Source organism: Ovis aries, chromosome 24, assembly GCF_016772045.2.
Source record: "Ovis aries strain OAR_USU_Benz2616 breed Rambouillet chromosome 24, ARS-UI_Ramb_v3.0, whole genome shotgun sequence".
NCBI classification, from domain to species: domain Eukaryota; kingdom Metazoa; phylum Chordata; class Mammalia; order Artiodactyla; family Bovidae; genus Ovis; species Ovis aries.
In genome coordinates, this window is record NC_056077.1 from 18,110,825 (window position 1) to 18,182,913 (window position 72,089).

The 72,089-nt window shown below is 44.5% G+C and overlaps 1 protein-coding gene across 1 annotated transcript; it reads right to left on the minus strand.

Moving 5' to 3' along the window:
- Positions 1-337: 337 nt before the first annotated feature.
- Positions 338-47,086, minus strand: GPR139 (G protein-coupled receptor 139). Its single transcript, XM_004020808.6, has 2 exons — positions 46,804-47,086; positions 338-4,570 (listed from the first exon to the last, which is right to left on the minus strand). Exons 1-2 carry the CDS (start codon positions 46,925-46,927, stop codon positions 3,636-3,638), a joined length of 1,059 nt encoding a protein of 352 aa, XP_004020857.2. The 5' UTR covers positions 46,928-47,086; the 3' UTR covers positions 338-3,635.
- Between the last annotated feature and the right edge of the window lie 25,003 nt (positions 47,087-72,089).

The following is a 72,089-nucleotide window of genomic DNA, read 5'->3' on the forward strand; positions in this document are numbered from 1 at the left end:
TGTTGTGTCACACGATGGGTCAGGGGTTGCAGCTCAGTAGTTGCAGCTCATGGGCTTAGTTGTTCACGGCATGTGGGGTCTTAGTTCTCTGAACCTGTGTTCCCTGCATTACAAGGTGGATTCTCAACCACTGGACTACTGGGGAAATCCCTAGTTTAGGATTATAGAAAGCAGAGTTCAATAGTCTTCAATTCTGGAATATACCTGGATAACCAGGGGCAGGTGGGACGCAGATTTCATTCTAGCATCAGCACAAAGTATAAGGAAGATACTTATTTAAAACTTTTAATTGGAGTTCTGCCATTTCTTGAGCATATATACATATACGAAACCCCAATTGTGCACCATATTAGAATTTATTATAATACAAACAAGTCCAAACACAATATAATATCTAATTAAGAAAATATGAACATTTACTATTTTTTTCCCATTCTTTGAACTGGAATAACCAACATTAGAGTCTCTTATTCACTTCAGATAGGCCCCTCAGGTTGGACCAGTAGGCACCAACTGTGCAAAGTAAGTTTCCATTTGCAGAGTGTTTGCAAAATGAAACTTCATGCCTTCTCATGGTCTGTCTTTTATGGTTTGTTTGTCATCCTCCTTATTTCCTTCCCATTAGGCAGTTCAGTCCTTGAGTTGCTCAGTAGAAAGACACAGTGTGTACGTGTGTAGCATCACTGCATGTCCAACCAAGGACACAAATCATACAGGAGGGACGCTAGTTAACAGTCTTTGAAAGGGGCATCACAAAAACCTGATATAAGGCAATTGCTTATGTGCCATCAACAGCAGCTGTTTATGTGCACGCTTCAAAATTCAAAGCTATATTTCCAAAACTGGCCTGAAAGAAAAGGCTTAAAAGTTTGTTTTCTCTTTAAAAAGCTTTTAAATTTTGTCCACAGTTATTACTATAAATAAGAATAAATTAAAAGTCCTTATGTTATTTGAGATAAATTTTAGGAGAAATGTATCAACCTAAGCCAACAGGCATTCGTATGCATTGTAACCAGAAGACAACACCTCATGGACTGCCTTCAAAAATCAGACCTCCTTTAAACATTATTGTATCAAAATATAAAATACAGTCAGAAGGACAAGAGATCAAACACTAATTCGTATAGCCTCTATTATTAAGAGAAGTAATAAATGAGTGTATGAGGAAAACATTCCAAGTACACACTCAGCTTTTACTTTTTAAACATCAGTAATTAATTTTTACACATACCTAAAAATGTGGAGCAGAGAGCATTGAGATCCACATACATATTTTTCATCTTACATTCATTCTCAAAAAGGAATTGCTTAACCATTATAGATATTGCACGGTGACTCATTCATGTATAGCTCAAACTAGCATTTTTCAGACCTATTGTTTAAAAATAAATAATCAAATAAATATTTATATATATTAGGTGTAGGTAGCCTTTGGTTCATTCACAAAGGGGTGTGATGGAGTCATATCATACACACAGTTAATGAACAGGTACCCGACTACACATGCTTGGCAAAAAAGAAACAGAAAGGCAACTTAATGGGAAATCTGCCCATCCTCCCACACAAGCACACTGCCCTGGGGAGAGTGTGACCTGGAAGATACGAATCTGCTCTTCCCTCATTCAGACTTCCATGAACATCTTTTAGTGGAAGCACCTTGCTGCACCAGTGTGATCCTAATGTTCTTGAATACAATGGAGTCACACAATATGGTCTCTAAATGTAAGTCAATTCTGTCTTGTCTTCAGTGGAAGAAACAGCAAACTGTTCCAATGCTGGCAAAAAAAGAAACTTATCTGAGTTAGGAATTTTAAGGGATAGAATATGGTCTCCAACATGGATCCTTCCTGAGAACTTTGCAGAGGTAACTTTGGCTCTGCCAGATTTTTTCCATTTGCACTGACTTCAGAACTAATCTTTGGGTGAGACGAGACTCTTGCAATCATTTAAACAGAGTAGGAATTAGGATCTTTAGGGTGAACATAACCTAAAATTGTACTGATTTAATGCTGAGGGTATTGGCTGAAGTTTTGGGATTATGTGGCATTGGAGTCTTTTCTACCCTGCTCATTTATTGCAAGTTCCCTTTAAAAGGGTAGATGTGTCTTCCAGTTTAGGGACAAAAGTGCAGTAAAAATCCAGCCCGAGGAACCAAGTGTTTCAAGTGGACTCTCTGCTTTTTGTTGGGTCACCAAAAAAATCATACAATTCCAAAATCATGTTGGAATACTTCTTTCAGAACAGGGATAACTTCAAATACTGGGAATCTGGGAGAAGGTTAAAAAAAAAAAAAAACTGAGAAAAACTCCAGCATAGATTTTTCTTTCAAAACACATCATGGGGTACGCAGGAGCCTAATGTATTCAAGTCTGTGCGTATGCACACATGAGTGGTAATTCCCAGGGAAACCTCCATTAATTATACCCTAGAACTGTTCTTGCCTTGTACAGGCAAGGGAAGAAAAACAAAATTCATATTTTATTATTTTGCAAAGGATCTGGGTTAAATAGCATCATTGAAAACTGGCACCACCCTTCTGAGCCATGTGCATCAAAAGGCAGACATGCAGACAACATGGGCACCTTCTCATTACCATTTGTGGCCAAATGGCAATGCCAGCTGGACTGCGGGGTGGAGCTGAGACTGCCTCCTTTCACACCTGGAGAGCTACAGTTCCTGACCCTCGAAAATTAAATCCAGTTCAAAAGTCACTTCAAATAAAACAGTTTGGTGAGGGCGTCAGCAAGCAGGGTGGCAGGGTTGGCAACTCTACACATAAAGGCTTCTCCAGGAAGCTTGAGTGGCACGGCAAGAAGAAGCTATTTCAGTAAAGAGATCATACACAGCTGACTCAAGGGTGGATTGAAACAATGGCAAGAGTGGGCTTATTTTTTGTTTTTCTGGGCTCAAGAATTCCTCCTATGGCCCTGCACACCAGGCAGGGTCTTTGTTTTGGAGGCGTTAGATAAAACCTATACATCATGGCAAATAGAAAGACTGCATCTTAGACCCCTGAGGGTCTGAGGGTCATGGTTATGTTGGTTTGGAGCATTTTCACAGAAACTCTGCCAGAGTTTGTACAGGATTCAATCCTCCCCTGTCAGGGCCACTTCAAGACCAAAACCCTCCCTAGGACAGAGGGAGCCTTGGAAAATTCCCAAATTGGTCTGCATTGTTAGCTGCTGGTAACAACACAGGGAAATGATGGATGACCTCAGTTCTTGGAAGAAGAGTGTGGGCTCAGCCATGTGCTACTGTGGCTTGATGTGTCATGTAAATGAGCAGTTCCCAGTGACTGTGGATGATGCCAAGCCTAAGTCCATAGACTATTTCTCTCTAGTGTGTCCTTACAGGCCACAGGAGAATGATACAACCTCCAATGACATCTTCAAACTGGTAGAGACTTTTGGCGTCTACATGACTTGATGGAAACAAACGCATAAATGAAAATAAGATTCAAGTTTTTGTTGGTTTTCTCCTCCATCTTTTCTCATCTACCAGTCTGAAAGTTGCTCAGTCTGTGGAGACAGGAAATCAGGTTAGCACTCTTAAGGAGAGCTCTTCAGCCACAGGATGGGCCACGTTCCCATCTGGAAATGGATTATGCAGAGGCACTAGGTGCCAAACCGATGGGGTCATGGGGATACTTTTATAGGTTTTCCATTTTTGTCATACTGGTACACCAGCATCTTGATACAGTGTGAGTTGGCCGGGGAGATCCAGGGGCTACTTGTTATGGAAAAGTTATGGTTGGTGTAGAACTGAACGGGTTGCTTCTGGCACTTGAAGAAGGCCTTGAGAGTAGCGGCTGCCATGGTGCGGAACCGCTTGCTGATGAAGCAGTAGAGGAAGAAGTTGATGGCCGTGTTCAGAAGGGCCAGCATGTTGGCAACATCGGACATGACGTGCACCAGCCAGCGGTTCTGGATGGGTGCCCCGTAAAGGTGGTAGAGGATCATGATGATGCGTGGGGCCCAGAGGGTGGCAAAGATGGAGGTGATGGTGAACAAGATGGCAGTGGTTTTCCCCGTGGAGTAGCCACGGAGGCGAAAATTGCTCTTCCTCCTGAGCTTGTACACAATGATTGAGTTCAAGATGAAGAAGATGGAACAGGGTACCAAGTACACAGTGAAGCAGTGAATCCAGATAAGGACATGATGCATGGAGGTGCTGATGTAGTCTTCAGTCCAGAGGTTGGGCCACCAGTAGTAGGGGATACTGGTCAGGAAGCAGGTGACGTAAACGCTTACGATGACTTTCCGGGTGCGGGCTGGGTAGGAGAGCGTGTGGTACTTGAGCGGGTGGCATACTGCGATATAGCGGTCAATAGTTAATGGAACAGTAATCCAGATGGAAGTGTGGATGGATGAGAATTCCAGCACTTCGACGATCTTGTCGGGTACCTGAGGCATCTGCATGTTCAAGATGAAATCTTCCAATAGGAAGTCCACGAACACAATGAAAAAGAGGACCAAGATGTCAGCAGCAGCAAGTGCCAAGAGATAGTTGTACGAAGACTTCTGTCTCCTAGCCACCAGCTGAGAGAGGATGATCACGGTTAGGATATTTGCTGTGGAGAGAAGAGAATCTGGTTTACATCTGAAGCAAGATGACTTTGTTGGTGACTAGGGGCCCGTTAGGAATAGTGTATTGAGCACTCCCATGGAAATCAAAGGGACTGAACCCATATTCTTGAGGGAAACTTCTGCACCGCAGTTGCATCTCATACAAACATCCTGACACTATTTTGACAAAATTTCATGTTCACATTGTACTTTATCTGTCTTCACACAGTCACAACAGCGGTGCTGCTGTGTCCTCATTTCAGAAATGAAACTGAGGCTCAAAGAACTTAAGGGACTTGCTTAGAGTCAAGAGTTAGTAATTCATGGTGACAGGAACCAAACTCAGATCTCCTAATCCTTAATCCTATGCTCTTTCTTTCGTCTGACTTCAAGGAGGATATGGGGCTGGAATGGCATATCCTGTGCTCAGGTAGGAGATTGGACTATATGACCTCTAAAGAATCTTTAGAACTTAGATTTGAAGACTTTCCTTTGTAAGTGGGTTTAGAATGGAGAAGACTATGACCTTTAGATTATTTTTTAAATGAATTATATTTATTTTTAGAATAAGTAGTCTACACACATGGTACATAATTAAAGTTAATAGCAGAGAAAAGTAAAATTTCCTTCCGCTCTTCTACTCCAACCACCCTCAGGGCAATCATAGTTAAATAATTAGTGCTTTACACGTCTGTGTAATACATGTTGTATATAGTGTTGCAAAAAAATAGCAATACATTATTTTTATGGAGATCAGAATTGTTTTGAAATGCGCCCACATAATTTCTGATCAATTTTAAGAAGCTAATGTCTCTCTGAATAAGATAAATCTGGAAAATCATTAGGGACTCATTCTAAAAGGATATCCCAATGGGTAACATCTGAAAGTCATTCTACGCTTTACTCTCATTAACTCACAACCAGCTCTGAAATTTGAACATTGTTAATCATAGTTTGCGAACAAGGGTCTCAGAGAATTGATGTCCCTTGTTTGAAGTGCAGTGGCAGGGCTGGTATCCAGGGCTGTCTTTCTTGCATGCCTCTTTAAAATTACTTCACAATAGTTCACAAGTGAAAATGTAGTATACACATCCTGCCATATTCATCACTCAGATTAAACAAATGTTAACATCTTGCCACATATGCTTTAATTTTTTTTAAAAGAAGAAATGACACTGTATTCACAGTTGAAGTCTTCTTTAACTGTTCCAGCTCATCCTTTCCTTCTCCCATTCCCTCCCTAGAGGCAGCCACAGGGCTGTCATCTCTAGGGCCATATTTGCATAATCTTACATTTCTTTTATGCAGAACCTGCCACTCTACATGCTGCTGTTTTTCACTCAACAAGATGGTTTTGAGATCTATTTTTACTGATACATGTAGATCTGTTTCACTCTTCTTAATGACTATAGAGCAATTCCATGAATAAATTTGCCAGAATTTATTTATTCACTTATCCATAGGCATGTTTACGCATATACAAACTTAAGTCTATATATGTCTCTATGTATATATACACATATTACATAGACATATACATTTAACTGTCTATAGTGTATATATATACTGACATATATGGACATCTATATGTGTATATATATACATACGCACACATTTAAACTGGTTTCAGGATTTTGCTCTTACAATCTGCTATAGTTAATACCTTGATATGGCTCTAGTTTCTCTCAGGTAGCATATACATATTGGAGAAGGCAATGGCACCCTACTCCGGTACTCTTGCCTGGAAAATTCCATGGACAGAGGAGCCTGGAAGGCTGCAGTCCATGGGGTCGCTGAGGGTCGGACACGACTGAGTGACTTCACTTTCACTTTTCACTTTCATGCATTGGAGAAGGAAATGGCAACCCACTCCAGTGTTCTTTTCTGGAGAATCCCAGGGATGGGGGAGCCTGGTGGGCTGCCGTCTATGGGGTCGCACAGAGTTGGACGTGACTGAAGCGACTTAGCAGCAGCAGCAGTGTATACATACTAGAAGTGTTTCCTATGTTTCAGAGCATGTGAACCTTCACCTTTCCCAGATATTGCTGAACTGCTCTGTGAAGTGGTTTTACTAATCTGCACTCCCAGCAGTAGAGTATGAGAGTTCCAGTTGCTCATAACCTCTCTGTACTTGGCACTGTCAGGTTTTTGATTTGTTTGTTTAAGTCTGTGCTGCCCTTGTTCTTGTTCAAAGCACTTTGAAATAACATTTTGAAGTGGTGGAGAGTTAAGGTACCAATTATATTAATTATCCAGTATTCAAACCCAGGACTAATACTCGAGCTGAAAACCACTTGATAATATCAATACTTCTAAACAGGGGTGGGCGTACCGTGCAGGTATGTTATACCCTGTATAATAAAGAAAAATTATAAGTAAACTTTAAGTCAACACTAAAGAAAAGAGGCCCATTAAAGCAAAATTCTTTGTATTATTAATCCTGAAATTTCAAAAATTTACTTATCCAGCTTTGTCTGACTTTATGGCATATCAAGTTCCACTTTGTTTCCAGCCAGAGAAAAGTGATTCCTGTTCTCTAGGTTGTCTCTGACTTAGAAAAGTGCCATTATTTCTCAGAACCTCTTTTTTCCATTCATTAAATAATGCCCCAAATCTCTCTCATGTCCCTGCTCTGCTCCCGACTTATAAGGGGGCACAGAACGAATAAATGCTGAGATCTCCCCAGAAAGAAATGTCATACAGTCATCCTTTAGTATCCACAGAGTGCTGGTTCCAGGACCCTCCTTTGATACGAAAATCTGCCAGTACTCAAGTCCTGTGTATAAAATTGTAGAGTACAGATGGCTCTCTGACTTTGTGGGTTCCCATTCACAAATATGGAGAAGGCAATGGCATCCCACTCCGGTACTCTTGCCTGGAAAAATCCCATGGATGGAGGAGCCTGGTAGGCTGCAGTCCATGGGGTCACCAAGAGTGAGACATGACTGAGTGACTTCACTTTCACTTTCCACTTTCATGCATTGGAGAAGGAAATGGCAACCCACTCCGGTGTTCTTGCCTGGAGAATCCCAGGGACGGGGGAGCCTAGTGGGCTGCTGTCTATGGGGTTGCACAGAGTCAAACACGACTGAAGTGACATAGCAGCATTCACAAATACAGACGGCTGACTGTATATATTCTGCAGAGAGTGACTCTTCACCACCATCTCTTACTTCTTCATGGAAACCTATTTGTAGTGTGGTGCTAAAAATCTTCCATAACTAAACTCTTTAAAAATATTCAAGCTCCATCTAATTAGTGTTTTAAGCCAGGCAAATCATCAACTCCAAATGAAATTGCCAGCTATTCATATTTGACATTTCCTTAAGTTCCTAGTAATTGCGTCTCTCGAGAAACTAACCCGCAGCCATTGAGCCATTGAGTTTCCCATTTCTTTCATGCAGGTAGATTTGCCCCCAAGGCAACATCAAGAACACTTAAGACATCCTTGGGATGAGAGAGATGTGTGAGCCACAGAGACCCAGAGGGGACTGGAACAGTGCCTGTGTATTGATTTTCTGAAAAAGAAATGAGAAGGTAGAATTTTCAACTCTTAGGCTTTGACATTTGCTATAATTCCTCACATTGAAAAATCCTTTCATTTCCACTGTGACAGTTTTTCCCCCAAAGAAAAGGAGTGGTGTTGACAGGGCCTGTGTGTATTTATAAAGATTGAATAAGCGAGGGAACCCGAGTCATCACCGCCTGAAATTCCATTTCTTACTTTTTCCCTCAAACTAACTGGCCCAAGAATCTGTTGTGTGGAAACCCAACCAAATCCCATCCAAGCGAGTCCCCATCAACTTCATGATCAAAATGTCAATGCTTCTAAAGAACAAATCCTCTCTGTCAATGTTGGCTTTGGACAGATTTAAGCTCCTGGGTAATATAAAGCCCATGCTTTGGGATTGCAAAGCTTCTTGGTTATATTATTGGGGGAATTCATTTCCTATACTTTGCAGCTTACTGTACACAAATTTGAGAGGATTTGGGGAACAGCTAAAAGAACAACACAGGTCGGGCTATCAGACCCCACCACTGGGTGGTTGACTGGAGCAGAGGGGAAGGGTCAAGGTCTTCCTGAGGTATTTTCTATGTCTATGAAGATTAAGAGTCCCTTCAGATTCCTCAGAAGAGCCCTGACTGGGAGTTTGGAGTTTACATTTCTTAATTCTGCTACACGTCTAGTTTTTTTTTGGTCTTTGAAAATTATTTTCTTCAATTATAAAAGTAAAATATACTTGTAAAAATTAAACATATCAGTGCATAATAATATTATTAGCTCACTTTTATTGAGCATTTATTTTTAAGCATCTTACATACAACACTTCAATTTAATCTTTACAACCACCCTATGAGGTCATAACAGTTATCTGAAAGCTTTGAGGCTCAGAGAGGTTATAAGTAACTTGTTTGAGGTCACACAGAAAGTGAGTGGTGAGCCAGGACAGCCAGGCTTTTTGTCTCCTGTGTTGGTACATTTAACTATTACATCAGACACTGGAAAGTGAAAGTCTGTCCAAATCCCATTTTCTAGAAATATTACAATATCTAGTTGCTTCAGTGCCCCTCAGTGAACCACCTCCTGATACTCATGCCTCTGTGCAGTCTCTTCCTTTTGATTCAGGGTTGGTCCCGTGACTCACTTTCAACCAGGAGACTGTTGTGGGAGTGACATTGCACAATCAGACTGTAAGTTTTTCAAAAGAAAACTTGTTTTGGGAAGCTCTATCTTGGAGTCCAACTGTGAGAAGTCCATGTCACTTGCAGAGGCTGTGTGTAGGGACTCTGATTGAAAGCCCCATGAGTTCATAGCTGACATCCGACATCAGTTGTCATGTGAGTGAACACTCTTGGATGTCCAGCTCAATGAAACCCCTGATAATGGCAGTCCCAGCTGCTTCTCTGCTGCAACTGCTAGAGACCCTGAGCAAGAGCCATCCAGCTGAGCCCAGTCAGCCTAAGAACCAGGACAAACAATCCTACACTGTTGTGTTAAGGCTGTAAGTACTGGTTTACAATAGTTTACGATGCTGCCACCAGAACAGAGGTTAACCATTTGGTGTTTGTTTCTCCAGGATATTTACATGCCTATAATTACAAATATAATTAGTAATATGATCATCACCACAAAATGAGATCATACACTAATACTGTTGTGCAAGCTGTTTTTTTAAAAAAATTAGAAATTAGAATCTTCCTATGTCAACAATATTCATGAAATATTCACCTATGGCTGGACATTACTTGTTTTATTATTTTGGCCACTACATTAAACATCTTTGCATATTTCTGTGGAATAAGTTCTCCAAAGTAAAAATGCTGGTTTAAAGGATAACACATTTTTTCCCTTCCCCTCTTTCTCCTTCCCTCCTGTTCTCCCTTTTCCCTTCCTTCCTCCCTCTTTCCCTCCCTGTCAGCCTCCTCTCTTCCTAAAGACAGCTAATAGAATTTGTAAGAAGGAAAGGAGCTCAAGTTGAAGCTACAAAAAGATTTAGGTTAGACATCAAAGAGCACTTTCTGACTGCAGTGGCAGTTATGTGAACTAGAGTAGGCCACTGATACCACAGCTGTTTGGTCCATGCAGGTCTTCCAAAAAGAACAGAGAGTTGTGTATTTGGGCTGATTAAATTCCTGGGATTACCTTCTACAAATCCTCTCTCTGCATCCTAAATCATGTTCTTGTGAATTTCCCAAAAGAGAACCATTCAACCCTTTCAGCCACCATCACCTGTGACTTAAATGAATCCCCCCCACCCTCCTTCGGATGCCCATGTTTTGCACTGGAAGAGGCAGTCCTCATGTCCTACAGACACAGCAGGACCCCTGACATTGTGAGCAATTCTGGTGGTGTTATTTATGTGGCTGCTGGAAGGTACCTCAAGGACAGATTTTTAGGGAAAGCAATTTCCAAGTCCCAGGAGCAAGAAATCAGCAGTGTCCTTGTTTAGATCAGCTGTGGGGGCTGAACTGTGTGATGGGACATTGCCTCTTTTTGGGCTGCTGCTTTCCTTATTGTTACCTTTTCAGTTACAGATCTTGGAGTGGAGAAAGGGGAAACAAAATGATGCTAGCTCTGGAATCCTGAACCAGGCTGCTGCTACTGCCCTGGTTCCCCTGTGGTAGGGAGGGCACCAGGTTGCTGCATCTAGAGGGGCCAGAAGTGGAAGGAGGCATTGTTTCCATTGCAGCTGCCACACCGACGATGCAGAGCATCAGGTGTGTGGTGGCAGGTAATGGGACTCAGAGCTACATAACTGATGCCTTCCCCAAGGAGAACAGCTTTGCAGTGTCTGATGATTACAGTGCCCTGAGAAGAGTGCATGGTGGGCCCAGACCTGTGGGATGCAAGGCCAGGAGGAGTACGACCCTCTTGCACACTCTCCCACCCTTAGGCCAATGTCTTTGTCATCTGTGCCTCCATTGCAGAGAATGTGTGGCATCAGTGGCATCCAGAAGTGTGTGACCACTCCCCAGAGGTGCCCAGCCGCCTGGTGGACATCGGGGAAGACCCGAGAGCCCAGCCTGATACCTGTGGCTCCTCAAGGAGCAGGGCAGACCCATACTGTGTGCTACGAGCAGGGCTCAACTTGGCGGCAGGACAGCACTCAGCTTGGGAGAGCCCCTGCCTCTGACTATTTGTGCCTTGAGTGCCCCAGCTGAGCCTAAAGGACAATTCTGAAACCCCTGGAGGTGTTTCCTGAATGCCTTTAAAAAAGGCCCACAGGAAAGGGGCTTTGGGCTCTGCTCCACACCACTTGGGAACACCAGGTACTCTTGAGAGCTCAAGGTGGTGCCCCTCCCCAAGAAGCAGCCCGGTGTCCCTCCCTGTTTTCCCACACAGACACTGCTGCCTACGTGCTGCGTCCTCTCAGGTTAAGAGCTCTCAGCTGTCCTGTCCTTAACTGCTCCCTCACTGCTCTTCAAACTGTTCCCCACTCAAGATGCTCTCTCCTTTCCCCAAAGAAGGAGCCACAAAACCCAAGGAAAACAAATGCACCCTAACCTACCCCCATGTGCCCAAGCTGCTTCTGCACCTGCTGACTGACTCTGCCCCTACCCCCTCTGGACCTTTCCCACCCCATCAGCCTCAAGAAAATCTCCTGTCTCCAGTGGGGGCGGGCTGGTGGGGAAGATGATGCTGACAAGACTTGGTATTCAGGTTTTTTGGCCTCTGTGGACGGTGTCAGGAGGTCTTCAGGAGGTTGTGCCCTCCTGAGGGCTCCTAGGAGAGGAGCAGGGAAGGGTTTCCAACCCCAGGCACTGCCTGCTGGCCAGTGGCCACCCTTGTTTCCTGTTGTTCCACTTGCTTCAGAGCAGAAGCCAGGGAATGTGGAATGTCCTTCCTGAAGTTGGTTGTTAGAGGCATGAAACTGACTGTGGCTGGTGGAGTGGAAATCAGACAGTGGGGCCCCACTTCATAGGAAGGTAATCCCTGAGAGATGCCTTCAAGCTTCCTGGAAGGGCCGTTTGTTCCTTTTGCTCTTTGGAGGCTAAAAGTTGCAAATCATAGTGGAAGAAGTTATGAAGTAGAGTGACTACTCTCCCTGAGCCTCAGTTCCTACATCTGTGAATTTGGCATCAATATAAATGGTATCATCATAGCCTGATAGAAAGATAGAGGAAATAAAGGGTGTCAAATGCTCCCAGAACATGGTGAGCACTCTGTAAATGTTAGTTGTTACTTTTCACATCTGGCCTGAACACACAGTTCAGTTCAGCAGACAATATTGAGCTAGAGGCCAGACCCCGTGCTGGAAGTAGAGCTGAATAGGCGAGAGTCCGAGCTCTGAACGAATCCATAGCAGAGTCCCATTTCCCTCTATGGATCATTCCAGGCATTACAGTCCTGTCACCTTATCTGGAAATTCTTCATTCCCAGTCCCTCTAGCTGCATCTGTATTTCACCTCCAGCCTCCTCTTTGTTTCTCTGTTTGGTGGAGAAAACCATTGCGCTTTACTACTTGATGATTCAGGTGTCCCTTACGTCCTCTGAAACAGCCTTTGTTCTTTTTAAATTCTAGTTCTTATTTTGATAGCCCTTTAATTTTCTTTGTAACTTTACTATGCCCTTCACTGTTATACTACTTGTCGCCACACTTAGCATTTGAATGTATTCTTCTCAAAGTAGGCTCAGTGTTTCCTGCTTTCTTTGAATTGCTCTAGGATCTCATGCCTAGAGTGAGAGCACAGCTTGAGGCAGGGATGACAAAAATATTAAATCTTCAATTGATTGGTACGGGCTGCTGGACACCATATTGAAGTTCAGTTCTGTCACTCAGTCATGTCCGACTCTTGGCGACCCCATGAATTGCAGCAAACCAGGCCTCCCTGTCCATCACCAACTCCCAGAGTTCACTCAGACTCACGTCCATCGCGTCAGTGATGCCATCCAGTCATCTCATCCTCTGTCGTCCCCTTCTCCTCCTGCCCCCAATCCCTCCCAGCATCAGAGTCTTTTCCAATGAGTCAACTCTTTGCATGAGGTGGCCAAAGTACTGGAGTTTCAGCTTGAGCATCATTCCTTCCAAAGAAATCCCAGGGTTGATCTCCTTCAGAATGGACTGGTTGGATCTCCTTGCAGTCCAAGGGACTCTTAAGAGTCTTCTCCAACACCACAGTTCAAAAGCATCAATTCTTCACAGCCAAAGATGGAGAAGCTCTATACAGTCAGCAAAAACAGGACCGGGAGCTGATTATGGCTCAGATCATGAACTCCTTATTGCCAAATTCAGACTTAAATTGAAGAAAGTAGGGAAAACCACTGGACCATTCAGGTATGACCTAAATCAAATCCCTTATGATTATACAGTGGAAGTGAGAAATAGATTTAAGGGACTAGATCTGATAGAGTGCCTGATGAACTATGGAATGAGGTTCATGACATTGTACAGGAGACAGGGATCAAGACCATCCCCATGGAAAAGAAATGCAAAAAAGCAAAATGGCTGTCTGGAGAGGCCTTACAAAGAGCTGTGAAAAGAAGAGAAGTGAAAAGCAAAGGAGAAAAGGAAAGATATAGGCATCTGAATGCAGAGTTCCAAAGAATAGCAAGGAGAGATAAGAAAGCCTTCCTCAGGGATCAATGCAAAGAAATAGAGGAAAACAACAGAATGGGAAAGACTAGAGATCTCTTCAAGAAAATTAGAGATGCCAAGGGAACATTTCATGCAAAGATGGGCTTGATAAAGGACAGAAATGGTTTGGACCTAACAGAAGCAGAAGATATTAAGAAGAGGTGGCAAGAATACACAGAAGAACTGTACAAAAAAGATCTTCATGACCAAGAAAATCACAATGGTGTGATCAATCACCTAGAGCCAGACATGCTGGAATGTGAAGTCAAGTGGGCCTTAGAAAGCGTCACTACGAACAAAGCTAGTGGAGGTGCTGGAATTCCAGTTGAGCTATTTCAAATCCTGAAAGATGATGCTATGAAAGTGCTGCACTCAATATGCCAGCAAATCTGGAAAACTCAGCGGTGACCATATTAAAACTTTTCCCAAAATCACACCTGTGTTTGGTAGTGCTGTGATGCATTGGTGATGTCTGCCATCATGGGAGAAAAAAAACAAAAACGCTGTGGGGATTTGCCATAAGGAAGTCTTAGGACCGGGATCCACGGTGCAGCTTTCCTTTCCCTCAGAACTTAAGGAAGTAGTCATTTCTGGTGTTGACCAGGACTAGTTGAGACCTAGCAAGACAACCCACTCCAGTATTCTTGCCTGGAGAATCTCACGGACAGAGGAGCCTGGCAGGCTACAGTCCATGGGGTCACAAGAGTCGGACATAACTTAGCGACTAAACCACCACCAACCAAGCCTGCCTTTGCAGTTGCCTAGTCAGTAAGAGCTAAGATTGCTGCCACCTCAGGCTAGTCTGAGTCAGGGCAATGGGGAGAAGGGAGTCAGCATCTAGGCCAGGGACCAATCAGTTGGCCTTCTCTTGTCAGTAAAATTGATTCTGGCTTTTTGACCAGGGGCAGCCTCTTTGGGTAACCATGACAACTACTAGATTCTCAACTGGGAAACCACATTCAAGCTGGCCAACGACTCAAATGTTTCCAAACCACACTTCTCAGTGCCAAGCTTCACTGTCTTATGACTGCCATGTATTGAGCATCTACTGTGTGCTGGGTGGCTTTGTATAGATGAGATGATTTTATGAGATTTGCTGATGAATATTTTTACTTTCCAAGTTATGTATTTAATTTAAATGGTATTAGAGGAATGTTATTTTTCCATTTAGCGCAGTGATAAAAGCCTGTGTATAAAGTAACTTTATTTAAAAAGTGAGTTGATTTAAAGAAGTATATAAAATGGCAGTGTAAGCATTCTCTGATCTCTATTTTACAAATGAGGAGAAACTAATATTGAGAAAGGGTGAGCCACCTGCCCAAGATGGCACAGCTGGGAAGTCTAAGATGCATTTTGAGAGCACTTGATGGTGCCATTCTGGGTCAAGTTTTGTGCCAAGTGAGGGATGCAGCTGTGTGTTTTTCTCAGCTCTGGGGCTTTTGTCACAGAGACAGATGTGGGCAGGGCTTGAGGTGACTGGCCAGAAAACAGAGAGCGGAAGAATTATCAGAAAGAATGGACTTGGGTTATAGTGAGAGGCATGAATTTTGGAGTCTGCAGGAGCTGGGTTAGCACTCCAGATCCTCACATTTCTCACGGCACCCTTGGGCAAGTAAGTGCAGGGGGAAACTGATAAATGAGGGTAACAGTGGTGTCTGGTTCAGAGGGCTATTTTGAGGATTAGAGGGAATCACATGCAGATAAAGCTCTTGGCATGGTGCCTGGTACAGGGAGAGCGTGTGGTAAGTGGTCTCAGTTAGTGTCTTTGAGTGTGATGACCAGTCCTGTGAAGGCGACAAACTGGACCAGGCAAAAGCCTGATGCAGAGGCAACAACACGGGTCTAGGTGGGGCTTCTCCCGGTGTAGTTCTTGAGGCTTGGAGAACTGGCTCTAGGAGAGACCTCTGACTTATTTTTCTTACTCGCGCAGCAAAAGTGTCCTTCAGGCTGCTGTATGTTACATATGAACGTTGTTAAGAGAGTAAATCCTAAGAGTTCTCATCACAAGGAAAACTATTTTTGTTTCCTTTTCTGCTTTCTCTTTTTCTTGTATTGCATCTGTATGAGATGATGGATGTCAACTAAACTCATTGGAGTAATCATTTCATGCTATACGTAAGTCAGTCGTCATACTGTACACCTTACTCTTATGCAGTGATGTATGCCAATGATATCTTGATAAAGCTGAAAAAAGAAAGCATCCTTAGCCTTTCCAATTTTGTTAGGAGACCCCTCGGGATTAGACTGAGTTTTCACATAGACACTTGTGTTCTCCTGGACAAATCGCTTCCCTTCTCAGAGCCTCAATTTCCAGATCTGCAAAGTGAGCCAGTTAATAAAGCACTAATTTAAAAATAGTATCATAGCTCCCATTCGGTAAAAGTGGGCAAGGGTTTAACAGGTACAGAAGAAAAGGGAGGGCTCCCAGAGAGTGTGACCAGTATGTGCCAAGGCAAAGAGAAGGAAAAAGGAAGATCCCTCATCATCCTCTCAGGGCAGCTAACAGTTACTGAGTGTTTACTGTTTGTCAGGCCCTGAACTCAGTTCTTCATCTATGAAGAATATTTCATGTTTATAATATCAAACATTATCTAATATTAAATATCCAACAGGGCTTCCCTAGTTGGCTCAGATAGTAAAGAATCTGCCCACAATGTAGGAAACCTGGGTTCAATTCTTGGGTTGGAAAGATCCCCTGGAGAACAGAATGGCAACCCACTCCAGTATTTTAGCCAGGAAAATTTTATGGACAGAGGATCCTGGCAGGCTACAGTCCATTGGATTGCAAAGAGTCAGACATGACTGAGTGACTAACACTTTCACTTTCAAATATCCAATATACAATATTTGCTAATAAAGTAGATACGATTTTCATCCCTTTATTATAGATGAGAGAGACGGAGGCTCAGAGGGTGAAGAAGTTGACTGAAGTTGGATGCAAAAGTGTCCAGTGCCTCTTCAGTTCTTCCACTCACACAGATCTGTAATACAAGGGCTGAGCATCTGCAGTAATAATTGGGACATTTATTAATAATGATTCCCTTTACTAGGCACTTGCTATTGTGGCCCACTTGTTAGAGGTTTTACTGGAATCAAATTTAATCCTCACACAACATTAGGAGGTAGATACTATTTATTAATAGGCCCATTATAGAGTTGAGGACACTGAGGCTCAGTGGGTTAAGAGACTGGCCCACTAGATATCAAATGTGTGCTGGACCTAGGATTCAAAAACAATTTATTGGACTTTAGAGTCCGTTTGATGGACCTGCTCATCCAGTTTCTTCCATCATTAGCTCAAGGGAACTGACCATTAAGTAGAAATGGGTCAATTCTTTCTCTGTTTCTTTTTTTATTTAACAGTGGGTGTCAGCTGGCATGTATATGGCATGAGGTAGCTGAGGGAAAAATTCCCTACAGAGGATTTGTGAGTCCTTCAAGAATACTTACCAACTGGTATAGCCACTATGGAGAATGGTATGGAGGTTCCTTAAAAAACTAAAAATAGAGCAGTGCGACTTTTGGGCATATATCCAGAGAAAAACATGATCCAGAAGGACCCAAACATGCACCCCAGTGTTCACTGCAACACTGTTTGCAGTAGCCAAGACATGGAAGCAACCTAAATGTCCATCGACAGAAGGATGGATAAAAAGATGTAGTACATATATACAGTGAACTATTACTCTGCCATTAAAAAGAATGAAATAGAGCCAGCATGGATGGACCTAGAGATTAGAGATTGTCATACTAAGTGCTAAGTCACTTCAGTCATGCCTGACTCTTTGTGACCCCATGGACTATAGCCCATGAGGCTCCTCTGCCCATGGGATTTTTCAGGCAACAATACTGGAGTAAGTTGCCATTTCCTCCTCCAGAGGATCTTCCCAGCCCAGAGATCGAACCTGGGTCTCTTATATCTCCTGCATTAGCAGGTGGGTTCTTTACCTCTAGCGTCACCTGGGAAGCCCTGAGATTGTCATACTGAGTGAAGTAAATCAGACGGAGAAGGCAAAATATCATATGACATCCCTTATACATGGAATCTAAAAAGAAATGATACAAATGAACTTACAGAATAGAAAGAGACTCATAGACGTCGGGAACAAACATGGTTGCCGGGGGAAAGATGGGGAGGGAGGGATAGGGAGTTTGGGATGGACATGTACACAGTGCTGTATTTAAAATGGGTAACCAACGAGGACATACTGCGTAGCACATGGAACTCTGCTCAATGATGCGTAGCAGCCTGGATGGGAAGGGAGTTTGGGGGAGAATGGAAACAGGTATACATATGGCTGAACCCTTTCACTGTTCACCAGCAACTATCACAACATTGTTAGCTGGCTATACCCCAATACGAAGTAAGAAGGTTTTTTGTTTGTTTGTTTGTTTGTTTTTTAAAAAAGAACACCTGCCACTCCCAGCCCCTGGGAATAAGCAAGGATAAAGAGACAGGGGGTTCATCTCTGCCTCTGAGAGTCTAATTTCTCCCTTCAAGTACAAGGTTTATGACTGGGGCCCTCTCTGTGGCTCCTCCGGATATGGAATGGTGCTCACACTGGCTAATCCTCCCTGGGATTCACCCCAGGTGCTTGCCGCTGGTGGCTGCTATGTGCACAGGATGCTCATTTGCCTGACAGTTTTGTGGACCCAGAGTGATGGTCACTGGGTGTCAGGGGACCAACAGGAAATCAGAGGCTTCTGGGCTCTTCATCTGGAGTTCACTCGGGTGTCAGAGGCTAATTGTGGCTCCGCTCAGGCTGTCACTGTTTGATTAAACATCTTGCGCTAAGCACCATCCATCTGTCTCCCAATGGCTGCTGGGGTAGGTATTTGCAGCTATGGGCAAATTTCTTATCAATCATGCATATAAAACACAGCCAGAATGAAAGCTTCATTCCTGTTGCCTATCTTCTTCTGTGCAGTCAAGGACAATGGGACAATTAAAGGAGGCTGGCACTCATTTACACATTTCACAAACATTTACTGAGCGACTCACCCTGCACCAGGCACTGGGCCACGCACTGCAGATGCAGTGCTGTGCAAACACATAGGTGGAACGAGTCCACAGGGGGCTTACGATCTATTTTAACCAAGTATAGGTCAGTTCTGCTACCTACTAGCTCTGAGGCCTTGGGTGAATCACACGTTTCTGTGGACCTTTTCTCATTCAAAAAGCATGTGCTGGGCAGGTGCAATGTGGCATTCACAGTACTGAGGCTGCTGGAGCGAGGAGGCAAGTCTCTCTCCACTGGCAAGGGAGGCAGAAAGGGAAAGAGGTTGCATGACTGAGAAGCGAGTGTGACCCAGGGGGTCCAGGTATTTTCTTGGGCCCACAGGGAGAAAGTGGGAATGAATTCTGACTTTGGGGCCTGGGAAAGCTGCATGAAAGTGTGAAGAGGAGTTGGGATCCAGGACCTGCACGAGCAAAGGAAATGGGGCCATAGGTGACACAGTCAAGAACGAGGAACATAATAGATAAATTAAACAAATAATTCTTCAGCTAATAACCCAAGCTGTCTTTCTAGCCTGAAGGCTCTCTTCCCAGGGACCATTTCCTAGGGACAGCTGATTGCCCTGCAGCTAAAGCCAGGTATAACCTGCAGCAATCAGCTGTCAACTTTGCACCTCCAGCTGCTTTCTAGGACAAGGTCTGCATCAAATGTCTTCAAGTTAAAAGAAGGAAAAGCAATACCATGTGATGCCAAGAAACAAATCCCACTCGCTAGGATAAACAAAAGTCCCAGGATATGTTGTAAAGGTTACCCAGGGTTCCATTGCTATAGACACCACCAACACCAGGGTTCCATTGCTACAGACACCACCAACACCAATGTTAGCACAACTCTCACGAACACTTCTTTGATGATTTGGGAGGCACTTCAGGGATTCCCAGTGTCATCCCAGAATGAAAAGAGGCAAAGAGTAAAGATTCTGGAGACTTGCTGCTAGGGTGCAAACCTGCTTCTGCCACTTTCTAGCTGTGTGAACTTGGACAATTTACTTAACCTTTCTGTGCTTCAGTTGGCACATCTATGTAAAAAATAATGATACAGTACAGGCTTTTGTGAGCATTAAATGAATTAACACATGGAAAGTGCCAGGCACAGTGCATGGTACCATATAGGCCATATAATTTTAACACTGTAACTATTAGGTTAGAAGTCCAGAAGGGCATGAAGTGTATTACTATTAACATATTGCCAACCTCTTACACAGTCCCAGGCATATGGTTGTTGTTGTTTAATCACTAAGTTGTGTCTGACTCTTTTGTGACCCTCATGTACTGTAACATAGGCTTCCCAGGTGGCTCAGTGGGTAAAGAACCTGCCTGCCAATGCAGGAGACATAAGAGACATGGGTTCAGTCCCTTGGTCGGGAAGATCCCCCGGAGGAGGGCATGGCAACCCACTCCAGTATTCTTGGCTGGAGAATCCCCATGGACAGAGGAGGCTGGTGGGCTACAGGCCATTGGGTCATAAAGAGTTGGACACAACTGCAACGACTTAGCAACCAAGTGCTGTAACCCACTAGGCTCCTCTGTCGATGGGATTTCCTAGGCAAGAATACACAAGTGGGTTGCTATTTCCTTTTCCAGGGGATCTTCCCAACCCGGGGGTCTAACCTGCATCTCCTGCATTGGGAGGTGGATTCTTTACCACTGAACCATGAAAGAAGCCCTAGGCATATGGTAGGTACTCTAAATATCTATTGAATGAATGATTATGAATATAGATTAATGTGACATTGTAGACATGCAGAAAAGAGCTTTGTCATAGTTTCGAATAGACTGGAAGATTGCTAAGTGTTTACTGTGGAAAATAAGTCAGGTGATGTGATCAAGGGTAATTGGAAATTAATTTAGTGTTCAGTGGGAGAGAGATCTTTTAAAGTCTATCAACTTCTCAATGTTTTGTGCCAGAATCTTCCATGTGAATCCAATTTCAGTTCAGTATAGATTTAGTGATGCCTAACTATGTGCCAAGCCTGGATCAGTCTCTCAAGGAGTACAAGACTCTGGGCTCAGGGTGCTGAGATCTTACTGAATAAGTCATCCCAAGACAGCATGAGGAATCATTCAAACTCCTTGCTCCCTTCAATGACTATGCCATGGCTTATAAACTCAGATGTCACAAGATACCAGGCAGCTGACATCAATGTGTGAGGTGAGCCTGCAGGGGCCTTTAGTCGACTCCCTAGTGTATATCCCCTTTCAAGAGAGCAGTCACTGTTCATTTCCACCTACTGGTTTCCCTGATGCTGGGAAAGATTGCAGGCAGGAGAGTGGGGAGACAGAAGATGAGATGGTTGGATGGTATCGTCAACTCAATGGACATTAGTTTGAATAAACTCCGGGAGATAGTAAAGGACAGGGAAGCCTGGTGTGCTGCAGTCCATGGGGTTGCAAAGAGTCAGACATGACTGAGAAACTGGACAACAACAACAAGTGGTTTCCCAGAAGGGAATGACAACCAACTGTGGCTGTACTCAGTTGCTCAGTCGTGTCCGACTCTCTGAAACCCCATGGACTGCAGCATGCCAGGCTCCTCTGTCCGCGGGATTTTTCCAGGCAAGAATACTGGAGTGGGCTGCCATTTCTGTTTCCAGGGTATCCTTCTGACCCAGGGGTCGAACTGCAGGTGGATTCTTTACCACTGAGCTACCAGGGAAGCCAACTGTGGCTCAGTCATCCAATATTTCAAGCAACACACACATACACAAACACACAGTGACCCATGGGTCTTGGATTTGAGACCTCTGCTCTAGAGCAAAATCCCATGTCTTTGCACAAACATCCAGATACCTTCCATATCTTTGCATCCCATGCAAACGCTCTTCACTTCATGAGCTGTTGCCCCAGTGTGCATTGCTCTTTCCTAGCTTTGTAGCTCACTATGGGCTATTTCTTCTGCCTGGAATCTTTTCCCTGCCTATACCACTTTGCCTGGCAGACTTTTTATTCTTAAAGCCTTTCCTGTTCTCAAGACACTGAGGTAAGCACCTTATTGGATAGAGTATTTAGAACCTTTTATAATGATCTCCTTCAAATCTTTACCAATCCATTAACTGGGAGTCCCTGGGAGGCAGAGACTGTATTTCTTTTCTGTGAACCTTGGGGGGCCTATCACAGGGCAAACAAAGAGTATGCACTCTGTCAATGTTAGAGAAATAAAAGAGTGACAAGTGGATGGATGGATGGGTGGATGAATGGATTCCCCAAGGCACTCTCTGTGGAGCATTCATCTGCTGGCTGTCACTTCTGAGGTGCTCCATTCTGTCCATGATGACATGATCTTATCCCATCTCTCTGTCTTCTCTCTAAACTGGGTCTCTCTAGGTAGCCTCTTGGGAAAATTTTCCTGTTTCCTCCTAAGATGGTTGATGGATCTGGGTTCAGATTACCCATTTACTTGTCCAGGCATGGTCTTAACTCAGTTTCCTCATCTGTGCAATGGGCACAATACTATTTCCCAAAGGACTTCTTAAGAAGACTGAGTAGGACTTCCCTGGTAGTCCAGTGGATAGGAATCTGGCTGCCAATGCATGCAACCTGGGTTCAGTTCCTGATCCAGGAAGATTTCACATGCCATAGCTGAGCCCATGTGCACAATTACTAAGCCTGCACTCTAGAGCCCGTGCTCCCTACCAGGAGAAGCTACCACAGTGAGAAGCCTGTGCACCGCAACTAGAGAGCAGTCCCCACTTGCTGCAACTGGCGAAAGCCCATGTGCAGCAATGAAGGCAAAAGTGCAAAGCTCAGGGCAGCCAAAAATAAATAAATAAAATTGAAAAAAGGAGACTGAGTAACCTCATACAGTAGCGCATTAATACTATGCCTAGCATTTAGTAGGTGCTCAAAAGTATTATTCATCCCAGGTGGCTCAGTGGTAGAGAATCTGCCTGTCAAGGCAGGAGATGCAAGAGACATAGATTAGATCCCTGGGTAGGAAAGATACCCAGGAGGAGAAAATGGCAACCCACTGCAGTATTCTTGCCTAGAAAATTCTGTGGACAGTGGAGCCTGGTGGGATATACTCCATGGGTCACAAAGACTTGACACGACTGAGCATGCACACACACTTGTACACTGGATGTGCTAGCTTCTTTCTTAGAGCATCAACTCTTTCCCTTGTCAGAAAGCGGGGAGCACCAATTCGGAAACCAGACTTTGTGGACTTAAATCCCAAGTCTGTCAATTCCTAGCTTTGTGATCTTGACTGAGTTCCTTAAATACTCTGTGCCTTGAAGTTCCTCATTTGTAAAGTGGGGATAATAATTCCTGTCTCCTAGGGTTCTTGTGGGAATTAAATCAAGGGCTGAGAAGTGTGTTTGGCACACAGTGAGTGCTCAGTAAGTGGTCATTTTGTTGCTTGCCAGCTCAACCAAAGAGACTGAGGGGTGAAGAGGACTTTGTGTGTTCACCAGGACTCCTTACTCAGTCCAGCTTCCTGCCCCTTCCCGCCTCTGAGTTGGCCAAAAAGTTCCTTTAGTTTTTTAAGTAAAAATAAAAGACACATTTTCCATTTTCACCAAGAACTTTACTGAACAATATATTTACCATTTTGTTCCACTACCTTCTGCCATTTTTCAGGCAACTTCATAATTCCATCTTCCCAGTACTTTTATTTTTTTGAGCAAAGAACTCTTCTAAATGCCTTTTACAGTCTTCTAGGGAATTGAAATTTTTTTCCATTAAGAGAATTTTGTAAAGGCCAAAATAAATGAAAAGCTGAAGATGTAATGTCTGGTGAATACAGCAGATGAATCAGAACTTCCCAGCCAAGCTGTAACAGTTTTTGCCTGGTCATCAAAGAAACACATGGTCTTGTGTTATCCTGATGGAAGATTATGTATTTTCTGTTGACTAATTCTGAATGGTTTTCATCAAGTGCTCCCTACAGTTGGTCTAGTTGGGAGCAGTACTGTTGGAAGTAATTGTCTGGTTTTGAGAAGGAGCTCATAATAGAGGACCCACTTCCAATCCCACCATATACACAACATCACCTTCTTTGAATAAAGATCTGTCTTTGGTATGGTTGGTGGTGGTTCATTTCTCCTGTCCCATGTTCCATTCCACATTATTGTACAGTATCCACTTTTCATTACCCATTACAATTTGTTTTAAAATAGAACATTTTTGTTATGTTTAAGGAGAGAATTACATGTGGAAATACAGTCAAGGAGGTTTTTTCTTTTTCATTTAACTTATGTGGAACCCAAACATCAAAGTGATTAATATAACCAAACTGGTGCAAATGGTTTTCAACACTTGAATTGCATATTTTGAGTATATTAGCTATCTCCTGTGTAGTATAATGTTGATTGTTCTCAATTAATATCTCAGTTTGATCACTATCAACTTCAACTGTTCTAGCAAGGTCTTCAGCAAGAAAATTCATAACCATTTTTGACACATTCAATCAGTCATAATCTCTTCTCCATACACTGCACATTTTTTTTTTTTGCATTTCAGTTGTGTTTTTACCTTTCTTGAAATAATAAAGTATAATATTGCCAAAAATGTTGCTTTTTTCCCTTCCATCTTCAGTATTAAAATGGTTACACAAAAATTCACCAATTTTGATACTTTAAAAAAAAATGCATGCTGATATGTCAGCTGTCACAATACTAGCTAAGAAAATTGTTCTGAATGAAGTTAAAGGCAACTAAGTTCTATTAGAGCCATCTTAAAGAGGAAAGTGGGCTTCCCTAGTGGCTCAGTGGAAAGAATCCATCTGCAATGCAGGAGCCACAGGAGATGTGGGTTTGATCCCTGGGTGGGGAAGATCCCCTGGAGAAGGAAACAGCAACCCACTCCAGTATTCTTGCCTGGAGAATCCCATGAACAGAGGAGCCTGGTGGGCTACAGTCCATAGGTTTGCAAAGAGTCGGACACAACTGAAGTAACTTTGCATGCATGCACACGTGGAAAAAAACCGAATGAACCTTTTGGCCAACCCTTAGAGATATTGACTTCCTGCTGGATTCAGGCACCTTGCTACAGCCATGGATGTCCTAGTAAATCAGAGGAAATGGTTTCTTCCTTCCTGGAGCTCCTAGCCTGGCAGAAGCCAGATCAATCCCCAGAGACAAGCTCCACAATAGTGGGAGGAAGCATGCCTTGGCTGTGCTTAGGAAGGGATGATGAGTCTGACCTAGAGAATCACAGACTGGGGGCCCAAGGGGCTGATTTCAGGCTGCAGGTATGTCTTTGACGTTTTTGAATCAGTTGCCATGTTTACAAATTGGAGTATTTCATGTCCAATCAAAGATTTGAGCTCCTTTTGAAAACTGGAAGGGGAGGCCACACTGGGTCCACATTTCCGCTTGGGGCTAGCCTCCAGCTCAGTAAGTCCCCATGGGCCTCACTCATGTCTGCCACCTGCCTGTCCCAGCCCAGAGCTGGAATGGGAGCTGGAGGGAGCCCTGGTGGGAGAAGAGGTAGAGAAGTAACAGCACTTGATTCTAATGATTTAAACTGGGTTTGAGTTGAATTTGTCCTGAGGCAATGGAGATTCACTGAAGGGCTTTAAGCACTAAAGGGTTTTACTAAGGAAGATGCCTGTTATTTCTTACCTAACCACAGACATCCCTGAAGGTAGATGAGGGGGTGGTGGAAAACAGTTTCCTTTACAGACTTTGTTGAAACTTTCAAACATGGGTTGGCACTGTAGCTTTCTCCTATATACAAGTTTTTTTTTTTTCTTCCCATGTCCCCCTCCCTCCTGAACTTCCCTCCCATCTCCCAGCCCACGAGACTCTCTCCACCCCTCTAGACTGTCACAGAGCCCCCCGTTTGAGTTCCCGGAGTCATATAGCAAATTTCCACTGGCTATCTGTTTTACATATGGTATTGTAAGTTTCCATGTTACTCTCTTCATATATGCAATAACTCTCCTCCTATATACAATTTCACAGCAGCAGCAGAAATGTTTAGAGGTACCATCTTCCTGCATAATATGTCCCCTTCTCCTCTTAGGCTGGCAGGGGAAACCTCCACAGGATCTGGATGTTCAAGAACGTCGGAAATTCTCTGATGCACACCCCCCGCACGCTGCACGCTCTTCAAGGCTACCGTCCTGGTGGATGTTCTGTTCCACGATGGGACCTGCATCCCCTCAGCAGATGCGGGATTGAAGTGGCAGCACCTGTGCCAGGGGACGTGAACGGACAGGGAACAGGCCATGCCCGGAAGACAATGTCTAATTACCCGGGGGCCTCAGGAAGCAATTTTCTCTGCTTGGAGAAATTGGTTTTTGTGCCTCCAGCCCATGTACACAGCTGAATGACATGTAGGTCAAGGAGCTATAATTATATGGAAATGGATTTATGTTTGGGAACTTCTAAAGACCCACCTCTGCACACAGGGAGGTGGCAGAGAGAGAGATTAGCTACCATTCTGCCCAAGCTGGGTTCAGCAGGTGAAGGACAGTTTGCTTCTTTGTGATTTTCAGGGGGCCTGTATCTTTTATGGTTTGGGGACACCTGCCTGAACATCACAGAAGAAAAGAAACCAGTACTGCCCTGACTAGTGCTGTGATGATGAGCATGGGCATGGGATCCAGATCTGACTCCTACTTGCTGTGTGACCCTGGGCAAGTTACTTAACGTCTCTGTGTCTCCATGTGCGCATCTTGAAATGGAGACAATTGTGAGGACTAAATTAGTTAATGCATTGAAAGTGCCTAGAAAAGTTAGGACTTGCCTAGTAGACATCACTGGAATTATGACCTCAGCCCCCCTGTCCATCTCATTTCACTCACCACTCTTTCCTTCCCTGTTTCCCAGTTTAGAGGAACCGTGGCACCTGCAGCACCCCAAACAAGCCCATTGCCTCCAGCTTTGAACTTTGCCTATGGAGTTCTCCCTTCCTGTAATGCTCCTCATCCATTTCATTAGGATGACCCTTGTCCTTGACCCTCAAGGAGCCAGCTGGTCTAGTCCACCCCTCCCCCCATTGATGCCCCTATGGTCTCCCTATGACAAAATAATCTGCCTCTGCCTCTCTTTCTTTTCCTAGCAGAAATACCATTTCCAAGAGATGATAGGGAAAATGTCAGTAAAAAATGCAAGTGTTTTTTTCCCTTTTAGAAATAAGAGAAAATGTAAGTAATAATAGCAGTAGTAGTAGTAATAGTGATGATGATGATGACAGTGAATGATTCTATACATTTTTCTGTCTTGAAGGAAGTGGTCTTAAAAAAAATATTACTATATTTCTCCAGGTTTCCACACTGTTTACATTTTCTCTTTTTTTTTGGTTGGCCACATCACATGGCTTGTGGGATCTTAGTTCTCTGACCAGGGATTGAACCCAGGTCTTTGGCAGTGAAAGTGCAGAGTTTTAACCACTGGACTGCCAGGGAATGCCTGGAAGTGGTCTTAATAATAAAAAGGATAACTTCTACTTAGCAATCTTAGGATAAATGTTTTACACTCAATTTTCATTGCTGCTTCCCTCACTTTATAGATTGGTATTATCAGATCCATCCTATAGAGGAGGGTATTTGGACTGGATTTAGAGTTGCCCAAGTTTACACAGCTAGTAAGTCACAAAGCCAGGATTTGAACTCAGGTCTGTCCAACTGTAACTGCTACACTTTTTAAGAAGTCAGAGGGCCTTGGGACCATTGTTCTACTGACACCAAATTAGCTGCAGGACAGATTCTGTATTCACTAGTCTGCTGGTCTGCCACTGACAGGAGCACCATCCCGGGGTGCTCCCGACTCCAAGGTACTGGACCTTCCTTGCTGCCCCAGGGTAAAAGGTCTTTGCCTACCTGCCCAGGGTTTCCCAGAATGCAGAGGGCCCTCCTTGGTTGGACAGAGAAGGGATGGGCTCCTTTCTTGGCAGAGGGAACCACAAGTACAAAATCAAGCAAGTGTGAAACCATGCTGTGTTTGCAGAACTGTAAAATGACAGGCTTGGCTAGCATATGGACCGTGGGGAAATGAGGTTTGAGAATTCAAGACTGCAGAGTGATAACCTCAGTGCAATTGCTTTGCAAACTCCCAAGGTTGTTGTGGGGACTGAAGGAGACAATGCATGGGAAGGGGCTTTGCAACTCAAAGAGCGCGAGGCAAATGTCAATTATCACGAGATATTTCAGAGGAGCCTCACTGGTATCAGGAATGAGAGAGCAGAAAATTAAAATGCCTGTTAATTTCTCTTGAATCCACATTTTCAAAAGCATTCATAGATGAAAAATTCCCATTTCCTTGTTCTCATCTTTTTTTTTTTTTTCAGGTGAGTAGATTGTAATAGATTTTGGAAGCTAATAAAAATATCAGTTGATTTCCTAGTGATAGGTTTTGAGACTTGAAATAATTTTTGTTGCTCACCCGTAAGACCACATCCAGCTAATTCTTTATCCAAATACTTCCTTGATGAACCCTATCTCTTCTCTTTCCTCAGGCAGCCTGATACTGGGGGCTCTGGGGTAGGGGACAGGTGTGTGCCTGCCTCGTTTTGTGTCTCTAGCACAGTTTCTGACAGATAGTAGACACTTGATAAATATTTGTTTAGTGCAGCATCCACGTCTAGACGGCATCATATTATACCTGAGTTACTGCAGGACTTCTCAACTCCACCCTGGCTCTTGCCCTTCTGTTCCTGAAGCCATTTGTCTACATTTGCTCAAAACCTCAATCCATTTTCCTCAGTCTAATTAAATAGGTAAAACTAACTTAACTAATGTTACATACTAATACTACTACTCATAGAATCCAAATCTACGGTTTCAACAAAATGCTAAGGTAGGAAACTAAACGAAGAGGTGAAACTATTCAAGAAAGCATAACTGTTGTTATTCTTATTTGCAGATGATACAATAGTATGCTTAGAGAACTCAAGAAAGTAGTCAAAACATTATTGGGACCAGCAAGCAGCTGAGACCTCAAGAGGACCAAAGTCAAAGGTAATAACAATAGTTGATTAGAAAATGGAACAGAAAGAAGATTCTATCCACAGCATTCTAAGCTCCCAAAGGTGGGGAGAATGGTCTCCTTTCCAACTCTGGTTTGTACTTTGTCTCCTGGGTTCCCAAGCAGCCCTGCTTGTGCCTGAAATCTCCCTAAGTCTCTCACAAAACTGATGGAAAGTACCATGGAAATCTCCATCTCTTGCTGCAGCTGATAGATGGGCACACAGGCTCTGGCTCCTGGTGTCTGGGTCAGAGGTCCGTCTTTGCAATAGAAGTAACTGCGTGACCTCGAGCCACTTAATCACTTACCTTGTGCCTCAGTTTCCTTATATGTAAAATGAGGGGTAATAACAGCACCTACTTGATTAGGATTAAATTAGTTAACTCATAGAAAGTGCTGGAAACACTGTCCAACAGGTAGCAGGCACTCAAAGTTCATTATGATTCTACCATCAAGGTTTCAGGGGTCCTGCTTTCCAAGCTGCAGCTGTGGATTCTGCCACAGGGGGATGGTGGAGGAAGAAGTGTGCTGAGGGTTTGGGACTTTCACATCATCCTGAGTTTTTCTTTAGTACAGCAAATTATTACATTATTGGGTAATCGATTGAACCATACAGAATGGACTTTTTAAAAGGTAAGAAGTGGCCAAATATTGACAATTTCATAGATACAACCTAATCATTTTCAATTTACTTGTTTTGTGTCCTGGACAGTGTAGTGTATGTCTTGAAAGCATGGGAAAAGTTCATTCTCCTTTTTTATCCCCAGTCCTTGGCAGTGGTTCTGATGCTGAAGGAGACGCTCAGTGTGTGTGTGATGAAGAAACAGACTTGTGATCAGAACACACGTCGCATGTCAGATCCCAGAGGGGAAGAGGGGGATTTTCCAGGTAGTGGTAAATATCTGCCCTGACAGCCCCACCCCATCTCCAGCACTGCCATCCCCCATCCCAGGACTGCAGTTGATACCTTCCTCTGTGTCGCATGGTGTACCACACCCCACAGATGTATACCACACAGATGTACCTGCTTTTTCATCTCTTCAGCTAGACTGTGCTCTCCCCAAGGACAGGAGCCCAGATCTATTTGCAGCACCAGTAGGGAGCACTCTGTTTTCAAATGAATGGATACTGGACAGTCCTAGCAAGATTCAGAGGGGTGGCTCCATTTTGGGTAGGGGTCATTCCTGTCTTTCATAGCTTTTGTGCATTTTGTGGAACATGGAGCCTGGGTTTGAGATTCAAGGATGTAGTTTAATTTTTTTCAAGCCTGCCTATTGGGAGTAACTTGGGAAAGCTGTTTGACTCCTCCTAACCTCAGTTTCATAATGGATGAGCAAGCCCTCTGTAAATTTTAATTCACTTTGTATATTGGCCAACACTATATTAACATTAATGGCTATTACTGATGATTTTTTTTAAGGATTAGGAACAGAGCCTGGCACATAATAGGTGGTCAATAAACATTCACCACATGAATTGGATTTGGAATTCTGAGCACTTGACTGAAGTGAGTTTGCTTCTGGCTGATAAAGGACACCTTGGAAGTCTCTGGAAGATGGCAGAGTTTTTCAGGGAGTCATTTCATCACAGTATGCTTCTTAAAAAAAAAGCAACTCAATTTCCATTTTGTAGGTTAGGTGTGGGGTGGATAGGGAATTCACCTTCCTGTCCTTGCTTAAAAATAATTTCAAGTAATTAAAGCATCTGCTTGGGGAAAGGGCAATAGGGACACCAGGAAGTGTCCTCAATCAGAAAGGAAGACGTAGTCCCTCAAAATGCCTGCAAAGACCAGGCTGAGAGGGTGAACCAAGGCAGAGGTCTGTAGACACAGCATTTGTCCTCTCTCATACTCTGAATACCAATGTCCACAGAAGGCCCCGTGGCAGCTCAGGCACAAGCAGGGGTGCACAGGATTGTCACAGCTCAGATCTGCTGCTCAGTGGCTGAATTCTCTTGGGTGGCTCACTGTATTTCTCAGAGCCTCAGTTTCCCCACCTGCCACAGAAGTTCCAACCTCATAGCCATTGCTATGAGGATTAAATGATGCATTGTGGAGCAAACTGTTTGATCTGGTGTTTGTCTCAGAGTAAGGGCTCAGTAATGGTAGCAGTGGTGATAACGATATTATGGTCAAGATGTATTTTCAGTCTCTTCAAGATTATTAAGGAAGTTATACTCATGGAATTGAGATGGCAGTCATCTGTTAATTCATCCATCCATCCATCCATCCATCCATCTATCCATCCACCCACCCAATACTTACCAAAGCCATTGGCATGTGCCAAAACCAGAGGGCACTGGAATCAAAGAGTGGACTCAGACTCTGTGCCTACTATCAAGGGCACATTGCCTAACTCAGTATCTTCTTGCTGCTTCCAGGAAGAGGTAAGTTTGGGTTCCTACATGAATTTCAATGCCTCACCCTCACTTCTGTTAAAGAATGTGTCACATTATATTATGATTATTGATTTGCTTTTTTACCTAACTAGAGTGAGTGCTTTAAGGGACAATTTCACTGTATCTTTTTCTTTCCCTCCATCATTATCCCCTATAACCTTCGGCACAAATTAGGGCCTCATGGAATGGAGCCTGATACTTTATGCAGCCTAAAAGCCCAAGTGGGGATCAGATAGGAAATCCTTGTCAGCGTTATTTATTAAGCACCTGTTACACCCTTGATCACTGCAGATGGTGACTGCAGCCATGAAATTAAAAGACGCTTACTCCTTGGAAGAAAAGTTATGACCAACCTAGATAGTATATTCAAAAGCAGAGACATTACTTTGCCGACTAAGGTCCGTCTAGTCGAGGCTATGGTTTTTCCTGTGGTCATGCATGGATGTGAGAGTTGGAGTATGAAGAAGGCTGAGTGCCAAAGAATTGATGCTTTTGAACTGTGGTGTTGGAGAAGACTCTTGAGAGTCCCTTGGACTGCAAGGAGATCCAACCAGTCCATTCTGAAGGAGATCAACCCTGGGATTTCTTTGGAAGGAATGATGCTCAAGCTGAAACTCCAGTACTTTGGCCACCTCATGCGAAGAGTTGACTCATTAGAAAAGACTCTGATGCTGGGAGGGATTGGGGGCAGGAGGAGAAGGGGACAATCGAGGATGAGATGGCTGGATGGCATCATGGACTCGATGGACGTGAGTCTGAGTGAACTCCAGGAGTTGGTGATGGACAGGGAGGCCTGGCGTGCTGCGATTCATGGGGTCGCAAAGAGTTGGACACGACTGAGCGACTGAACTGAACTGAACTGAACACCTTTGATGTACATGATGTCATATATTCTCAGCAAGGTGGGTGCTCTTAACCTTATGTAATAGATCTGGAAATAGAGGCTCAGAGAGAGAAGTTAACTACATACATCCAGAAAGTCCAGTGGGCCTCAAATACAGGTCTTAGCAACTTTTCTTGCAATAAAGCATTTAGAATGGTTGGAAGGTGGCTATGCAGTCATAAGTGTGAGGGCGTAAATGGACATGGAGGTGTGTCTGTAGTGTATACAAAGTTACATTTGAGGAAAGGCATTAACACAGAAAATTCAAAATCCTAGAGGGGCCAGGCAGAGGACCTAAGTGAGAGACACAGACCAGGTAGAAGAAAAAAATCTTTGTCTTGGGCATGAGTAAGGGAAGAGGTGGGGCTGCGGTGAACTGCACAGCACCAGCTCCCTGCAAAGGTGGTCACGGCTTCCTGGTTTTGGCCGCTTGATAACAGTCTGGGAGAGTTCAGTTTGGCCAGACTTTAAAATTTCTTAAGAGTCACGAGAAATGTGAATCTCTCTGAAAGTTAATAGGGAAGGTGCTACTTTTTAAGAAAACCTTGAATAGGCTTCTCTCATATTCTGAAAGGTCTGAGTTTCCAGTCAGCTGCCGGAAGCTGTGACCCCCGGTCTAGACCTCTTCCGGAAGTGAAACAAGGGGCTTGAGGAGGGTGTTAACCAGCAAGCATCTGACCAGCGTTTAGTGCTGGCAGTGATTAAGAAAAAAAAGGTCATCTCATTTCTCAGACTCCGCCTCTTCTGGCCAGGAGGTCTCCTCTGAGAAGACCCAAAAGCCCTTTCTTCTGTCTTCCACACACCTCTCCGTCCGTGGTCACGTTGTCTTCAGCCTCTCCACCACAGTCTTGGGGACATTACTCCTTTCCTCCTGCTGGACCCTAGGCCTCAGAGCTGAGTGCAGCCATGATGATGACGTCCTGCTGCCACGCCGGCCACAACTCGATCCCGTTCCTTTGTCAAGTGACAGAGCTGAAGGTGACTTACTGTTCTCGCCCAGGCACTCGCCTCCTCTCTGATCAGAACTCTCCGCAACTGACAGCTGGGTCATCAGCGGGACTTACCCAGGGCCACGACCCTGATCAGGGATCTTCCAGCGCAGGGTCCCACACCGCCCCGGAGCAGGCACATGTCCGAAGACATCCTCAGTTGGCTCACTTCTCTTGGCTGCCTGTTTTACTTGGAGACGGAGGAGATGGTGGATGGGGCAGGAGTGGGATGTGGGGTGGGCTGTAAACCTGACCTTTGACCCACACTCCCACCTCATGCCCTGCCCTGTGCCAGCTCCCGGAGGCCCTTCACACCCCGTTCCACGGCAGCCACCTCCTCAGCCTCTCCCTTCCCACCACCTTCCCTCCATTCTTTTCACAGCAGCCAGACAGTTCTTTGAAAAACTCAAATTAGGTCATGTCACCTGCTTAGTGTCTCTTGCAACACTTAGAGTAAAACCCAAGCGCCTCATCGACCCCAAAGGCCCACACCGTCCAGCCTGCGACTCCCTGGTTCCCACCTCTCGGCATAACATTCAAGCCCCCCAGCCCTGCCTTCCAGCTCGAGCAGCGCATCCCCTCCCCCGCTTTCACACTCTGCCTGCGCCTTCCTTTCCGGGGCAGCCATGCCCCTCCTTCTTGTCATTCCAGCCTCTGCTCAGATATCGTTCTCCGGGGAGCCCTGTCCTGCACCCCTCTCTCTGCCACGTCTTACCCTCTCAGACTGCATCAGCATCTAACGTGGCTTTGTGGCTGCACTGTTATCTTGTCACTGCTGTCTGCCTCCTGGAGGGCCTGCTGCCTCCCTTAGTGCCCACAGGGGTGCCTGGCACCTGACAGGGGCTCCACAGACACATGCGCAGTGGGAGACCAAGGCTTGAAGATGGGGAAAGACCTCACAACTGGCAAGATGGCACTTAATTCCTAAACCATTGTTCTGTGATGCCTCTGACCATGAGCAGTGGAGTTCTGGAAGGATCCTGGGTGTGGAGGGCGGACATGTGCTCTGTGAAGGTCAAGAGTTTGTGAGGCCTGTGATTCCTTTAAGGCACATCCATCCCCTCCTTGGAGAAGAAGGCAATGGCAACTCACTCCAGTACTCTTGCCTGGAAAATCCCATGGACAGAGGAGCCATGGACTGTAGGCTGCAGTCCATGGGGTTGCGAAGAGTCAGAGATGACTAATCGACTTCACGTTCACTTTTCACTTTCATGCATTGGAGAAGGAAATGGCAACCCACTCGAGTATTCTGGCCTGGAGAATCCCAGGGACAGAGGAGCCTGGTGGGCTGCCCTCTGTGGGGTCAAACAGAGTCAGAAACGACTGAAGTGATTTAGCATCAGCAGCAGCACCCCCTCCTCACAGCAGTGGCCCCTGCAATCACCGCTCTGTGTTACCACCTTCCAAGGATGCTGCTGGTTTTTCTCAAGAGGCAGATGATGGCCCTTGTCAGCAGGTTCTGTGGAGCTGAACTGTGGGGTGAGGCCAGGAATGCTAAACGCAAGGGTTGCAGCCAGAAGAGAATCACAGGCCATTCTTTCCCTTTGACTATGGAATATGTGTCTGTGGGGGGGTGGGGGGGGGGGGGGGGGGGTGGATATATGTATGCATGTCTGTATGTGTGTGTCTGTGTCTGTGTCTGTTTGTGAGTGTGTGTGTGTGTGTGTGTGTGTGTGTGTGTGTGGAGAGGCCCTCAGTTGAAGAGATATGGCTGATAGCTTGCTCTGCACTTAGCTGAAAATGGTAAGAAATGTCTGTGGCAAAAAGCAGCTCCCTGAACTCTAGCAAGAGCAAACAATGGGGAAGGATAGAAGTTGCTGGTGGACACATCAGTCCTCACACTGCAGAGTGTGTTGTCCCAGCTCAGGATCGGTGTGCATGGTTTTAATGAAGCTCTGGCTTTCTGTTCCCTTCTGCTTGCACCTCACACTATGCGCTCGCCTTGCCTCAGCCACCTTTCTCCCAGACTTGAGTGCCTTTTCTGTTCAGCTGTGCGGGCACCGGGTCGCCTCCTGAAGGGTGGCTGCACAGCCGGCTCCCGTTGTCCTCATCCTTCCATCCTTTCTTTCCTCGGCCTCGGGTTTCAGCTGTTCCCCTTGAGGCTCCCTATATGTGCAGGTCACCACGTGCCCTTCTCTGCTTCAAGATCTTTTCACAGATGACTGTTTAGGGTTTCTGGTCATGCTGGTTTTCCCCATCTCTGTATGTACGTGTGTGTGTGTGTGTTTATGGTTGTGTGCACAGGCACACAAAGGCAAGGCAGGGATCCCTTTTGGTTTACTGCATGCCAGTATAGTGCCTGGCACTTGGCACTGCCAGTTACATGGACAGGTGGATGGACGGAGGGATGGGTGGATTAGTGAATCAATGAGTGCAGATGCTCTCTGAATGGAACTGCGCTGTCTGGTTTCTCATCTCATCCTTCTTTGTCATGGGGCAAACTGAATATATATCTTTGGGATAAAAGCCTACTTTCCCCTAAATGTAGTTCAGCTGCTCATGCCTTTCCTCAAGAGAAGTCCCAGTCATTCTGCTTTCACTTGGTAGGAAGGCCAAGCTCCTAGGTCATCCATACAGAGAGGTTCCTTCCCTTTGAATTCCACTGGGACTCAGGGTAGCCACCTCCTCCCCACCCGGCAATTCTACTTGCCTTACGTTTTCTTTGGTGGAGGTGGAGCTAGCTGACAGGGTTATTCCCCTTGCTGTGGTCAAACCTTACTTAATTTGGAATCTGGAAGGTTTGGGGTCAAGGTCACCCCTAATTAGCTATGAAACTTTGGGTAACTTGCCCTGTCTGGGTCTCAGTTTCTTCATCAAGAGCATTCTATTAGATCAGTGTTCCCCAGATTTTAGTAACTGACCCATTAATGTTGTGATTTTTGCCTTATTCTGTGTCCTGTGTACTATTATTTATTTGACATCTTGTTTTAAAGTGATAAGCATTTCTTCTTGAATTTATACTTTATACAGTACTACTCTCCAATATAAATGTAATGTGAATCACATATGCACTCTCATTGCTTCTAGAAGCCACATTAGAAAAAAATAAGAAGAAACAGGTGACATTAATTTTAACAATATATTTTATTTAACCTTGTTCATCCGAAATGTAATCAATGGAAATTATCCAGATATTTAACTCTTTTTTCATACTAAATGTCCAAAGTCTGTTGTATTTTTTTATACTTCCTGCACATCTCTCTATGGATGCTAAATTTTCACTGAAAATCCTTGATCTGTTTAGATGTCATGAAATGTACAGTTGAAAGGATAGACTTACATACTCATGTTGTTCCAAATAAACAGTTATTTTCTAATAACTGAGTCGAGTATCAGATTTTAATTGTAAATTAATTGAAATGAAATGAAATAAAAAACTCAGTTCTGCAAGTTGTACTAGTTAAATGTCAAGTGCTCAATAGCCACATGTGGCTGGCGGTGACTATACTGGATAGCATGGACATGTGACAATCGTATGTCACAAACAAACCCACCTCCCTATTGTAAACAGAAGGTAGCCTTAAAAATAAATACAATGACAATACAAGAGTGACATTAAATTCTCGCTAGATACTGCTTCCTGCCGAGGTGCTGAGCTCTAGGTCTGCTCTGTGTCTGCTAGAAAGGGAGATTTTTAGCACATGTGAAAAGGTGTTAAAGACACACTGGCACCTAGCTGAGACTCTCCCTTTGATGGAATTAGAAGGATTAAGAAAACTGAAAAGGGATTTTGATGCTGCAGCCTTGTACCGCCTAAAATAATCCTACATAAAACAACAACAGGACCAGCAGCCCCCCCGCCCCCCCCCCAACCCACACCTCTCCTCCGCATCTAGACGATCACTCTTAGCTCTAAAAGTAGCCTTTTGCTCCTTTACTCTTATCACTTTGTTTCCTTGTCAGAGACCACTCGCATGTGACCTTGTAAGAAGTGAACTAAGCAAGACTTGGAAAAACTAAAGTTCTGGTTCAGACTCAGTCATTCCCAGCACTGTGATTTTGGGTGAGGTCTCAGTTTCCTCATTTTGGGAAATGGGAGTGTTTAGATTCACCAAAACCCAGCAACCATGGAGTGGCAGGCTCTGGGCCCTGGCTAGTCTCAAATTATCTCATTTTGTCCATACCATCAACCCTGTGAGAAAGGCACTGTTTCACTCTCTCTGCAGAGAGGAATGTGGAGGCTCAGAGAGCTTTGAGCAATCTGCTAGAGCCCCACCAATAGAAGCCACGAATTTAGAACCTGAATCCATGTCTGGGGACCACTGAGCGATCATTGTCAGATGCGCAGGGCAATTCCCTTCCCCCTAAATGGTAGGCTTTCAAGACACTGTCAGCATAAGTTTGTGGATTTCTTGGAACTTTTCCTTCCAGTTTATGCCAAGTCCCTGGTTTTCTGAGTTGCTATGCTTTTCTGATTTACCCACACTTTCTTTTGGTCTCCTTCTCTATTATTTCTTGCTCCTCCCTTCAGCTTGTTTTTATTCTCAATTCACTGCGACCTGCTTGATGTTTCTCGGTCCTTCTTGAAGTTCTGCCCACTTTGGAGTTTGTGAATTGGCAGCCTGGTGGGCTGCATCAAGCCTGCAGACATGTTTGATTTGGCTCAGGTGGTGCTGGCTCACATAGTGATTTAAAAAAATTTTTGAATTTCAGTGCCAACATTGAACATTGGGCATTTCATGTAAATATCTGGATTTCTAGAGTTTTTAGAACAGTTTACAACACTGGACAATTGGCTGGAAAACTGAGTGGTGGTAGCACTTTCTAGCTCCCCTACGTCCTCCTCCTCCTTACTGTCTATCACCCCACCTCTCAGCCCAGCCTGAGTGTCAACTGTCAGCTGTCATTGCACATGCACTGCCATTTTCTTATAATAAAGCTGGACAGCAGTGCCAAATACTGCTCTGTCATTCTCTACTTGTGTGACCTTGGGTAAGTGTCTCAATGTTCTCATCTGAAAATGGGCATAATCATTGTCCAGACCTCAAAGGGTTGTCGTGAGAATTAAATAAGCTAGACTGGTTCCAAATCGGGAAAGGAGTACCTCAAGGCTCTATATTGTCACCCTGCTTATTTAACTTATGTGCAGAGTACATCACGAGAAATGCTGGGCTGGATGAAGTACAGGCTGGAATCAAGATTGCTGGGAGAGATATCAATAACCTCAGATATGCAGCTGACACCACCCTTATGGCAGAAAGCGAAGAAGGACTGAAGAGCCTCTTGATGAATGTGAAAGAGGAGAGCGAAAAAGTTGAGTTAAGACTCAACATTCAGAAAACTAAGATCATGGCATCTGGTCCCATCACTTCATGGGAAATAGATGGGGAAACAATGGAAACAGTGACAGAATTTATTTTGGGGGCTCCAAAATCACTGCAGATGGTGACTGCAGCCAGGAAATTAAAAGACCCTTGCTCCTTGGAAGAAAAGTTATGACCAATCTAGACAGCTTATTAGAAAGCAGAGACATTACTTTGCCAACAAAGGTCTGTCTAGTCAAAGCTTTGGTTTTTCCAGTGGTCATATATGGATGTGGGAGTTGGACTATAAAGAATTGATGCTTTTGAACTGTGGTGTTGGAGAAGACTCTTGAGAGTGCCTTGGACAGCAAGGAGATCCAACCAGTCCATCCTAAAGGAAATCAGTCTTGAGTGTTCATTGGAAAGACTGATGCTGAAGCTGAAGCTCCAATACTTTGGCCACCTGATGTGAAGAACTGAGTCATTTGAAAAGACCCTGATGTTGGGAAAGATTGAAGGTGGGAGGAGAAGGGGACGACAGAGGATGAAATGGTTGGATGGCATCACTGACTCAATGGGCATGAGTTTGAGTAAGCTCTGGGAGCTGGTGATGGACAGGGAAGCTGGACATGCTGCAGTCCATGGGGTTGCAAAGAATCGGACACAACTGAGCGACTGAACTGAACTGAATGTATGTAAAGTACTTTGAAGAATCTCCAGCACAAAGTAAGTGCTACATAAGTGTTAGCAATCATTAAGAGGAAAGGGCAGTGTTTTTGGTATATATGTCTCTATCATTGAGAAAAAAGGAAATAGACTGAAAGAGTCACATGTTTTCAGCAAAACAGCAGGGAAGCATAATTCTTTGGATAAGTGAAACAGTTCTTAAAACTGGCCTATTTTGTTTATTCACACTGTTGGCCTGCCCCATGCAGGTATCTGAATTCAAGACACCTGCACTGCCCCACCCCTAGCACTGCAGAGCTGCATCTCCTGTAAACATCATCCACATATTTCAGATCCACATAGAGGCTGGGTGGCAGGATCTGTGTTCACCTCTCTTCCCTCTTCTGTTCACCATCCTCGCTGCAGCACGTAGTGTGAACTTGCTGGTGGTGATTGTCATTCTCTTCACTAATTTTAGCTGAAGACCATTTCATGACCTGGACTGATATTATTTCTGGAGGCTTCACAGGGTCACAGGCAACTCTCTTAGGGGTACAAATTCCCTAGGCTTATGATGGCACTGATTGCTTAATCCACTGGATCATTCTCTCCTAGTTTGCCAGGACATGGAGCTTCATGTCTGGTGGGTACACTTGGAGTGGAATTGTGTGTTTATGGAAAAGTCCTATGTACAAAGCAGTCTGTGGCTTAGGGGATTTACAATGCTTGAACACACTGACATGTTAGGCAAGAAAAACAATGTGAGCTACTATTTATTGAGCTTCTACAATGTGTGAGGGACCATGTGAAGCCTTTGCATGTTTTACTTCAAATTGCCACAAAACAATGCAGGGGATAGAAGGTTAATAACATTTATTGAACTCTTAGTCAGAGACAAGGATTACAAAGCTACTGTTCTGGACTCCAGCCCAAGGCCAGCCCAGACAGCCTCCAGCATAGCTACCTCATTGGTCTGTGCTTAAATCCCATCAATGGGCCATATCTCCAACTGAGCAACGCAAGCAGAGTTCAGCTCTCCTAGGCCTTTAACAGACTCATTAAGAATGACTTCTCCAAGGTCACACTGGGTTACTACCAGAACCAAGCCTGGAATTCAGGACTCCTCATGCAATGCTCTTTCTCCCACTATTATAACAAGGATCCTAAGGCCAAATGAGAATTAAGAGGGGCCAGACAGGTTACAGAGAATTAGGTGCACCACATAGGGACTGTCTCGAACTGGGGTAACCATTAAATAGATTGTACAAATATACAATGGAATCCTACATTGCTTCATTAAAGAAGGAAAAAGCAGTATATATACTGTTTTGGGTTATTGATATATGAAGTGAGAAAACAGCAAGATATAAGATGATGTGTATTATGTGCTCAAAAGAATTTTAAAAAAAGGAGACTTGAAATCCCCTATTCATATTTGCTTGTATATATACACTAAAAACCCCTATTCATATTTGCTTGTATATATGTACCGAAACAAATTGGAAACTAGACACTTTTTTTAAATTAAAAAAAGCAGACACATCACTTTGCTGACAAAAGTCCATATAGTTAAAGCTATGGTTTTTCCAGCAGTCATGTACAGATGTAAGAGCTGGACCATAAAGTAGGCTGAGCACTGCAGAACTGACGCTTTTGAATCATGGTGCTGGAGAAGACTCTTGAGAGTTCCTTGGACAGCAAGATCAAACCAGTCACTCCTAATGGAAATCAATCCTGAATATTCATTGGAAGGATTGAGGCTGAAGCTGAAGCTCCAATACTTTGGCCACCTGATGTGAAGAGCCGACTCATTGAAAAAGACCCTGAGGCTGGAAAAGATTGAAGGCAAGAGGAAAAGGGAGTGACAGAGGATGGGATGGTTGGATGGCATCATAGACTCAGTGGACATGAGTTTGAGCAAGCTCCGGGAGATAGCAAAACACAGGGAGGCCTGGTATGCTGCAGTTCATGGGGTCACAAAGAGTCAGGACTTAGTGACTGAAAACAACAACAAAGACACAGATACAGTGATTACTTATGTGTGGCGGTGATGATGGGATGGTTTTGGGTATTGATGAGCAGGGGAAAGGGAACGGGAGGGAGACTTTGCAACGTGTGCCTTTTCTATACTATTAGGTTTTCAAGTACTGTGAATGTTATTACCTGTTAATGTGCATGTACACACACACACACACACACACACACACACACACACACACACAGAGTTGCACAGGAAAGGCAAAGCAGCCTATTGCTCAGCTCTAGCTGACTGCTACTGTTTTGGGAACAAGAGTCTAACGTTTTCAGTTGTTTTTTCAAGGGAAGCTGGAAATATGTTTTTTTAATCCCCCCCCCCTTTTTTTTTTTACAATAGCGAGTTGAAGTTAAGTGGGTGTTTTTTTCTCAGTTTTATTTGTTTATTTATTTTTGGCTGTACTAGGTCGTCATTGCCGTGAGAGCGCTTTCCCCAGCTGCGGTGAGCCGGGGCTACTCTCGAGTTGCCGTGCTTGGGCTTCTCATTGTGGTGGCTTCTCTGGTTGCAGAGCACAGCTCTAGGCGTGCGGGCTCCAGTGGTCGCAGCATGCGCTCAGAAGCTGCGGCTCTTGCTTTCTAGAGCACAGGTTCAATAGTTGTTGTGCACAGGCTTAGTTGTTCTGTGGGATGTGGGATTTTCCTGGACTAGGGATTGAACCTGTGTCTCCTGCATTGGTCTGTGGATTCTTTACCACTGAGCCACCAGGGAAGCCCCTAATTCCAATTATTAATTTCAAATTTTCCATTGCTAATATGTGGAAATACAATAGGGTTTTTGCATATTAACAGTGTGCAAGTGTGTTAATTCATTAATTTTGTCCTTAGGAGCTTCTATTGTGGAGTCTTTGTAATTTTCTATGAAGGCAATTATATCATCTAAGAATAGAAACAATTTAATTTCTTCCTCCATGTACACCTTTTTCTCCCTTTTTCTTGCCTTATTGCACTGGCTAAAATGTCCAGTATTATGCTGAATAGGAGTGATGAGAACATCCTTGCCTTGTTCTAGATCTTAGGGGGAAAGTGTTCCATCTTTCATCATTAAATGTGATGTTAGCTATAGGTAATAGATGTTCTTCATCAGATTAAAGAAGTTCTCTCTCTGTTCCTAGTTCGAAAAGTTTTTTTTATCAAATGGATGGATACTGACTTTTGTCAAATATTTCCTGCATCTATTAAAATGATAATATAGAATTTCTTTTTTAGTTTGCCAGTATGGTGAATCACATTGTTAATATGGTGAATGATTTTCAAATATTGAACTATTTTATAACTATATATAACTATATTATATTCCTGGGATAAATCCAGTTTGGTGTTGTGGATTATGTTGGTTCACATGTTCATTTGGGTTTTCCATAAGGTGTTATGGAAAAACCTGAACAAACTTTTTGACCAACTCAATATTATCCTTCTCATATATTGCTGGATTAGAGTTGCTAATGTTTTGTTAAGGATTTTTAAGTCTATGTTCACAAGGACTATTGGTTGCTAGTTTTCCTATAATGTCTTTGTCTTGTTTTGATATTAGGGTAAAGCTGATGTCATAAAACAAGTCAGGAATTTTCCCTTGATTTCCCTAATTTTTAAATGATGAAAAAATGACTTACAGAGTGCTGGCTGTGTGTCAGACATTGAGTTAAGTGCTTATTTAATACTTACAAGAACCCTATGACTCCATTATTGTCATCATCCTCACGTTACAAATGGGGAAACTGAGGCACAGAGGAGTTAAAGTCACTTGCCTAAAGTCAAACTCCAGAAGTCCAGCTTCAGACTGGGTACTCTTAATCTGTTTACTACACTTTCTCCAAAGATGTTTACAGGCAAAAGAGAACACGTCTAGAGGGCTCAGATCAGTTTGCTGCTACTAAGTCGCTTCAGTCGTGTCTGACTCTGTGCGACCCCATAGACGGCAGCCTGCTAGGCTCCCCCGTCCTTGGGATTCTCCAGGCAAGAACACTGGCATGGGTTGCCATTTCCTTCTCCAATGCATGAAAGTGAAAAGTGAAAGTGAAGTCACTCAGTTGTGTCTGACTCTTAGTGACCCCATGGACTGCAGCCTACCAGGCTCCTCCATCCATGGGATTTTCCAGGCAAGAGTACTGGAGTGGGGTGCCATTGCCTTCTCCGACAACAGTAACTAGCACATGTCAAAGCATTTACTACCTGATAGGGTACAGCCTCATCATCTCCTTTCATCCTGCACCAACCCCCAGAGGCAGACAGGCAACTGGGCAAAGGCTCCCGTCTGCTGTGTGGCTTCATCTCCCTCACTTTGTCTCCCTTAACATTCATTGTGCCTTTTAGAAGGAAAAGTTTTAAAAATATCTCTTTCAAATCTCAGTATAATTTTGCATTACTCCTTCCTTATCAGGCAGGCTCACCGGTCCTCTCTCCTGCTCTCTTTCCTCAAGCATTTCAGGCTCATCTTTTCCTCCTGCACTGCCTTCTGCTGCGCACTGTTTTGTCCCAGCTGGCCCAATCAGGGTCCCCAACTCAATTTTGTTGGCTTATTGTATGTGTTTTGAAAAGTTGGAAACATCTTGCTTATTTTAAAAGGAGGAGGAAAGAGACGGAGTTTTAGGAACAGCTGGGACACCAGTTTTGTTCACTGAGCACCCAGCAAGAAGGACTGAAGTTAGTGAAATAACTTCTCAACAGTAATGAAGGTACTGGATGCAATGGAAGGACAGGTATTTGCATGCTGGTTGGACTGCTCAACTATAGACGAGATGCTCCACTTCTCAGAATCTCAGTTTGCTCCTCTGTAAAACATGTTCGGGATATGTACACATCATGGGGGGATTCAGTGCAACAATATAAGCATTTTATACAGGAAAAAAATCCAGTGCAGAGAAGGCATTGAGTGACAGTGCTTTCCACAGTCTGGGCACTGTGGTAAGCCATTTTAACATAGGTTATCTTAACATAAAGTACCTGTGTGCTCCACCCATTTTATGGGTGGGGAAAGCTGTGGTGCAGAAAGTAAGAATTCTCAAGTGGCAGAGCTTTGCTTATAACTCCACGTTAGAAATCCCTGTATCCTCCACCAGACCAGTTAAATTAGACTGTCTGGGGCAATTCCTAGAGGCAGGGGATTGGACCATATGGCCTTTACCAAGCTCTTCCTCTCAATCTAGAGGCTGAAGTGGCTAAGAAACAGCCTTGCTTTCCCCTAGCTACTGCCTCCCCTGTTGCCAACACACAGCCACTCCCTAACCCTCTACCACCACAGTGAGAATTTGAAATTGGGGTGAGTCCACTGCCAGGAAAAGTGATTCAATTAAAATCTCAGTTTTCAACAATATTACCAAGCTCTTCGGTCTGTTACTTCACACCCAGCATAGCTGAGCTTCGGAGGTAGGGTAGTGAGAGTTTGCTAATTGTTGGGGGCTGGGGGCAGGGCGGGAAATACCGAAATGAGCTCTGCCTGCCGGAGCCGGCACTGAGCCCAGTGCTCTTTTCCGCATGCCTCCAAGTTCTTCCTCCAGCTCAGGCAGGGCTAAGCAGCCCCCGTCCGTCCTACAACTGAATCAGCTTCATGATAACAACTGCAGCAGCACACACAGCAGCAATCAGTGTGTGGTGTGTTGGGCACTGAGCTGAGAGCTTGACTTGCACCCTCATCTCCATCAACATCTTTACTTCTCACCACAATTTCAAGGGTAGCTACTCTCATAATGCCCATTTCACATAAGGGGAAACTGAGGCACGGAGACATTAAAAAGTTCATAGATTAACAGCCAACTCTGCTTCATTCTACAGTCTGCACTCTTAGTCACTAGGACATACTTTTTGTCCTTACGGTTTTAAGACAATGACTTAAGGATATCACCCTTGAACCACCTTGCAAGCCATTAACCAAGCTGTTACCAGCCCATGATCTTCCCGCAAGCCTGGCCTCTCCAGTGGTTCTCCTCCAGGATGTTTGGTCCCTCTGCGTCCATCTCTGAGCTCCCTGATCTCAGAGACTGTGTCTTAGGGGTCTCTGAGTCACCTCCTCAGCTCTTGGCACAACAGTAGGTGGTCATAACTCTGAATGTATGAACACATCAATGTCCTCCAAGTTCTGATCAAAATTCCTCACTCTTTTGAATCTCCAAGCCCTGGGCTCAGCCTTGAAGAGTCTGTGCCTGGCATAAGACAGGTGCCAATGCTAGGGGCAGGAAGGTCCTAGCAGGCATGGGAGTTAATCTGTAAATGTGCAGTACCTTGACCCCCACCCTGAGGGAGTTGAAGATATGAGCTTTCCCTCATTCTCCCCATCCTCATTTTCCTGCTCTGGACCCTGAGAGCTTTTCCTTGTCTCTATGGTTCTGTGCCTCAAGGGGTTTTCAGAAGAAAAGCCTGAGAGCATGGTAACTTCAGTATAAAGAGAGGATAGAGGGGTGACCGATGGGAGTCAGATATACTCTGGTATGAGGGCTAAAAGGAAAGGGGGCTCTGTCATTTCTGTGGTTCATCAAATAAGTAACCTTCTCAAAAACACTCCTCAAAGGACAGTTCTGGAGAGGTTCAGGAGGGCCAGGGGGTGGGGGCGGGGAGGTGGGAGCTGGGCCTAAATCGATCCCAGCTTGGGGTAATTACAGGACACGTGCCCACCACCCCAGCAGTGCGAATCAGGCTAGCTCTCTGCCAGGGTAGCCAGAGCAATTAGTTAGTAATAAAAGCCTCATCACTCATTGGCAGAGAGGCTCAGTCTTAGCAAACTTATGCTTTCTCCTACCTTCCAAATTTGGGAGAGGGGCGATTTATTTAAATAGGGCAGAGGCTGTGGCTATCAAGTTGAATGTTTTGGAAAGGAAATCTCAGCCAGGCTCTTCAGAAATCCAGCTCTCAAGTTCCCAGGATCCTGAAGGCAGCAGGGTAGATGATGCTATGATTCTAGGCTTTAGGTAGGACTGGTTTTTTTTTTTTTTTTTTTTTCCTATTTCTTTCTGTCCCTCTCTCCCATCTGCCCGCAAGTGATCTTCAGGAATATTTCTGCCACAGAGATTCAGGGACTGTCGCAGGGACTATGTGGAAGAAGTGTCCATCTCCAGCTGGAGCCCCCCAAACTCTTCCTTGCCTCAGGTGCCCTGGCAAGCACCAACTCCCCACTTCCCCACAACGGCAATGCCCCCTGCCGCCCCCTCACTCCAAGCTCTCTTCAGGAATTCAGTACAAGTCTCAGCTACACTTCTGACAGCAGGCTCAGCTGTGGAACCAGACAGACATCTGCAGCAGCAGTGAGCTGCCCAGGGTCGGTGGACTGGAGGCAAAACCAAGAGGTGAGGCAGGTCCTCAAGGAGACTGTGACCCCCTGCAGTGGCAGCCTCGGTAGCCCGCATGTCCCTCCGCACCCTTGCCCTGTCCAGGGCACGGTCCTGGAGCCACCCTGACTCTTCCTAGCCTCGCCTTCCTCAGGGTGGCCGAGGGGGGCTCATCCCTTGCTCAATCCCAGCACCCCCCGGAACAAGAGAGTGCCCAGGATCAGGGTTTTCAGCGTCCCCTGGGGTCAAGCGGCGCGGGGCAGAGGTGCCCCTAGTCTGGGTGGACGTGGGGGGCGACGGGAGAGGGGTGGCCCCCGTGACACCATCTGTCCGGACTTGCAGTCGAGTCACACACACACACACACACACACACACACACACACACACAGCCCTCGCTGGAGCCGCTCACGGACGCCTGACCGAGCCCTTCAGTCGCGCACACAAATACACACCGAGGAGCTCAAACCTCGCTCGCTCACACCGACCCCACACACATCCTGGCCCATCGCCCACCGCGCACACTCTTGAGACGCACACACACACACACACACACACACACACGCACCGTCCCTGCCAGGCCACCGCAACTTCCTCTCACCCCCCAGAGTCTGGAAATGTCCGCAGTTGCCCGGAAAGGCGTAAACTTTTTGCAGAGGGGGCGCCAGGGATCTCACCGAGAAGGTGGCCAGGCCCGGGGGCCCTGAGCAGGGTTCGCCCCGCACTCTCTGGGCTCCCGGCTTCCCTCCCTCTCCCCCACGCCCCTCACCTGGTAAACCGAGGCACAGCAAGAGGCTGTAGTAGACCACGGGCACGAAGCCCAAGCCGCAGGCCGAGCCGGGGGACCAGGACTGCGAGCTGTTGGCTACGAGGTGGGCGTGCGTGTGCTCCATGAGCGCGCCCCTCGCTCCCCGCGGCTCGGCGCCCGGCCTGCCAGCCCCGCTCCGGACGCCGGCTCGGTGGTGGCGACCGCCTAGGCAGCAGCCGGAGCAGCAGCGCCTCTCTTCCCGCAGGACTTGCTTCTACCCTTGGCCGCGGTCCCCTCCGCACCTGCCCGCCTGGAATCCCGGCTCAGCCCTCCCGCAGGGCGCTGGGCGCTGGGCGCTGGGCGCTGGGACTCGGGAGGGGCTCCCGGAGCCCATTTGTGCGCCTCCCACCTCGGGCTCGCTCGGCTCCCGCCTCGGAGCCGGGGGGCTGGGACGCCGGTCCCCGCAGCCAATCAGCAACTGCCTGGACCCGGTGGAAGGAAGGGGTGGCGGGGTGGGGTGAGATGCTCTGGAGGAGGGGGTCCCAGCTGCCCCTCTCTGCTCCAGATTCTGGAGGAGACATGAACTTAGACCTGAGAACCCCAAAGGAAGACTGGGTGGAAACAGGCTACCTTCATCTCCAACCCTCCGTCCCCCGCCCTGAGTGGGAGGGGCGTGGTGTGGGTGGGACCTGCTTCTCCAGCAAAGGTTCTGTATTGGGGCGGCGTGTCCTCAGTTTGCCTTTCTCGACCTTCCCCTCATCCAGCTCTCTTCTCCCCCTTTACCTCCCGCTCCCTCTCCCCCCTCCCACCAGTGCTTCAAGTCCATCTCCTACAGAAGACTCTCCACTCAGGGCAGGGGGTGAGAAGAGGAAGCTGTAGGAGCAAGGATGCTCTCAGTTCAGTTCAGTTCACTCGCTCAGTCGTCTCCGACTCTTTGCGACTCCATGGACTGCAGCAAGCCAGGCTTCCTTGTCCATCACCAACTCCTGGAGTTTGCTCAAACTCATGTCCATTGACTCGGTGATGCCATCCACCAATCTCATCCTCTGTCATCCACTTCTCCTCCTGCCTTCAGTCTTTCCAACATCAGGGTCTTTTCCAATGAGTAAGTTCTTCCCATCAGGTGGCCAGAGTATTGGAGCTTCAGCTCCAGCATCAGTCCTTCCAATGAATATTCAGGACTGATCTCCTTTAGGATGGACTGGTTTGATCTCCTTGCAGTCCAAAGGATTCTCAGGAGTCTTCTCCAACACCACAGTTCAAAAGCATCAATTGTTTAGTGCTCCACTTTCTTTATAGTCCAACTCTCACATCCATACATGAGGATGCTCTCTCTAGGGTTCTCTGTTTTCCTGGTCCAGAGGGCCCAAGTTTAAAAGAAAGTGTGTGCAGCTGAGTGTGTGTGCTGACTCTGGGGGAGGCCGGAGGTGGGCTGTACCTGAGCTGAGTGCCTTTGAATGGGATGCGGGCAGCGTAGCAGAAGCCCTCCACACAGGAGCCCTCCTGCCAGTGATAGGATGGCAGCCACGCAGGCAGACTCATCTACACTCACAAACTTAGTACCTTATCATGCGGGCGCACTCATACACTCAGGCCAGCATGTGGAAGCCCTTTCATCCCACATCTAGACACATGAACACGGAAGGGCACCCTCATCAACATGCGCAACGACCACACTCAGGGGCACACAGACAGATGCACGTGGGAACTATCTGCGGGGTGGACTAGGAAGGTTGAGTGAAGGATAAAAGAAATGAAGCTGGTGGGAATATCAGCAATCTTGGAGAGCTGGGGTGAACAGGCACTCCCATCTCACAGTAGGCAGAGGGAGAGTTCTCCATGCGGCTCTTTTGTGGGCCACGACAGAGTTGGTAAAGGAGACATGCCTGTCCCGGGCTCAAGACTGTGTATGAGAGTGTTAGAGATTCTGTAGAAATCCCAAGGAGATGGGGGAGGGAGGTGGGAGGGGGATTCAGGATGGGGAACACATGTACTCCCATGGCTGATTCATGTCAATGTATGGCAAAACCACTACAATATTATGAAGTAATTAGCCTCCAATTAAAATTAAGAAAAAAAAAGAAATCCCAAGAAGAGGTGGGGATGAGCAGCTGCCAGGGCAGGAGCATATGATGAGCTGAGGGAAGACTAAGTCTCTCCTCTGTGTCCCACCCTCCTTAACATTTATTGCAAGGGGGAAGGGAATTGGGTGGACTCCAGGTGGCCCAAGATAAAGAGGCCCCTGGCCCCTCTATCTTGCCTCTCCCCTGCCCCACAAGGGACCTGTGTCCAGTTCCCATCATTAGAATCGTTAGATCATTACATGTCATTGTTAGATTATTACAGAGTACTGTAGGCCCCGTGAGGCCAGGTCTGATAACTCAAGCCAAGTTGGATATTAAAACTTTTCTGTGAACTCTCCCATTAAAATGTGATTATCCCAAATAAAAACAAAACAAAACAAAAAACTTTTCCAGGTAGTTAATAAATAAACCATACCATCATAGAGGTTTGGCAAATAATTGTTCAAGAACCTATAGATTAGATTTGTCTGCAGGCGACCAGACTGAGATGAGAAACTGGGGTTCAGGACGGGCAGGTGTGTGTGATTTGACAAAGCTTCCAGGCTATTTAGAGATTTCCTAACCTAGATAGCATATTCAAAAGCAGAGACATTACTTTGCTGACTAAGGTCCGTCTAGTCAAGACTATGGTTTTTCCAATGGTCATGTATGGATGTGAGAGTTGGACTGTGAAGAAGGCTGAGCGCCGAAGAATTGATGCTTTTGAACTGTGGTGTTGGAGAACTCTTGAGAGTCCCTTGGACTGCAAGGAGATCCAACCAGTCCACGCTGAAGGAGATCAACCCTGGGATTTCTTTGGAAGGAATGATGCTAAAGCTGAAACTCCAGTACTTTGGCCACCTCATGAGAAGAGCTGACTCATTGGAAAAAACTCTGATGCTGGGAGGGATTGGGGGCAGGAAGAGAAGGGGACGACCGAGGATGAGATGGCTGGATGGCATCACGGACTCGATGGACGTGACTCTGAGTGAACTCCGGGAGATGGTGATGAACAGGGAGGCCTGGCGTGCTGCGATTCATGGGGTCGCAAAGAGTCGGACATGACTGAGCGACTGAACTGAACTGAGCTTACCTTGTGACCCACGGATAATGCCTCAGGGCTTTTGCACTGGCTCTTTTCTCAGCTTGTAGTGTTCTTTTTCCAGAAAACTGCGTTAACCTGCTTATTCACCTTCCTCAGGTCTTTGCTTATATGCGTCCTTCTCACTGAAGTCTTCCCTAACATTCCTATTTAAAATTGAGATACTCACCCAACTCCTGGCCAAAATGCTTACTCCTCTGGCCCTCCCCTGCTCAGTTTTCTCTGTAAGCTTGGCACCATGGATATACTATATGCAATTTGTTTTTTAGCTTGTTTTTTATCTGTGCTTCTACACAGTGCTTGCATTTTTCAGGTTCTCAACAAACACTGAAAGAATGGAGGACCCTGGCAGCACTTACCGGGGGCATGCAGGGTATAGGGCAATGGGTCTGTCTTTGTGGAATAGAGGGTCAGAAAATTGGGTCCCGGTAGGGTTGGGGGAGGGCACAAGCTCAGGTTTAGCATGTAATTATCATGTATGATTGCTACTTTAAAAATAATTTATGTGGTTTGATTCTGGGACTCCAGCTGTGTCCGACTCTTTGCTGCAGCATGAGCTTTGTCCGACCCCATGAACCGCAGCATGCCAGGCCTCCCTGTCCATCACCAACTCTCGGAGTCCACCCAAACTCACGTCCATTGAGTCGGTGATGCCATCCAACCATCTCATCCTCTGTTGTCCCCTTCTCCTCCTGCCCTCAATCTTTCCCAGCTTCAGGGTCTTTTCAAATGAGTCAGCTCTTCGCATGAGGTGGCCAAAGTATTGGAGCTTCAGCTTCAACATCAGTCCTTCCAATGAACACCCAGGACTGATCTCCTTTAGGATGGACTGGTTGGATCTCCTTGCAATCCAAGGGACTCTCAAGTCTTCTCCAACACCATAGTTCAAAAGCATCAATTCTGCGGCGCTCAGCTTTCTTTATAGTCCAAGTCTCACATCCATACATGACCACTGGAAAACCGTAGCCTTGGCTAGAAGGACTAGGACTCTAGTTAGAGACTTTTTATAAAACCAGAAACTTGACTAGGGAGAGGAACTGTGCTACATGGGGAATTTTAATGGGCCTTGTTTCTGAGCCTGCATCTCTCCATCTATAAAATGGGGATGAAGGAAACCAGGTATGCCTCATTCAAAGAATGCTGAGGAGGGAGAGAGGGTGGGGAACAGCAGAGACAGTGCAGACTACAATTTTGGAGAACAGAGAATTGGACTGGGTTCTCTGTGGCTCTATCAAGAGCCTTGGCAGCTTGTCAAGGTCCAAGTTTCCTAGGAAATGGGTGAATGGGATGAGAAACCCTTTCAGTCCTAGGTCAGGCCTTGGGTATTCTTGGTTCTGGGTGAGGGACATGATGAGTCAACAACAAGGTCTGACCCACTTGACTGATTCTCTAAGACAATGGTGTATGTGAGCTGACAACTATGGTTGGTGAAAATCATATACTTATTCATTTTTCAACAGACTTTTGCTGGACATTTGATGTATGTTGACCAGGCCTGGCCAGAAAATTGCACAGCCTGATGCAAAAATGAATATGTAGGGCCCTTGTTCAAAAATTAAGAATTTTAGGGTTATTAAAATTCTTTAATTTTAATTAAAGACAGCAGAGGATTAAACCAAATAAGGAGCTCTTCCAAGTAAGGGGCCTATGTAAGCATGCCTATGAAGCTGGTACTGCTTAGGACACAGAGGTGAGTAATGAAAATTAACGTTGATTGGGGGTTTATGAAACAGCTATGTCTTAACCCATTTTTTTATCCTCATGGTAACACTGGAAGGAAGGTACAATTATTAGCCCCATTTCACAGGTAAGAAAACCAAAGCACAGAGAAGTTTAGTAATTTGCCAAGGCCACCTGGGTGGGATTGGGTTGAAGGTTGTCTGGCTTCTGGAGAAGGCAATGGCAACCCACTCCAGTACTGTTGCCTGGAAAATCCCAAGGATGGAGGAGCCTGGTAGGCTGCAATCCATGGGGTCGCTAAGAGTCAGGTACGACTGAGCAACTTCACTTTCACTTTTCACTTTCATGCATTGGGGAAGGAAATGGCAACTCACTCCAGTGTTCTTGCCTGGAGAATCCCAGGGATGGAGGAGCCTCCTGGGCTGCCGTCTATGGGTTTGCACAGAGTCAGACATGACTGAAGCAACTTAGCAGCAGCAGCAGCAGTCTGGCTTCAGAGCCTGTGCTATAACCGTTGGGAGGAGCTTAGTTTAGTGGAAGGACAAGTATCCAACAGAAAACTGTCACACAGTGTAATGCGGGCTCCACGTGACAACAGGGCAGTGATTTCATCTGTCTTGTCCTCAGCTCTATTGCAGTGCACAGTGCCAGGGAGGTGTCCAGCAACAAATCTTAAATAATAGAATAGAAATATATGGAGAATGTTAGGGGAGAGAGTTGCAAACTCAAATGCCTGTAAGCCTGGGCAGGTAATAAACATGAGTGGAGCTGAACTTTGGTTTATTCTTCACTTCCATAAGGAAATGTGCGATTTTCCTGGTGACACCTGGCCCTCTTGGTCTAGCTTTCATTTCTCCTCCCTTCACAGGGACAGGGTATGAAGTAGTGATTCTGTACTCTGAGAAAAACAGTTGCAAGAATATAATACACATTGTAACTAACACTTTTTCAGTGTTGGGAAAGCCATAGGAAGAGGTGGGGACTGTAAAAAAAAAAAACTAAAGGTATGTGCCAGCCACTGTACTGAGTTCAGCATATATAGTTGTTTTGAAAAGTTGGTCTCTGCTTTCCTGGATCTTAAGTGCAAAAGATAGGCATGAATTAATCTATCTGATACCACAAAGAAGCGGACAGACACATATATACTCACACATATAGTAATAAACTTGGATAAATGCTTAAAGAAAAAGTCAAAGGAATGAGAGCACATATAACAGTGATATGTGGCTTGGCAATCAGGGAAGGCTTCTCTGAGGAAGTGATATTTGGGCCTGAAAGAAGATGGGATGGATGAATAATAGTTAATTAGGAAAGAGATGGCGGGTTGGGGGTGAGGAGAGCATTTCAAGGGAGAAAGAAGAACAAGAACAAAGGTCCTGGGGTGGGAGTGAGACAGACCCTTTGAGAAGAGGTGGGAGACTGGGGTGCAGTGAGCCAGACCTGGCTGTGCTTGGAGAGTGGGAAGGGCCTTGTAGCCTGTGCTGAGAAGTTCAGTCTTTATCCCTGGTTGTAAGCAGGGGAGTGCCAGAGTTAGATTTGCATTTTAAAACATTTGCTTTGTCAGGAGGTGGAGGATTGATGGAAGGAAGGCAAGGATGAGGACGGGAAGACAAGTTATGAGGCTGTCGAGTTGGACACGTGAGAAATGGTGCTCCGTTGAACTCCAGTGGTGTTGGTGATGGAGCCAACTGCCTCCCAGAAGTTAGGAGAGAGTGGGTGAAGGAGAGGGAGGAGGCGGAAGGGGAGGGGGGTGGCACACCAGACGGAGAGGGAGAGGAAGGGAGAGGCTGAGAGGAAAAGAAGGATGAGACAGTGAGGGAGAGACAAAGATGCGGAGAGAGACATGGAGAGACGAGGGATGGATGTATGGAAAGACAGATGGATAGAGTGAGACCCACAGTGATTATGACTGAGATTGTTCAGGCTAGGCGGGTTGGCGTAAGAGGGTTTGGAGCGCCGGAGGCCCCACCTGCCCTCCCCCACCTCCCATAGGAGTGTAACTTGTCCACTGGTCCCTCCTCACTTTTTGAGACTCTTCATCCCCAAAGCCTTTCCTGCCCAGCACACCCCCTGCAGCTCCCTGACTGACACTCCTCCTCTGCAACACCTGGCGTGTTGTGCTGCCGCTTAGGCATTGCCTGTCACCTGCAGCTCTGGCCTTGGATCACCTCATGGGCAGGGCCGGTTTTCTTCCTTATAGAGGAAGGGGAAGGAAGTCTTAATCTTTCATTAAGACCTCACTGCAGGGGGTGTAGTGGCTCCTTGAACCCAGACCTGGATGCATATCACAGGTCAGCTCACTACTGTGTATTCATCAGAAATCTCTTTATTGAAATCAATATCAAAAAGCTCAAACTAGCTTAATTTTTAAAATTTTATTTATTTTTAATTGAATGATAATTGCTTTACAATAGTACGTTGGTTTTGGCCACACATCAACATGAATCAATCACAGGTACACATATGTCCCCTCACTCTTGAGCCTTCCTCCCACCTTCCACCCCTTCCTATCCCTCTAGGTTGTTATAGAGCCCTGTCAAACCAGCTTAATTTTTTTAAAGGAATGTACTGAGTCGTAACTGAAAAGTATGGAAGTTCGCTACTGGAAAGTATGGATGTTTGCTGAACTTTAGGCCTGGCTGGATCCAGGAGCAAAAAGTACCCGTCCCTTTCCACCAATGGACTCTGCTTTGCTTTGGATTAGCTGCATTCTCTTATAGGCTCTTACAGCATCATAAGAAGATGGACATCCTTGGATGTATCCTAACAGGTTAGTAACTTGAGCTAAAAGAGAAATTTGACTCTTGTTGGACCAGCCTTTCTGTGTACCCATGTCAACCAAACTCACCAGTTTGCATTGGATTTCTGAAGTCAGCCAAAAATGTACCCATTGGTCATCTGGGGCTCATGGGTCCAGCAATGGAGGCAAGAGAAGGAGTTAATTCATCCCTAACCACTTGGACTGTGAAATAAGTTAGACCATTTATCCAAAGGAAAGTTGAGATTCTGTAACAGGAGGAATGGGAATAGGTGCTGGGCAGGTAAAGCCAGCACACCTGGAAGCTGTATTCAGCCCTTGGGATGCCAGTCTGTTAGTCCTCTCTTGAAGTGAAGTCGCTCAGTCGTGTCCGACTCTTTAGCGACCCCATGGACTGTAGCCTACCAGGCTCCTCCGTCCATGGGATTCTCCAGGCAAGAATACTGGAGCGGGTTGCCATTTCCTTCTCCAGGGGATCTTCCCGATCCAGGGATCGAACCCGGGTCTCCCTCATTGCGGGCAGACACTTTAACCTCTGAGCCACCAGGGAAGCCCTTTGCCACAGTTATATATTTTGTTTCATTTTAAAATTATTTATGTAATTTATAAAGCAGATTTAATTTTTTTTACAGCAGTTTTTGGTTCACAGCAAAATTGTGCATAAAGTAAGGAGATTTCCCATATCTCTTCTGCTCTTACACGAGTGGATCCTCCCCCATTCCTCACCAGAGCGGTACATTTGTTAGAACTGATGAACATGCACACACATTATTATCATCCAAAGTTCATATTTTACACTAGCCTTCACTCTTGGTGGTGCACATTCTATGGGTTTATACAAATATTTAAGGACATTATCCATCATTATAGCATCATAAAGGATATTTTCCTTGCCCTGAAAGTTCTCTGTGCATCTCTGTTCATCCTTTCCTTTTCTTAGCCACCCTCCACTTTAAAAAATTTTATTTATTTTAAATTGGAGGATAATTGCTTTACAATATTTTGTTGGTTTCTGCCATATAGCAACATGAATCAGCCATAGGTACATGCATGTTACCTCCCTCTTGAACCTCCCTGCCACCTGCCACCCTGTCCCACCGCTTTAGGTCGTCACAGAGCACTGGACTTGAGGTCCCCGTGTCATACGGCAGATTTCCACTGGCTATCAAATGTTAAATATGGTTATGTATATGTTTTAATGTGACTCTCTAAATTCATCCCTCCTGTCCTTCCCCTCGTGCCCACGTCTATCCCCTACATTTGTGTCTCCACTGCTGCTCTGTAGACAGGTTCATCAGTGTTCTGTTTCTAGAGTCCATGTATGTAAATGTGTTAATACAAAATGTTTGTCTTTCTCTTTCTAACTCACCTCACTCTGTAGAATAGGCTCTAGGCTCATCCACCTCATTAGAACTGAGTCAAATGAGTTCCTTTTTATGGCTGAGTAATATTCCTTTGTATTATAATGCACCACAACTTCCGTATCCATTCATCTGTCAATGAACCTCTAGGTTGCTTCCATGTCCCAGTTATTGTAAATAGTGATGCAATGAACATGGGCCTATATGTGTCTTTTTCAATTTTGCTTAACCCTCCTTTTTAATATCGAAAGTATCTTGTGTATGAACTGTAAACAAACACTGAACTCTAGTTGATGACATGCCTGCTGGAGTTCTGGAGTGAGAGACACTCAGTGTGTCACTGTAACGCACATCAGAAATTGAAATGCATTGATGACTAGAGAGAAGGCTGGACAGATATGTGTTTAAGCAAGGAGATACTAACAGTGGGGTCTAGGTCATGGGAATATGAGTTTTCACTGTGAAATTCTTTCAATTTTTATGTATCCTTGAAAATTCTTATAGTAATACATAGTAAAAAATACCTTGTGTAAAGTATCTTGGCCAAGCAGGTTATTACCAGCTATTGTTGAAATCACCACCTCCTTGTGGTGTTGCAGCTCCTTAGACATCCAGCCTTCAGAAGTGTTACAGGAGACCACTCCTTCCCTGCTATTAGGCTGTCAGAATGGTACCTGACATATCCCCCTGATTATCCTGGTTCTCTGCTGCCCTTGGCCAGCTCTGATAGATCCCTTACCAGCTTGTCTTTGTCTGCAGCCTCTTGCTTGCTTTCCTGGAGTTTCTAAGCAGGGTTGGTTTTACTCCACGGGCACGGCTTATGGTTGAGGACCTCTAGGTGGGCTGCTGAGGATTCATTACAGCGCTGCTGTAGTAGCTATGCACTAAATTATTTGAGGGGCATGTCAATTCTCATGGAATTTGGATAAAGTCTTTTGTTTCTTGTCATTGACCTGTCAAGTGGTCAGGGGCTGCCAAAGAGCAGGAAGAGAATATTTCCACAATTGTGTGCCTCTCTCTCCCCTATGGCTCTGTGGGGGGAAAAGGTAAATTCCATCAACAGGAGACGAGTGGCTGTGGATGAGGGAAAGGAAATGGGCCTTTGTCTGAGAGGAAGGGAGGTGAGAGTTAGGGGTGTGTGTGTGTGTGTGTATGTGTGTATTTGTCCTTGTGTGCATGAACATGTATATATAAGCGCAAGTATTTGTGCATGCGTGCATGTGTGTGCATGCTTGTGTGATGTACTCGCACACATGTATTTGTGTATTTCTTCACATATGTGTGTGTTCATGGGTGTATGTGTGCACACACAGGCGTACGTTAGATTGTGCTTGTTAGATTGAGGGAAGGCATGTGCATGTGTGTTTGTGGTAGAATGAGGGAGGTTGTAATTGATCAGGATGTTGAAACTGGAGAACAGTCTTTTCTCTTGTTCAGAGAGACCTACGAGACTACTAAATAGCCTTTAAGGCTCATTTTGCTCCTGTCACCTTACCTGACAGAAGTGAGGTGAGGGAGACAGAGAAAAGAGGAGGGGAAGGACAGGAAGCAAGGGGAGGAGTGAGGAGAGGAGAAAAGAGAGAGGAGATGGAGCTACGAGACAACCAGTCTGTCTCATCAAATGACCTCTTTCTTATCAGGTGGGGAGACATGCACCAGCAAAAGGTAAGAAAAGAAATCATTTCTGAGGGTGACATGTCGTGATTATCAATACTTAAGCATTTAAGTGACCTCTGGGAAGTGGCTATTTCACATTCGGAGGCTGCACAGAATCTTATTCCCCTTCCTAACAGATCCTGGTTTCCTTTTCAAAGAGTCATCCTCCCCACCGGATGTGTTCTCAGAAGGAGTGTGAATTCAGGAACTTGTCACCCCTTTACAGAAGCAGAAAAGGCCAGATCCTTTGAAGGAGGACAGTGGGGGATGGTCAGGTACCCTAAAGTTGGTCAGTTAGAGTCTGTCCGCTGGGGCTTAGAATCTTGAATGAGTGGAACATGGGCAGGAGAGATGGATTTTACTCATCTCTGTGGGGACAGCCCAACAGGACTCATCTGCTCTGCGGCCATTTCTGTGATTCATGTTTTCTGCCCATTCCAGATCTATGACTTCTTGCTTCCCCGTGAACCCTCTAGTATCTCCTCACTCCCATGTTTGTGGCAGCATTGTTCACAGTCTCCAAGATGTGGCCACAACCTAATGTTCATTGATGGATAAATGGACAAAGAAAATGTTTATATATGTGTGTGTATATATATATATATATATATATATATATATATGTACATGCATTTATAGTAATGGAATGTTTTTCAGCTTTTTAAAAAAGAAGAAATTCCTGTCATTGTGATAATGTGGATGAATCTGTAGGACATTAGGCTGAATGAAATAAGCCAGTCACAGAGAGACAAACACTGCATGATTCTCCTTACATAAACAAAGCAAACTCATTACAGCAGAAGGAGAATGGTGGTTGCCAGGGGCTGGGGAGTGGATGGGAAGGGAGAGTTGCTACTCAAGGGGCATAAACTTTTAGTTATGCCAGACAAATAAATCCTAGAGATCTTATCTTTAACATCGTGCCTATGGTTAACAATATTGTATTATACACTTAAAATTTGTTAAAGGGCAGATCTTATGTTAAATATTCTTACGTGCGGAGTCACTTCTGTTTCCGACTCTTTGAGACCCTCTGGACTGTCGCTTGCCAGGCTCCTCTGTCCACGGGATTCTCCAGGCAAAAATAGTGGAATGTGTTGCCACGCCCTCCTCCAAGGGATCTTCCCAACCCAGGGATCAAACCTGTGTCTCTTATGTCTCCTGAGCTGGTAGATGGGTTCTTTACCACTAGTGCCACCTGGGAAGACCAAATGTTCTTCCTATAATTTAAAAATAATCTCCTAGAGACAAAGATGGGCTAGATAAAACTCTGGAATGATATGAGGAGTACTTCTCAAAAACACCCCTAAGACTCTCCCTTTCATTTAAAAGACACACATTGATCAGCCAAAGATCTTTATTCTCATTACAGTAACGCTTCACAATTGATAGGACTTGTAACAAAGTACAGGCATATTCTTGTTTTATTGGGCTTTGCAGATACTGCATTTTTAACACATTGGAAGTTTGTGGCAACTCTGCATTAAGCACGTCCATCAGGGCGCTATCTTTCCCACTGCATCTCTGCGTTAAGCATGCCCATCAGGGCGCTATCTTTCCCACTGCATTTTGTCACTTTATGTCCCTGTGTCGCATTGTGGTAGTTCTCGAAATATTTCAGATCCTCCACCAAGCAAAAGATTATGACTAGTTGAAGGCTCAGGCAATGGTTGGCATCTTTTAGCTAAAGTATCTTTTATTTAATGTGTTTTTTTAGACATAATGCTATTGCACACCTGATAGATTGCAGTACAGTGTACACGTAACTTTCATGTGCACTGGGAAATAAAAACATTTGAGTGACTCACTTTATTGTGATGTTTACTTTATTGCTATAGTCTGGAACCAAATCCACAATATCTTCAAGGTATGCCTGTATAGCCACATAAACCATTCTATTTTAATCATCATTATTCTGTGAAGTGACCAGGGCTTAATTAGCTCATTTTGCATATGGGAAACCTGTGGCTCAGAGAGAGGAAGCAGTGTGCCCACAATGACCTAGTATTTGAGAGCTGTGGGATCCACAGAGAGAATTCTATCCAATTGCCCCACTTTACAGATGAGAGAATTGAGATCCAGAGAAGTTAAGTGATATGTCCATGACCACACACTGCATTAGCGTCAGAGCTGGAACATAAACACAGCTTGTACAACTCAAAGCTGAAGCCATTCTTAGCACAATTGAGAACTGGCTCCAAAAGAGACAGTAGCAGTAGCGTTACTGTTACACACAGTACCATCATGTCTGTGTTTTGTATGAGTAAAAAGTTACCAAATGTCATTTTCCTTTGATTTGTGGAGTTCCAGAGACCAAGAATTCTCACATACTGTGTAACACCCAGAACATTTGAGGTACTTAGGTTGTGACACTAAAAGAAGAGAGATGGTTTGAATATTCTTTCCAGCCAGCTAATCATGAGACCACTGCCCCCCCCCCCCACCCTACCCCAATCCTTGAGCTTTTTCCATTCCCAATCATTGCCAAAAAGTTCAATTTTCTTTAAGAGCCTTAGAAATAGTCTTAAGAGGGAGATATGGGGTATTAAGAACAGTGAGAGTGAAGATACTTACCAGAATCTTCCCCGCAGGGATAAAACATTGAAATGTACAGAGGCATGACTCATCAATGTCTAGATAAGGCCAGTTCCACTAGGCAGCAATGGGGACAGAAGAAGAACGGCTAGAAAGGACAGCAGGCAGGCCATCTAATGGCTGGACTGGGCTAGGTGGGGCAGAAGAATGATCTGTCCTGTTCAGGGAAATTTCACAGTGTCCTGAATACCTGAGCCCTGAAGGCTGCTTTCTCCGGAACAAGGTTGTCATCCCAGGGACTCTGCATTACTGATCTAAGAGATCAATTCATAACGTAACATCTGGTTCTAGTGTTGCTCTGCCTTTCCCTTTATCTGTGCTATGGGAGGAAAAGCTGCTGGAGATTTGAAAAGATAATCAAGTGCTTTGTCCAGGCTTCCCAGGTGAGGGTTACCCAGACTCCTGGCTGCTAATTTCTTTTTTTTAAAATATAAATTTATTTATTTTAATTGGAGGTTAATTACTTTACAATATTGTATTGGTTTTGCCATACATCAACATGTATCTGCCACAGGTATACACGTGTTCCCCATCCTGAACCCCCCTCTCCCATCCCTCCCCGTACCATCCCTCTGGGTCGTCTCAGTGCACCAGCCTCAAGCATCCAGTATCACGCATGGAACCTGGACTGGCTATTCGTTTCATATACGATATTATACATTGTTTCAATGCCATTCTCCCAAATCATCCCACCCTCTCCCTCTCCCACAGAGTCCAAAAGACTGTTCTATACATCAGTGTCTCTTTTGCCGTCTCGCATAGCTGGCTGCTAATTTCTAAAGACAGCAGGTCCCTTAGCTTCCTTAAGAGATACATATGAGGCTTTCCCAAATTGATAACTTCTGATTCTGGAAACAAACACCCTGATCTATCAGTGTGGTGAGATTTCAAACTCTGGAGCCAGATGGGTTGCAGAGGCTTATGTGATCTTGGCTGAGCCATTTCCCCTTTTTGTGTCCCAGTTTCGTATAGGTAAACCAGAGATCAATGCAGTGTCTGCCTCATGAGGATGCCATTGAGGTAAAGGAGAGAATCTTAGTATTTCATGTGCGTATATACCATGTGCATGATTTTTGCTGCTTGTACTATTATTAACATAGTGTTTCTTTTTAAGCCGAGTCACTTAGAAATATTTCTATTTAAAAATTAGATATTTAAAATTAATTTTTAAATTAATTTTTATCACATGTAGTCACACTAGTCTCTCTTGCTTTGCAAAGAAGGAAGTCATTTAAGAAATCAAGGGGGAAACACCAATATCATTAGAATTCTAGCTAGTACTGTAGCCTGCCAAGGCTCCGAATCTTCTTTGTTGAAAGATTAGTGTTAGAGAGACATTAAAGGAATGCTAGTGCCTGCTTGGGACTTTTTCTGGCTGCAGTTGGAAAGGTGGGAAAGGGATTAATTCTCCCTTCAGGCGATTCAATGTCATTTAATATTGGGTCTAGGGATCTCTAAAATTATCTTTTCCATGGTGCCTTGGTTTGTCAGGCTGCTATAATAGAATACCACAGAGTGGGTGGCTTATAAACCACAGAAATTTCTCATAGTTGTGGAGGCTGAGAAGCCTAAGATCGTGGTGCCAGCAGATGTGGTGTGGTGGCTGGTGAGACCTCACTTCCTGGTTCATGCCAGAGCTCTCTCATTGGGTCTGTATCATGGAAAGGGACTAGGAAGCTCTGTGGGGCCTTTTTATAAGGGCACTAATTTCATTCATGAGGTTTCCACCCTTGACCTAATCAATGTCATAGCTCTTACCTTCTAACTCCTTCGTCTTTTAAGGTAAGGATTTCAGCACAAGATCTGAAGTAGGGGTATAATGGTTAGACCATAGCATCTTTTGTGACTGTATTTGGGGAAACATGGTGATGATGGACATCTTACACACTGCTTGACCTACAACATGCACTCAACAAATGTTTATTCTCTTTCCCTTGCCCTGTTGCTCTCACTACTTAAAAAAAAAAATTAATTTATTTATTTTAATTGGAGGACAATTACTTTACAATATTGTAGTGGTTTTTGCCATACAACGACATGAATCAGTCATGGGTGCACATGTGCCCCCACCCCGAAATCCCCCTCCCACCTCTCTCCTCATCCCATCCCTCTGGGTTGTCCCAATGCACCGGCTTTGAGTGCCCTGTTTCATGCATCGAACTTGGACTGGTCATCTATTTCACATATGGTAATATACATGTCTCAGTGCTATTCTCTCAAATCATCCCACCCTCTTTTTAAGTAACTGTCAGACGTTCAAATATGGTGGCAATATCTAACAATGAATACATTAAAAAAATCATATGTCAGGGCTGATTTGGTATGTGAAAGGTGGAACTTTGTTATCAGTTTAAAATGCAGGTCAGAACCCATCTGCTATTGGGTATTTTCTGGTCTAAATACCTCATTAGAGGTCAAAATGTGTTGTAGCAGGAAAGGGAAAGAAATAAAAATTTTGCGTGCTTCCTATGTTTTAGGTTCTTTGCATACATTGTATAATAATTGCTCACAATTTTTCAAAATAGGAGGCATTGCCCTCATCTCTATTAGATAATACTGTTGCTGCTGCGAAGTCGCTTCAGTCTTGTCCGACTCTGTGCGACCCCATAGATGGCAGCCTACCAGGCTCCCTCGTCCTTGGGATTCTCCAGGCAAGAACGCTGGAGTGGGTTGCCATTTCCTTCTCCAATGCATGAAAGTGAAAAATGAGAGTGAAGTCTCTCAGTCATGTCTGACTCTTTGCGACCCCATGGACTGCAGCCTACCAGGCTCCTCCGTCCATGGGAGTTTCCAGGCAAGAGTACTGGAGTGGGGTGCCATTGCCTTCTCTGATTAGACAATACTATTGGATATCAATTATGAAAAACTTGTTATATGATAATATATTGGATATATCTTCCTTACTTTCTGTATTCTTGATGTTCTGACATCTAGGGCCTTGATGCTAGAGAGATGGCCCTTCTCAGGGCTAATTCCTAGAAATAGCCAACGGCTCTCTTTGAGTGCGCTTTTGATGTACAAACCAACTAGTAAAGATCCCATACTCTCCAATCATTTCCTTTATCAAACTCTCACCCACCGAACCAATGTTTCCCCTGCCCTAAATCGCCCCAGGGCCAGGAACTAGACAGCTAGGGACTGCCACTAGAGTCCAGAGCCCATCAAAATTATTCAAACCATCCAGCTTTAAAGTTACTCAACAAGCATCCCTTGACTCACCCTTTCTTTTCTGCTAGCACCCCAATAGAGGCTCTGGGCCACACTCTGCCCTAACCCACCTCTGCCTCCTGGCTGAATCTGGTGCTTCCCTGTGTTGGCCTGGCTCCTGTGAAGGATTCCTCCTTCTAGGAATCTGTGAGTATGAACTTCTTCCCTCATGACAGTCGCTTCCATGTCTGCGTGTCTAACCATACCTCACTCAAATAGATCCTGGGAATGAATTTTAGAATGGATGGCACTCTGCTAAGGATTGTTTTGTTTTAAAACCTCCACTGATGTCTTCCTTTCTCGAGTAAACCCCAAAATAAGAGTAACAAGGCTTCCCGGGGTCCAAACCTTGGCTACCTCTTTCACTGCCCTTCCCTTTGCTCAGTCCAGACACTCTGGTCCTTACTTTCCTCCATGATTGTGCCAAACTCTGCTTTGTCTCCAGGCCTTTGGACCTACTGTTGCCTCTGGTCAACCAATATTCAACTTTGGTTCAGGCCTCCCTTTCTGTGTCCAGAGCAGCTCTACTCTGATCGCTGCTTAATGTTATTTTATTTCAATTATCTCTGTATCATCTCTTCATTCTCACTCCAGTGTGAGCTCTACAAGGACAGGGATCTTGCCTATCTTGTCACCACCAGACCCTGACAGGCGTTTAGCAGGTTCTCAGCAACTACTCATTGAATATATGACTTACATAATTTCATCTAAACCTCTCAACAGGTAGGTAAACTTATCTTCCCTATTTTACAGATGAGGAAACAGCTTCAGAGAGCTTATCAGTGATTTATTTGAGGTTACACAGCCAGTAGGTGGCAACCCAAGATTTGAATACAGATAGTCTGACTCTCAAACCATCATACTGAGGGCCCAAGAGGCAAGCATTGTGCTTAAGATCACCTAGTAAGAAGGATTCCAGATCAGCTCTGCCTGGCCCCAAACTTCCTGCTGTAGCCACTTGATCATGTTTTTTTGTTTGTTTTTTCTTTTTAGAATAATATAGTTTGAGACATCAGACACGCTCTTCCAACAACACAAGAGATGACTCTACACTTGGACATCATCAGATGGTCAATATCAAAATCAGATTGATTATATTCTTTGCAGCTGAAGTTGGAGAAACTGTATACAGTCAGCAAAAATAAGACTGGGAGCTGACTGTGGCTCAGATCATGAATTGTTTATTGCCAAATTCAGACTTAAATTGAAGAAAGTAGGGAAAACCACTAGACCATTCAGGTAAGAAATAAATCAAATCCCTTATGATTATACAGTAGAAGTGACAAATAGATTCAAGGGATTAGATCTGATAGACAGAGTACCTGAAGAACCATGGATGGAGGTTCATAACATCATATAGGAGGCAGAAACCCAAATCATCTCTAAGAAAAATAAATGTAAAATGGCAAAATGGTTGTCTGAGGAGGACTTACAAGCAGCTGAGAAAACAAGAGAAGTGAAAGGCAAAGGAAAAATGTACCCATCTGAATGCGGAGTTCCAGAGACTAGCAAGGAGAAAAAAGAAAGCCTTCTTAAGTGAACAATGCAAATAAATAGAGAAAAACAATAAAATGTGAAAGATAAGAGATCTCTTCAAGAAAATCAGAGATACTGAGGGAACATTTCATGCAAAGATGGGAACAATAAAGGACAAAAATGGTATGGACCTAACAGAAGCAGAAGATATTAAGAAGAGGTGGCAAGGATACACAGAACTATACAGAAAAGATCTTAATGACCCAGATAACCATAATGGTGTAATCACTCACCTAAAGCCAGACATCCTGGAATGTGAAGCCAAGTGGGCCTTAGGAAGCATCGCTATGCTGAGCTATTTCAAATCCTAAAAGATGATGTTGTTAAAGTGCTGCGTTCAATATGCCAGCAAATTTGGAAAACTCAGCAGTGGCCACAGGACTGGAAAAGGTCAGTTTTCTTTCCACTTTCAAAGAAAGGCAATGCCAAAGAATGTGCAAATTACAGTACAATTGTACTCATTTTATATGCTAGCAAGATCATGCTCAAAATCCTCAAAGCTAGGCTTCAGCAGTACATGAACCAAGAACTTCCAGATGTACAAGCTGGATCCAGAAAAGGCAGAGGAACCAGAGATCAAATTGCCAACATCTGTTGGATCATAGAAAAAGCAAGAGAATTCCAGAAAAACATCTACTTCTTCTTGGTTGACTACACTAAAGCCTTTGACTATGTGGATCACAACAAACTGTGGAAAATTCTTCAAGAGATGGGAATTCCAGACCACCTTAGCTGCCTCCTGAGAAATCTGTATGCAGATCAAGAAGCGACAGTTAGAACTGGACATAAAACAATAGATTGTTTCCAAATTGGGAAAGGAATATGTCAAGGCTGTATATTGTCACTGTGCTTATTTAACTTATATACAGAGTGCTGCTGCTGCTGCTGCTAAGTCGCTTCAGTCGTGTCCGACTCTGTGTGACCCCATAGACGGCAGCCCAGCAGGCTCCTCTGTCCCTGGGATTCTCCAGGCAAGAATACTGGATTGGGTTGCCATTTCCTTTTCCAATGCATGAAAGTGAAAAGTGAAAGTGAAGTCGCTTCATGGGAAATACTGGGCTGGATGAAGCACAAGCTGGAATCAAGATTGCCAGGAGAAATATTCATAACCTAGATATGCAGATGACACCACCCTTATGGCAGAAAGTGAAGAAGAACTAAAGAGCCTCTTGATGAGGGTGAAAGAGGATAGGGAAAAAGCTCATTTAAAACTCAACATTCAAAAGACTAAAATAATGGCATATGGTTCCATTACTTCATGGCAAATAGATGGGGAAACAATGGAAACAGTGACAGACTTTATTTTCTTGGGCTCTAAGATCACTACAGATGGTGACTGCAGCCATGAAATTAAAAGACCCTTGTTCCTTGGAAGAAAAGCTATGACCAGCCTAGAGAGCATATTAAAAAGCAGAGACATTGCTTCGCCAACAAAGGTCTGTATAGTCAAAGCTATGGTTTTTCCAGTAGTCATGTATAGATGTAGATGTGGACCATAAAGAAGGCTGAGTGCTGAAGAACTGATACTTTCAAGAACTGATGCTTTCAAATGCATGCTTTCCTCCAACAACTGTTGGAGGACTCTTGAGAATCCCTTGGACTGCAAGGAGATCAAACCAGTCAGTCCTAAAGGACATCAACTGTGAATATTCCTTGGAAGGACTGATGCTAAAGCTGAAACTCCCAATACTTTGGCCACCTGATGCAAAGAATAGACTCATTGGAAAAGACCCTGATGCTGGGAAAGATTGAAGTTGGGAGGGGAGGGGGATGACAGAAAATGAGATGGCTGAATGGACATGAATTTGAGCAAGCTCTGGGAGAAGGGAAGCCTGGAGTGTTGCAGTCCATGTGGTTGCAAAGAGCTAGACAGGACTGAGCGGCTCAACAACAAGTTTGAGACTTCATAGCCCTGATTGCCCACATGCTTGAGGTGAGTTTGTGCCCATGTTGGCTGATGGAGAGGTGACTGAACTGTAACAATCGGCAACATCTCAAGGATTCTTGACAACAAAGTGCATAATATTCTGACAGTGTTTCAATATGTGGTTTTTTTTTTTCTATACACCAAACAATTCTACAATACCATTTGGGTGTCCTACAATTGAACTCAGTTCTGACACCAGCTACTTGGAGACAATGTCAGGTCCCAGAGGCTATGGGCTCAGTCCCACGAGGATGTCCCCCACTCCTATTCTGCCCTACTTCAGATGTCTATGCTCATCCAGGTTGCTACCTGTGCTTCTGACCAACTGACTATAGATCAGAGGTTCCAACAACCCCCTTTCAGGCTCAATTAATTTGCTAAGGTGACTCACAAAAATCAGAGGAACATTTTACTTACTAGATTACCAGTTTATTATAAGAATATGACTCAGGAATAGCCAGGTAGAAGAAATAACAAAGAGCAAGGTATGGGGAGAAGGGAGATGGATCAGTTCCTCCGCATGTTTGCCAACATGGCAGCTCTCTGGACACCCTTCTTTTGGGTTTTTATCGGAGGCTTCATTACATAATCATGATTGGTTAAACCATTGGCCCTTGGCTATTGACTCAGTCTCTAGCGCCTCTCTTCTCCTGCTGTGGGACTGAAAGTTCCAACCCTCTAATCATGGGGTTGGTTCCTTGGACAACCAGCCCTCATCTGGGTGTGGTCCAAAACTCACCTCATTTACGTAACGGAAGGCACGAGATCACACCCAACACTTAGGAAATTCTTAACATTTTAGGAGCTCTGTGCCAGAAATAGGACAGAGACAAATACATGTGTCTTATTAAAATTCACAATATCACAATGTACAAGGCAAATCTAATAATGAATGGGGTGATCCCATAGCCATCCTTGGAGAGTGTATCCCCAGAGACTGGCTGCATATCTGCAGATGGAGTGTCACTCACCTGGCAATTCTTACCTTCTCCTGATCTCCACTGCCAGATCTAGACCTTGCTGCCTCCTTCTTCTCACAGTCCCACAGCCTCAGTTCACCAACGTGTTCCCCACTTTCCTTGAAAAAGCACAAAGAGCTCTTCACAACCTCTGTTTAGTTCATTCCCCAGCTCTCTGTCGCAACCTTGGACCCGAACAACCTTTGTCATGTAACTACACCCATTTCTTTGAAACTAAAAGAAACGTAATTGGATTTGGATCCCAGCATCCTGCTGATTAACAGTAACAATAGAGTCTGACAAATAATTTTACCTCTTTAAACCTGTTTCCTCATTTATATAAATGGAGGTAGTATTTCCCCCCCTTGCAAAATTAAGGGAAGTATTAAATCATACACACAGTATTTGTTGATTCAATGAATTTCATTTCATCCAACAACACTTTCAGATGGATGCAATTATTATGTCCATTTTAAGGAAGAGGAAACAGGCTCAAAGAGAATATTTTGTAAGTATGTGCCCAAGATCACAGGGTTGGTAACAGATTAAAAACTATGTGAACATAGATGGTCTGACTCAGGAGTCTGCACTCTGAGTCATGTTCCCAATGTCCCAGGAAGTTACATAGGTATGTTTGTAACCTACAAATGCTAGTTTCTTTTCTTCTACTTTATTACATGTCTGCAAAATGGAATTAATAATAGTATCTACTTTATGAATTTGTTATTAGAATGAAACATGAAATATTTCAAAGGAAATACCTGAAAAGCTCAGTACAGTATCTGAAATGTAGTAAGTGTACAATAAATCTTATTAGCAGTAATAAGACATCAGTTATCATAATAAGATACAGATATCATTATGGCTAATTTTATCAGGCATTTCACTGCAAATAACAGAAAATCTGATTCAAATGGTTAAAACGTAATAGAGGTTAATTTTCTCCCACGAAAACAAAGCTGATATAGAGCTCCCAGGTCTGTTAAATCAGTACTTTGTTGAGCGACATCATCAATGGCCCAGATGTCTCTGTCATCAGCTCTGCTGTCTTTGATGTTTCATCTTTCCTCTCTGGTTTGTTCTTCTCATGCTTGCAAGATGGTGGCAGCTATTCATTCTGTGCATATTACACAAAAGAAGGGCCATTTCTCCCCCTATGCATCTTTATTTTTTTTATGAAGAAAAGCTATTTTAAAAGGTCCCCTAGTCTCTGAGACTTTTCAGATTTTCATGGGCAGGATTATATTGCCATTCCACACTTCAATCGGTCACTAGAACCACAAAAGAATGAGTGGTAGGGCTTCATACTGTTAGGGAGAAAGAAAGTCCAGTAACTCAGTTGTGTCCAACTCTTTGCATGGACTGCAGCATGCCAGGTTTCCCTGTCCATCACCAACTCCTGGAGCTTGCTCAAACTCATGTCTATCGAGTTGGTGATGCCATCCAACCATCTCATCTTCTGTTGACCCCTTCTCCTCACGCCTTTAATTTTTCCCAGCATCAGGGTTTTTTCCAATGAGTCAGTTCTTTACATCAAGTGGCCAAGTATTGGAGTTTCAGCTTCAGCATCTGTCTTTCCAATGAATATTCAGGACTGATTTCCTTTAGGTTTGACTGGTTTGATCTCCTTACAGTCCAAGGGATTGTTAGGGAACTATTGATCAAAACCACCCACCTTGACCAGGCCTGTTTGCCTGAGTCGTCTCACCAATAGAAACTGTTGATTAAAACCACCCACCTTAACCAGGCCTGCTTGCCTGAGTTGCCTGAGTTATAAGGAACATAGTGCTGCCACCAAAAGCTAACTGGGATAATTCGGGAGGGATCAAAAGAGAGAGGAGATGACCAACCTCCCAGAGTCCTTCTTGCTGGAATCCATCTTGGTTGAGAGATGGGCTTGCCACCAGGAAGTCTTCATGAAAAGCTAACTAACAACAGGATTGTTTACTGAGGGAACTGATGAATATGGTTATAATTTTTATGGGCTTCATCTTGGAATATTACTGGTTTTGAATTGTGTCTTCCAAATATGGGGAAACTTTTCCCCTCAAGTTGCTTATGACTTACAGCAATTCCATAAATGACACCACTGTGAATAAAATTGAAACTTTTCTCTTTTCTTTCTACTTGATTTTTCCAGAGATGGGAAACTCTTAGGTTCCCAGCAGCATTATAAGGAAATTAAATAAGGAATGCCACCCTCTAATAGGTGCAGGAGTCTGAAGGTATGTTGTGGATCTCAAAAAAGGAGGAATTCACTTAAATCTGCAAGGCAAAACTGGTGACAAACCCTTGACATGGCTTTCTTGCTCTTAGGGGATCTTTTATCAATTAATCAGACCGTTCACAGACAAATTAATCTTGATTTGACCATATTTGATAAAAAAAGAATATAATTTTAGAGAGAAAGAGACATGTCAATGGATGGTGGTGGTTTAGTCACCAAGTTGTTCCTGACTCTTGTGACCCCACGGCCTGTAGCCTGCCAGGCTCCTCTGTCCATGGGATTCTCCAGGCAAGAATACTGGAGTGGGTTGCCATGTCCTTCTCCAGAAGATCTTCCTGACCTAGGGACTGAACCCAGGTCTCCCACATTGGAGGCAGACTCTTTACTGACTGAGCCAATAGGGAAGCCCCAGTGGGCTTCAGTCCAGTTCAGTTCAGTCGCTCAGTCATGTCCGACTCTGCGACCCCATGAATCGCAGCACGCCAGGCCTCCCTGTCCATCACCAACTCCCGGAGTCCACTCAAACCCACGTCCATTGAGTTGGTGATGCCATCCAACCATCTCATCCTCTGTTGTCCCCTTCTCCTCCTGCCCTCAATCTTTCCAAGCATCAGGGTCTTTTCTGGATATCAAATTCTAATTCTGGTTTTTAGTGCCTCTATTTACTGACTCGCTTCCCAGATAGTTCTTTGTTGTTAGGTTATATTGTTGTAAACTTTAATCGAATTATGAAAAGGGCACTCTAAATTTGTTTCTGAAGCTTAACTCAGTAACCTGTCTTGGGATGAAGATCAGATGCTTCATGATCTGCAACCAGGGGATTAACGTTAGGCTATGGTCATTTAAATATAAAGTCTCCCTTATGTTGGGAACAATCAAACTGTACTAGGAATAGCCAGACTAGTAGCGCTAGGAAATTGGGCCGGGTGCTTTATGGACAACACCAATATGTAATTTTCCTTAAATACAAAAGTTGGTACAGAGCAGACTGTCAGGTGACCTGGAATATAGCGGGCTATAGCCACTGAAGTTCTTGACTTAAGTTCTTGCCTATGACCTTACTAATACTCCTAGCTGTGCTATTTTTCATATTGGCTGTTTTACAACAATGTTGTTTCTTGCATTACCAAGTGTGTGACTGAGCCTCCGATAAACCGATGATATAGAGTTCTATATGAGATCAATAACTGTAATAGTGTAACTCTAGATACAGGAATAAGCAACAAGAGGGAATATTTCCTAGGCTTGTAAGACAGGTGGTCCAGAAACTTTTGGCTTCTTGAATTCTCCCAGTTAATTTTAAGCATCAGCACCATGTTCCTTACAGGAGCCTCCTGTTGTGAGACAACCAGGGTAAACCAACCTGGCCAAGGCAAGTAGTTTTGGTCAACAGTTCCCTAATAACTGCCCCCCTTCCCTCATCCCTGAGAGACCTCACTTAAGATACATCTTGGGAACTGGGGTAGACATCTCTTTGGAGTGGGTGCTGTCTTGTCTAATACAGTAGAAGACTCTCCCCACCTGATCTAAATCTAGGTATTAGGTTTACGTTCTGAAAGGGGTCCCTCTTCTTGCAACAGTACTACAAAACTGATAATCCAACCCTACTCTCAACCTGGGTGACAGGGGCAAGTTATTTCTCTAAATCTCAAATTTTCTTTCCTGTGAAATGCAGATACCATTGACTGATTCTCTAACACAGTGAGGTTAAGTAAGGTAATGTAAATAGTGAATAATCAGTCTTTATCCCCTTACTCAATCTGTTATCACAGAATATTAAAATGATACCAGATGTTCAAAAGGTGATTTTAAGGACGTGACCCATTCTTTAAAGGCTGTGAGACTCTGGCTATATTGCTATATTTTAAATTTTTCTTGGAATTTCAGTGAAGGTATTTATAACTATGATTATAATACCTGCTATCTTTTATTATGTGCTTACTAAGTGTCAGGTACCATAGCAGATACTTTACCTGCATTAATCAACCTGGTTCTCATGACAACCTGTATTACCTAGGCATTGACTACATTTTACAGATGAAGTTTTAAGTAACATGACAAGATCAAATAACCAGTAAGTTGTGGAACCAAGAATTGAAGTCTGATTTGTCTGTATTAAAAGCCCCATATTTCAGTGCCCATGTGGTAGTGTCTCTATTTCCTATATAATGGATATCAGTTTTCTCATATGAAAATGGGCGTAACAAGATATTACCTTGCCCACTTCAAGGGTTTC

Coding starts and splice junctions, on each gene's coding strand:
- GPR139 (XM_004020808.6), bottom strand. CDS start 46,927: ATGGAGCACACGCACGCCCACCTCGTAGCCAACAGCTCGCAGTCCTGG. Junction 4,571..46,803: donor GCTGTGCCTCGGTTTACCAG/GTGAGGGGCGTG, acceptor TTCTCTCCACAG/CAAATATCCTAACCGTGATC.